We start from the raw sequence: 72,089 nt of genomic DNA, 5'->3' as shown, positions 1-72,089 counted from the left end.
AAAAATCTTGACTTAATTCTGAAAATCAAAAAGCATGTTATAATAAAACCGGACTCGGATACAAGTCAAACTCAAATAAAACTTTTAAGTCATTAATAACTCAATACAAATCAACTAATCAAGCTTGGGTTCCAAAAGCGTGTCTGACCACGCAAGTAGGACTTAATCAATATTATATACCTAAAGAAAAAATACATTATATAAAATCGAATAAATCAAACCAAAATTCAAAATACAAACCTAAATCAAATTCAAATTCTAAACACTTTAAAACTCAACAAAACTATCACCAAGTTGATTATAACTATAAAAGAAACAGACACAAACCTAAAAAGAAAATTTAAATTAAAAGGTCAATAATTCAGGGGGAGGCTCCAGAATAGCTGGCACCTCCAAAACTAACTTACCCGACAGGGTAATCTAAAACAAACTAACCCGGCAGGGTAATTAGGATTAGAGACCAAGTTTAACTTGAATCATGATACTGGTGAGGTTTTTGGATGATAGTATGTTAGGAAAACTTGGGCATCGCATGTCTAGAAAGATATGGTTTCGATCTGGTGCATTTGGCCAAGTGGAATTGACCGAAGCTACCCTTAAATGGATCCTAATCAGTTAGACTAAGGTTGAGTACTAAGCTCCGTGGATAGGACTATTCGGAAAACCTCGAAAGGTTGGTTACTTCTAATGACGTCTATGTGACTCACCAAGCTTAGAAGTTTATCCGAAGAATGCCTGTTTGTAGAGACCAAAACTAAACCTGAATCTAATGCTAGTTAAACCAAACTCTGTAACCAAACCAATTTCATCTCACAAAATCATAGGATTCCCTGATTGACAATATAGATCGGGTGAAATGAATAAGGCTTAAAATTTTTAATTTTAAACTTAAAAAATTAATTTCAAAATTTTAATTTTAAACTTAAAAATTAATTTCAAAATTTTTAATTTTAAACTTAAAAAATTAATTTCAAAATTTTAATTTTAAACTTAAAAATTAATTTCAAAATTTTTAATTTTAAACTTAAAAAATTAATTTCAAAATTTTAATTTTAAACTTAAAAATTAATTTCAAAAATTTAATTTTAAACTTAAAAATTAATTTCAAAATTTTTAATTTTAAACTTAAAAAATTAATTTCAAAATTTTAATTTTAAACTTAAAAATTAATTTCAAAATTTTAATTTTAAACTTAAAAATTAACTTAAAAATTTTAATTTTAAACTTAAAAATTAATTTCAAAATTTTAATTTTAAACTTAAAAATTAATTTCAAAATTTTAATTTTAAACTTAAAAATTAATTTCAAAATTTTAATTTTAAACTTAAAAATTAATTTCAAAATTTTAATTTTAAACTTAAAAATTAATTTCAAAATTTTAATTTTAAACTTAAAAAATTAATTTCAAAATTTTAATTTTAAACTTAAAAATTAATTTCAAAACCTTAATTTTAAACTTAAAAATTAATTTCAAAAGTTTAATTTTAAACTTAAAAATTAATTTCAAAATTTTAATTTTAAACTTAAAAATTAATTTCAAAATTTTAATTTTAAACTTAAAAATTAACTTCAAAATTTTAATTTTAAACTTAAAAATTAACTTCAAAATTTTAATTTTAAACTTAAAAATTAACTTCAAAATTTTAATTTTAAACTTAAAAATTAATTTCAAAATTTTAATTTTAAACTTAAAAATTAATTTCAAAACCTTAATTTTAAACTTAAAAATTAATTTCAAAAGTTTTATTTTAAACTTAAAAATTAATTTCAAAATTTTAATTTTAAACTTAAAAATTAATTTCAAAACCTTAATTTTAAACTTAAAAATTAATTTCAAAATTTTAATATTTTGAACTTAAAAAATTAATTTCAAAACTTTAATTTTAAACTTAAAAATTAATGTCAAAACTCCAATTTTAAACTTAAAATTTTGTCTGGTCATAAATAAAAAGACTAACGTTAAATCCTACTTACTGTAGGAAACCAAGTGGATTTTGGACAGTGGTTGCTCCAAACATATGACTGGAGATCACACCAAGTTCACTCAACTCACTTACAAAAGCTTAGGAACAGTTGCCTTTGGAAACAACGACAAACTCAAGGTAATTGTTATAGGTAATATTGAATTAAAAATAGACTTTATAATTACAAATGTTTTACTTGTTGAAAATTTTAAATACAATCTTCTGAGTATAAGTCAATTATGTGATACTAGGTATAAGGTTAAATTTCTATCCACCGAGTGTTTAATCAAACATCTAGATACTCCCACCATAAGCCTAAAAGGTTTTAGAAAAGACAACATCTATGCCATCAACTTAACCACCTCTTCCATTAAGTGTTACTTAACACAAAAAGAAGAAACATGGTTATGACATAGAAGAATGTCTCACACCAACTTTCGAAATATAAGTAAACTAAATGGACTTGTGAGAGACTTACCAAAATTACCTAACTTAGATTCAACCATATGTAATGCTTGTCAACAAGGTAAACAAACTAAATCCACTCACAAACAAACAAATCAAACACAAACTAACTCAATATTAGAACTTCTACATTTAGAGCTTTTTGACTCCCATGGAGTCAAATCTATAAATGGAAACTTATATTGTTTAGTAATTATAGATGATTATTCTAGGTTTACTTGGGTAAAATTCTTAAAACATAAAGATGAAACTTTTGAAATTTTTATAAAGTTCTGCAAACAAATTGAAAATGAAAAAGATATTAAAATCAAAAGAATCAGGAGTGACAACGGGGGAGAATTTAAAAATCACAACTTTAACAGTTTTTGTCTTGAAAATGGTTACCATCATGAATTTTCATGCCCTAAAACCCCCCAACAGAATGGGATTGTAGAAAGAAAAAATAGAACCTTACTTGAAGCCTCTAGAACAATGTTAAATAAGTATAACCTACCTAAATACTTTTGGGCAGAAGCTGTTAGTACAGCCTGCTATGTACAGAACAGAACAACAACCTTCTTCGAAATATTTTATAATAAACAACCCAATATAAAATATTTTAAAGTGTTTGGGTGCTCAGTTTTCATCTTAAATATAAGAGAACACTTAGGAAAATTCTCCTCTAAAATTGAAAATGGAATCTTTGTAGGATATTCCCTAAATAGTAGAGGCTATAGAATTACAATAAGGTTACCTTAAAAATTGAAGAAACTACTAATGTAAAATTTGAAGAAACTAAACAAAACTTAGAACCTACACAACCACCTGAATTTGTTCCAGAAACCAACCAAACTCTAAGTCATGAAGAAGAGGAACAACATCAAGAAAATGAACCCCCTAGAACTATAAGAGTGAATCCCAACCATCCAACTGATCAAATAATTGGTGACCCAGACCTAAGGGTTCAAACCAGATCATCTTTTAGGAACTTGAGTCAAATCTCCCTGATTTCAAAAATAGAACCCAAAACTGTGGATGAATCCCTACTAGACCCAGACTGGATTATAGCCATGCAAGAAGAACTAGCCCAATTTGAGCGTAATGAAGTTTGAGACCTAGTACCACCACCTAAGAATAAGAAAATAATAGAAACAAAATGGGTATTTAGAAACAAATTAAGTGAAACTGGAGAAATTACTAGAAATAAGGCTAGGCTAGTTGCCAAAGGCTTCAGTCAGGTTGAAGGACTTGACTATGATGTGACCTATGCCCCAGTAGCCAGATTAGAATCCATTAGAATGTTACTAAGTTATGCAACCCATAAGAGATTCAAACTATACCAAATGGATGTTAAGTCTGCCTTTCTTAATGGACTAATTAAAGAAGAAGTTTATGTAGGTCAACCTCCTGGGTTTGAAAGTCTAGAACACCCTGATTATGTATTTAAGTTAAAGAAAGCGTTATATGGACTTAAACAAGCACCCAGGGCATGGTATGAAAGGCTAACATCCTACTTAACATCTAAAGGATTCAACCAAGGTCAAATTGACCAACCTTGTTTGTTAAATCATTAAAACAGACATATTTATTGCACAAATATATGTAGATGATATAATATTTGGTTCAACAAATTCAGATTTTTTAGAGGAATTTATTAATCTAATGGAAAAAGAATTTGAAATGAGCCTAGTAGGAAAATTAACTTATTTCTTAGGATTACAAATCAAACAAACAAATGAAGGAAATTATATTTATCAACACAAATACACTAAAGAATTACTTAAAAAATTCGGAATGGAAAATACAAAAGAAATAAAAACACCTATGGCAGTAAATACAATCTTAGATAATGACCCAAATGAAAAATCAGTTGACTTAAAATATTATAGGAGTGCAATAGGTAGCCTGCAAGCCGACCTGATATTTTATTTGCAGTTAGTATGTGTGCTAGATACCAAACTTGTGCTAAGGAATCCCATTTGACACAAGTTAAAAGAATTTTTAGATATCTTAAAGGAACAACAAATGTAGGAATTTGGTATCCTAGGACCAATAATTTTGAACTAATAGGGTATTCTGACTCAGATTATGCTGGATGTAAATTAGACCGCAAAAGCACAAGTGGTGGATGCCAATTATTAGGCTCATCACTTGTTAGCTGGTTTAGTAGAAAGTAACATTGTGTTGCTCTATTTACAACTGAGTCAGAATACATAGCTATAGGTGAATGTGTTGCACAATTATTATGGATGATGCATACTCTAAAAGATTTCAACTTAAACATCACAAATGTAAAAGTATTAATTGACAATATAAGTTCAATTAACTTAACCAAGAACCCTGTGCATCATTCAAGAACCAAACATATTGAAATTAGGCACCACTTTATCAGGGATCATGTTACTAAAGGTGATATTAAACTCAAATACATTGAGTCTAAATCAAATTTAGCTGACATTTTCACAAAACCACTCCCTGAAAGTGAGTTTAGCAACTTACGTCGAAAATTAGGGATGTGCTCAATAGACTAGGAATTTTAAATTTCAAAATTGTTTTCAAAAATAATTCTTTCAAATTATAAGTTAAAATTGTGTGTTTTCAAAACTTTCCATTTTTAGATTTTCAAAAACAGTTTTGGCCTTAGACTAGTTTTGAATCCTTAGAAAGCATGTACCCATAGGACTAGTTTTTGAGCATCTCACCAACACCTTAGGTTTACCTTGCTTGTGTTTAACAAACATAGAAAGGGGTGAGATGCATAGGCCAACTGTCTGGACTTAAGATGCTTATTTCAGTGCATCAGCATAAGTCTGGACATTAAATACAAATAAAACAATAATCAGATTAAGATCATCAGTCAAGTCAAACACTGACTGTTTATAATCACCTTAATCTGACTAACCAAGTGAAAGCTACTATCTTCTGATAGTTAGTTAGTACCTAATTGGTTAGACAGCTGTTTAATTTTAAGTGTCAAGTTCAGGGGGAGAAATTAATTAAAATTTTGTGTGTTTGAAAAATACTTTTTAAAACTAACTTATGTTTGAACATTAGTTTACAAAAAGTTAAATTTAACTAAGTGTTTAAAAAACTTGGAAGTTTAATCCCACCTAATTTTCAAACCTGATTTAAAAAGTTGACTATTGAAAATTAAACTTTCCAAATTTAGCTTTTATCAAATTAGCCTTAAAAATTTATTTTGACAAATTTAATCTTACTTGTTTAATTTTTGCTTTGTTTTGAAAAATTGAAGTTGAAAATTTACCTTTTGAAAAGTAAATGTTACTTATACCTGAAAAGAAAATTTACCTTTTGAAATGTTGAAAAACCTGATTTAAAAATTTTACACGCTTGAAAAGTTAAAACTTGATTAACTTTAAATTTATACTTTTCAAAATTCAATTTGTCTCCCCCAAGTCAACTTGATTTTTTTTACGTGGATTTAAAAATTGTACTTTTATCTTTGAATTTTGAACCAAACTCAGATATTTTTCAAGATTAGCTATGATTATTTTTTTACAGTAACTCTACATTATGATTGTTTACCCTTTTTTTTTTTTATGAATGCCAAAGGGGGAGGGTTAGGTGGTTAAGTTAGATAAACCAAATTGAAAACACTAAAACTAACTTTAAAACCGATGTACCTGTTTTTTGCGTTCTTTCACTAACTTAACCAGGTTGTCATTCCATCAAAAAGGGGGAGATTGTTGGTGCGGGTAGCACTAACGGTCTAACCTAGGTTTTGATGAATGACAAATAGGTTAAGTTAGTTTTGTTGTTGTCTGATACTTTGATCGAGTGTGCAGGAGAAGTCCAGACAGGTCGACGGGCTGACCGGATGTCTGGTATGAAGTCCAGCTAGGTCGACGGGCTGACCAGATAGCTGGCGAGAAGTCCAAGCGGGTCGACGGGCTGACCGGACGCTTGGCGAGAAGTCCAAGCGGGTCGACGGGCTGACCGGACGCTTGGCGAGAAGTCCAGACGGGTCGACGGGCTGACCGGACGTCTGGCAGGTAAGTGAGGTAAGTCACTGGAGGGGAGTGACTGCGAGGACGCGTTCCCGGGAAGGGAACATTAGGCGTCGATCCGGCTTAGATCCATTTCGGATATCTAAGTCGAGATCGTGACTAGATTCCGGTCTCGGAAAGACGGAATCTAAGTCATACTATTTGTGCTAATTCATACTATTATAAAATGTGCTAATAATCTATCTTGCAGGATATATATTGCTTCGGACTAACTTTGTTTTGCAGAAAAAGGGAGTTTTCTGGAACAAGGTGGTCCGGGCGCCCGGAGGGGATCCGGGCGCCCGGATAGCAAATTATATCCAGCCAAGTCGTCGCCACGTGGAGCATCTCGGTTTGAGCAGCTACGTCACATTCCAGGCGACCGGAAGGAATCCAGGCGCCCGGAGCAACATATAAAAGAAGCCCCAGGCAGGAGCTTCAGACAATCAATCATCAATCTGAGAACTCTTCTACTGCTGGTCCTGCTGCTCTACGTTCCTGCGACGCCGACAAAGCTCCGACGAAGTGCTCCTTCGGCTTTTAGTTAATTTCTTTGTCGTTATTACTTTGCTTCATTAGCATTTCCTGTATTCATTTTGTAATTATATTCGAATTGCTAGTGATTATCCAAATAAAGTGGTCAAGGACCACGGGCCTTCGAGTAGGAGTCGTCACAGGCTCCGAACGAAGTAAAAATAACTGTGTTCATTTACTTTTCCGCTACATATTTTTACTCGACTTTTCGAATCGATATTCACCCCCCCCTCTATCGAACGATCACAGTCCTACAGCTATCTCTTCGGTCGGTCAGCAGCCTACATCAGAGGACGCGGAGCGCTCGGCAGGTGATTCCCCATTGATAATACGCAAGCGGCGCCGGACGGCCATTGCGCAGGAGGAGCCGGTGGTTGGGCCAGTCGACGCCCCCTTAGAGGCAATCAACTAGCCACCCACCGCACATGAGGCCATCTCGTCTGATCGGACTCCCTCCCAGCTCGACCAGCCAGCAGCTTCAATCGGGGCGCAACCCGTTAGTTCTTTGCCCCGGGTTCGCCTTCGGCTCAAGCGCTTGGACATTGTGTTTGCGCCGCTCGACGAGTCGTCCAGCCGAGCCGTTTCTTCCCAATCGGATCCGAGCAGTCGTCGAGTGATCAAATTCGTCCTCCGTCTTCCCACCGAGGAGTTCCTTTTGGCAACAGATCAACCCACTGCTCCCGAGCATCAAGTTACTATTCGAGGGCCGCTTGCCAAGACGTGGGAAGATGCGAGGGCTCGGGTTGCCCTGATGACTCCCGGTTAGCTAGCGGACAGCCATATGCAGCAAGCCACCGGGGTGTGTTTCTTAACACGCTATTACGACGACTTCACCAGGTTCCTGACATTATCCCATCCGAACGCAGCAATGGGTGGAGAACATTGCGGTCAGCAATCGTCTAGCCGAACTGGGGGAGGAGTTGAAGAAACTCCAAATTTCTGGAGGGGCGCCGGCTGAAGGGCCCTCGTATGCTACGCTTAGGTCTGAGCTGACCCAGATAGAAAAACTGCTAGTGGCCGAGCGACACAAGTCTTCCGGCCTGGAAACCAGGGTAGCTGGACTCGAAGTCCAAGTTAAGTCCCATGACCACCAGATCATTGTGGCCACCAACAGAAAGAATAGGGCCGTTGCTGATCTGGACGCGATGAAGGTGTAGGTCCCTTTGGAGGCCGGCAAGAGGGGAGGGGTGAATTGCCCTACAAAATAAAACCAAAAACCTTTCTCGGCTTTCAACTAATTAACAGATACTTGTAATTTAAAAGAAACAGAGACTGAATAAAAGCAATTAAACTGAACACAAAGGATTTACTTGGTTTGCAATCAGGAGATTGCTAATCCAAGGAATGTAAGCGCACTATGATGATCTCCTCTGGGCGGAGTAGCCTCTTTACAACGTTGACAGCACAAATTAAAATCAGAGCACAGAGAAAGTGAATTACAAGATTGATGAAAAACTCTGTGATAACCAGTGCTATATTTATAGCACTGGTCGGGGCGCTTGGAAGGGTTCCGGGCGCCCTGGGGGGGATAAATTTATCCCCCAACGGTCAGATCGCGATAACCTGCGATCGGGTCAAATATGAACCTCCGGGCGCCCGGAATGGTTCCGGGCGCCCGGAGGTCCGGGCGCTTGGAATAGATCCGGGCGCCCGGACCAAGCAAGTCAACACAGGTTGACTTTGGTCCAGGCTCTTCGCTCCGGTTCAGCTCGTCTCAGTTCGGCTCGACTCGGTCCGGGTCTGTTCGCTCTGGCTCCGCTAGCTTGGGTGATCTCGGCCTTCCGGAATAGGGCTCACCCGAACCCATGTTCCGGCCTTCTCCTCGAGCAGCCTTCCTTCCCGGTTTCTCGTCCCTCGAGCACCGCGCACGCTCTTCTCGTCCACCGGTGTACTCTTCCGCGGACACCTCGTCCCTCGGACGCACCGAGCCCGTCGGCTCTCTCCCGTGCCGTCCTTCTCGCTAGTCGCGTCTTCCGCTCGACTTCCTGTGTTCCTAAGCTCCAGCACACTTAGACACAGGGTTAAACAAACAGGACCTAGCTTAACTTGTTTGATCACATCAAAATACCTCGGGGTTCCAACAATCTCCCCCTTTTTGATGTGAGCAACCCAAGTTAAGCTAGGGTAACATATATGCAATAAGAATAAAATTAATTGCAATTTAGTCCAAAAGATTTGCAAATTTAAACTATGTACCTCCCCCTAGACTTAACATACACTTCTCCCCCTTTGTTCACATACAAAAATGGGGTTCTTTCTAACAAGACTAAGGAAAAAAAATTCAAATAAAATTCTAAGTACAACATTTTTCAGAATTTAAGAAAAAAGAATTTAAGTTTAGCAGAAAAAAATATTCAAGGAAAATTGCATTAGTTAAATATTTTCCAGAAAAAAAATTCTAAGAAAAACATTTTTTTTTTAAAATCTGAGTTGAACAATTTTCAGAATTTTTCCATAAGTGAAAAAAATTTTTTAAGTTCAACATTTTCCAGAAAAAAAATTCTAAGTAAAACATTTTTTTTTATTAAAAAAAAATATTTTCCAAACCAAATTGAATAACTCTTTTTAAAGCATTAAATAATTTAAGTTAATGCTTTTTCAGTTAGTCAATTAAACCTCTCATTTCGATACTTGGCTTCCAGGTCGTGGCGAGGCACTAGGCCTTCTTGGTTATTGGAGCAACAACCACTTCCTTAGACAAAGCCTCATAAAGAAATTAGTTGTTTAATTTTCTTGCTGAAAAAAAATACTAAGTCTACTTATTAATTTTCTAAATTAAACAAGTTTTCGGAACCCAATAAAGGTTCCTACCTACAGGGTTAATCAAATATTTCTTTGATATATAGGCCTTTGATATATTTCTAATTTGACTTGAATGAAATCTATAATACCAATTTAAACCTCTATAATTTCTAAAAGTAGAAATATTTGAACTATTTGATTTTTTCAATCTTTCTATTTCTTCTTTTAGTTTTTCATTTTCAATTTTCAATTTATCACAATCCTCTAATAAGACATGATTTTGCTAAAATTCCTTTTGATTCCAAAATTTCATTTTTTAATTTGGCATTTTCTTTTTCTAATTTATACATGGATTTAGTCATTGCTTTAATGCCAGAGTAAAGTTGATCAGGGGGTAAGAGGCATACCTCACTTACCATGTCAGACTTAAAGCCTGAATCTCCCCCTGCTTCACTGCCTTCATCCGAGGTCGCTCCCTCTTCATCGTTGCTCGATTCTGATATACTTTGACCATCGTAGCTTGCCATCAGTGCTATCCCGGCGTATTCTTGAGCTTCTGATTCAGATGAAGAAGTGTCATCCCAAGTTGCTTTTAGGTTGTGTTTCTTGGGAGACTTCCTTTTGTCCTTTTTGAGTTCTGGGCAGTCTTCTCTTATGTGTCCCTCCTTCTGACACTGGTAGCATCGCACCTTTCTTCCACCTTTTTGATTCTTTTTATTCTGCATTTTAAATTTATTAGATCTAAAAAACTTTTTAAAATTTCTTACCATGTGCGCTTCTTGATCGTCTTCGGAGTCTGACTCGAGTTCATCCTTCTGAGTTGCGTTTAGCGCCATAGTCTGGGTTGTATCCTTTGTCGTTCCTGCACATCTAGTTTCGTGTAATTCAAGAGTAGAAAAACATTCCTCTAATGTACTTACCTTTAGGTCCTTTGAGATGTAGTAGGCGTCGATGATTGACGTCCACTCTGGAGTTCTGGGAAAGGCGTTGAGTGCGTAGCGTAAGACGTCCCGATTTGTTACCGTTTCACCGAGGTTCTCGAGACCAGTAACTAGTTCTTTTACCTTTGCATGTAGACCGGCTACTTTCTCACCTTTCTCCAAGCGGATGTTCATCAGTTTGTTTCGGAGGATGTCCCTTCTAGCGAGCTTCGCTTCGGACGTGCCTTCGTGGAGTTCTAAGAACTTCTCCCAAAGTTCTTTGGCTGACGAGTAGCTTCCGATGCGGTTGACTTCCTGAGGTGGTAACACGCTTAGCAGATGATGTTCCGCACGGCTGTTTGCTACCGACTCATTCTGCTCCTTCTTCGTTCAGTCACTCTCTTCTTTTTCTTTTCCATCTTTATCCATTGGAGCTAAAAAACCATATTTCATAATAAAACGAATTTCAAAATCGGTTTTTAGGAATACCTCCATTCGGCGCTTCCAGTCTGCGAAGTTCCCCTCGAATTTTGGTGGAACGATGCTTGATCCGGCCATCTTGTTGCTTCGATCGGCGGTTAGTCCTCCTGAAGCGTCCTTGCTCTGATACCACTTGTAGGTCCCTTTGGAGGCCGGCAAGAGGGGAGGGGTGAATTGCCCTACAAAATAAAACCAAAAACCTTTCTCGGCTTTCAACTAATTAACAGATACTTGTAATTTAAAAGAAACAGAGACTGAATAAAAGCAATTAAACTGAACACAAAGGATTTACTTGGTTTGCAATCAGGAGATTGCTAATCCAAGGAATGTAAGCGCACTATGATGATCTCCTCTGGGCGGAGTAGCCTCTTTACAACGTTGACAGCACAAATTAAAATCAGAGCACAGAGAAAGTGAATTACAAGATTGATGAAAAACTCTGTGCTAACCAGTGCTATATTTATAGCACTGGTCGGGGCGCCTGGAAGGGTTCCGGGCGCCCTGGGGGGGATAAATTTTATCCCCCAACGGTCAGATCGCGATAACCTGCGATCGGGTCAAATATGAACCTCCGGGCGCCCGGAGGTCCGGGCGCCCGGAATGGTTCCGGGCGCCCGGAGGTCCGGGCGCCTGGAATAGATCCGGGCGCCCGGACCAAGCAAGTCAACACAGGTTGACTTTGGTCCAGGCTCTTCGCTCCGGTTCAGCTCGTCTCAGTTCGGCTCGACTCGGTCCGGGTCTGTTCGCTCCGGCTCCGCTAGCTTGGGTGATCTCGGCCTTCCGGAATAGGGCTCACCCGAACCCATGTTCCGGCCTTCTCCTCGAGCAGCCTTCCTTCCCGATTTCTCGTCCCTCGAGCGCCGCGCACGCTCTTCTCGTCCACCGGTGTACTCTTCCGCGGACACCTCGTCCCTCGGACGCACCGAGCCCGTCGACTCTCTCCCGTGCCGTCCTTCTCGCTAGCCGCGTCTTCCGCTCGACTTCCTGTGTTCCTAAGCTCCTGCACACTTAGACACAGGGTTAAACACAACAGGACCTAGCTTAACTTGTTTGATCACATCAAAATACCTCGGGGTTCCAACAGAAGGTGCAGGTCCGAGCGCTGGATCAACGCGTTACAGAATTGACCGACCTGCTATCAGCTGAGAAAGAGAGCCGATCTGCCACTGAAGTTAAACTGCAGGCCGATAAGGAAGATCTCCAAGGAGCTCTCGACGCCTCCCGAGCGGCGCTAAAGGAATACCAGGATGGAGAAGCTGACCACTTCCAGGTGATGAAACAGAACTACCTTAGATCGGACGCATTTGGTGACAAGTTTAGCGATCGGCTAGTTCTGTCCTTCGAAGAGGCCATCCGGACGACAACTGTTTACCTGAAGGCCAAGGGCCATCTCCCTGAGGATACCTCTATTCCTCCTCGAGACATGGCCGACCTGCTGGAAGCTGATCCGGAGTCCATCTTCGAGCCCATAGAGTGAGGAGCGTTTATGATTTCCTTCAAGTGTTTTTTTGTAACCCTTCCGATCAGCTCTAAAGGCCTGAAATTTAATGAAGATATGCCGTCTTTTTGTTAGCTTACTCCTGTCAATGCTTGTGTCCTCCGATCGGAGCGCGAACTACTGTCGTTCGCGTCTCCCCCTTTTTCTTCTCGTTAATCGTTTCTCATCTTGCCTTGCTTTCCAAAAGAATTTTTCACCAAGTATTCTCTATAACTAGGCCGCTCGCCTGAACACCCCCACTTCTTTAAATTGAATCCCCACTAGATGTTCACGAAGTACCTATGGTAACTTGGCCGATCGACCTCTCGACTCACGGGTCACCCCTTTTTATTATCTTTTTCTGGCCGGAGGGTTTATAGTCGCCGGTTCGACTCTAGGGTTTAACGTCGGAGCTCGACGGTCTTCAAGCCGGGTGATTTATAGTCGCCGGTCCGACTCTAAGATTTAACGTCGCTGCTCGACGGTCTTCAAGCCGGGGGGTTTATAGTCGCCGGTCCGACTCTAAGATTTAACGTCGCTGCTCGACGGTCTTCAAGCTGGGTGATTTATAGTTGCCGGTCCGACTCTAAGATTTAACGTCGTTGTTCGACGGTTTTCAAGCCGGGAGGTTTATAGTCGCCGGTCCGACTCTAAGATTTAACGTCGCTGCTCGACGGTTTTCAAGCCGGAGGGTTTATAGTCGCCGGTCCGACTCTAAGATTTAACGTCGCTGCTCGACGGTCTTCCGGCCAGAGGTTTTATAGTCGCCGGTCCGACTCTAGGGTTTAACGTCGGAGCTCGACGGTCTTCAAGCCGGGGGGTTTATAGTCGCCGGTCTGACTCTAAGATTTAACGTCGCTGCTCGACGGTCTTCCGGCCGGAGGGTTTATAGTCGCCGGTCCGACTCTAAGATTTAACGTCGCTGCTCGACTATCTTCCCGCCGGAGGGTTTATAGTTGCCGGTCCGACTCTAAGATTTAACGTCGCTGCTCGACAGTCTTCCGGCCGGAGGGTTTATAGTCGCCGGTCCGACTCTAGGGTTTAACGTCGGAGCTCGACGGTCTTCAAGCCGGGGGGTTTATAGTCGCCGGTCCGACTCTAAGATTTAACGTCGCTGCTCGACGGTCTTCCGGCCGGAGGGTTTATAGTCGCCGATCCGACTCTAAGATTTAACGTCGCTGCTCGACGGTCTTCCGGCCGGAGGGTTTATATTCGCCGGTCCGACTCTAGGGTTTAACGTCGGAGCTCGACGGTCTTCAAGCCGGGGGGTTTATAGTCGCCGGTCCGACTCTAAGATTTAACGTCGCTGCTCGACGGTCTTCCGGCCGGAGGGTTTATAGTTGCCGATCCGACTCTAAGATTTAACGTCGCTGCTCGACGGTCTTCAATAATGAGCTTATAGCTCGGCTAATATATGCCCGACCGAACGGTACGGGGTCTTCACTATCGAGCACTTGGATCGGATAATATACGCCCGTCCGAACGACACGGGGTCTTCGCCATCGAGCATTTGGCTCGGATAAATACACTCGGCCGAACGGCACGGGGCCTTCACCATCGAGCATTTGGCTCGGATAATATACGCCCGCCCGAACGGCACGGGGTCTTTGCCGTGTCTTTCATACAGACAACTGCTGGTCGTACAATACTCGCTCCTTTGTTTTGTTCTTATAACTTTCATTCCTGCAGCCAAAAGATACATCCGAACATAATATTCATCAAAATATGTTACATCGGCGCACCTTTCATCCGACCCGATAGGGCTGGAGGTGGTTTGCGCTCCATGGCCTATCCAGCCGCCGTCCATCTTCATCCTCCAAGTAATAGGCTCCAGATCGAAGCTTCTCGACAACCTTGAAGGGTCCTACCCAGGGAGCCTCCAGCTTGCCTACGTCCCCGACCGGCTTCACTTTCTTCCAGACCAAGTCGCCCACCTGGAATGCTCGAGGAATCACGCGGCGGTTGTAGCTCTGCTTCATTCTCTGCCTGTAGGCCATCAGCCGGACGGACACTTTGGCTCGCTCTTCGTCGATCAAGTCCAATTCTAGTTGCCTCCGCTCGGAATTATCTTTGTCGTAGTTCTGGATCCGGACGGACTCTAGGCCGACCTCGACTAGGACGATCGCCTCGCCTCCATACACTAGGTGGAACGGTGTTACTCCCGTTCCCTCCTTAGGGGTCGTGCGGATTGCCCATAGGACCCCCGGCAGCTCATCCACCCAGCTTCCTCCCATGTGGTCGAGCCGAGCCCGAAGAATTCAGAGTATCTCCCGGTTGGCTACTTTGGCTTGACCATTGCTTTGGGGATACGCCACAGACGTGAAGTGCTGCTCAATGCCATATCCATTGCACCATTCCTCGAGCTGCTTTCCGACGAACTGCCGCCCGTTGTCCGACACGAGCCTACGCGGGATGCTGAACCGACAGATGATGTGCTGCCAGATGAATTTCTTGACCATCTGCTCGGTTATCTTGGCCAATGGCTCGGCCTCCACCCACTTGGAGAAGTAATCTACTGCCACCAATAGAAACTTCCGTTGTCCGGTCGCCATAGGGAAGGGTCCTACGATGTCCATGCCCCACTGGTCGAATGGGCAAGACACTGTGGACGCTTTCATTTCTTCCGTCGGCTTATGCGAGAAACTGTGGTACTTCTGACAGGAAAGACACGTTGCGACGGTCCGAGCGGCGTCCTCGTGTAACGTTGGCCAGAAGTATCCGGCCAGCAGGATCTTCCTAGCCAAAGACCGGCCGCCCGGGTGGCCTCCGCAAGATCCTTGGTGCACTTCCTGGAGAATGTACTCGGCGTCTTCCGAACTGACACACTTCAGCAGAGGTCGGGAGAACGCCTTTTTGTAAAGTTGATCTCCGATGAGTGTGAACCGGCCGGCTCTCCTCCTCAGTAGCTGGGCTTCCTCCCGATCGGACGGTGTGGCACCCGATCGCAGAAACTCCGTGATGGTTGTTCTCCAATCGCTCGGGAAGGTGAGGCCATCCATCCGGTCCACATGCGCTACCAGAGATACTTGCTCGATTGGTTGCTGGATGACGACCGGGGATATTGAGCTAGCGAGTTTGGCTAACTCATCTGCCGCCTGGTTCTCTGCTCGGGGTATCTTCAGGACCACTACCTCGGTGAAGCCGGTCTTGAGTCTTTCAAAGGCCTCCGCGTACAATCTGAGCCTTGCATTGTTTATCTCAAAAGCGCCCATGAGTTGCTGAGCGGCAAGCTGGGAATCCGAGTGGATCAACACCCGACTGGCTCCAACATGCCGTGCGGCCTGCAATCCGGCTATGAGGGCCTCGTACTCTGCCTTATTATTTGTTGCCCGATAGTCCAGCTGGACGGATAAATACATCCGCTCTCCCTGAGGCGAGAGTAGCATGATCCCAATCCCGCTTCCGAGCCGAGTGGACGATCCGTCCACATATATCTTCCATGTAGCTTCGGGCTCAAGCTTTTGTATGTCGGTCACGAAATCTGCCAAGGACTATGCTTTGATTGCCGAGCGGGGTTGATATTGGATGTCGAATTCGCTAAGTTCCGTTGTCCATTTGATGAGCCGTCCGGATGCTTCATGGTTCAGAAGTACCCTTGCTAGCGGGCCATTCGCCATCACAATAATGGTGTGCGCCAAAAAGTAAGGGCGCAACCTCCGAGCGGCAAGGACCAAGGCGAAAGCCAACTTCTCGAGACCAGTGTAGCGAGACTCAGCATCCTTTAAGATATGGCTTAAAAAGTACACTGGCTATTCCTCGCCGCTCGGCCTTACTAATGCTGAACCCACAGCATGCTCAGTTGAAGATAAATAAATGCGGAGTGGCTCACCTACGACTGGTTTCGCCAACACTGGCAAGGAATTCAAGTAAGTCTTCAATTCCTCGAAGGTCCAATCGCACTCCTCGTCCCATTGAAACTTGGTGGCTTTACGGAGAATCTTGAAAAATGGCAAGCTCCGATCGGCGGTCTTAGAGATAAACCTTGACAGCGCCGTTATCCGACCGGTGAGACGTTGTACCTCTCAGAGATTTCTGGGAGGCGGCATGTCTTGCAATGCCTTTATCTTGCTGGGGTTCGCCTCTATGCCCCGCTCTGTCACAATGTAACCCGGGAAGCACCCGCCTTTCGCTCCGAACAGTCACTTCTGAGGGTTAAGTTTGACGCCATATCTTCTCAACGTTTGGAAGGTCTCCTCCATGTCCGCGTAGAGATTAGCCGCCCGGAAGGACTTGATAAGTATGTCGTCCACGTACACTTCCAGGTTGCATCCGATCTGCTCCCTGAAGACCTTGTTCATCAGACGCTGGTAGGTGACTCCTGTGTTCTTCAGCCCGAACGGCATTACATTGTAGCAGTAGGTGTCGTCCGCCGTGATGAAGTTAACCTTCTCTTGGTCTTCTCGGGCGAGCGGCACTTGATGGTAGCCTTGGTATGCATCCAACATGCATATCAGCTCGCACCCGGCTGTGGAATCCACTAGTTGATCGATCCGGGGCAGAGGATAGAAGTCCTTTGGGCATGCCTTGTTCAAGTCCCGGAAGTCGATGTAGACTCTCCACTTATTGCCCGGCTTGGAGACCAGAACCACATTTACGAGCCAACTTGGGAATTGCACTTCCCTTATGTGGTCGGCCTCCTGAAGCTTCTCTACCTCCGCCCGGATGATTACATTTTGCTCCGCGCTGAAGTCCCTCTTCCTTTGCTTCACCGGTCGATCGTCCGGCCGAACGTGAAGTTCATGCTGCGCTACACTAGGCGAGACTCTTGGCAGCTCGTGGGTCGACCAAGCGAAGACGTCGCAGTTTCACTGTATGCATTTGATCAACTTCTCCTTTTATTTCTCCTCCAGATCGGATGCTATGAAGGTGGTGGCCTCCGGTCGGGAGGAATCAATCTGCACCTCCTCCTTTTCTTCATAAACCAAAGAAGGTGGTTTCTCGGTTATAGTATTTATCTCGACCCGTGGTATTTTCCGAGCGGACTTGGCCTCGACTCGGACCATCTCCACATAACATCTTCGAGCGGCCAATTGATCTCCCCGCACCTCCCCTACTTGATCTTCCACCGGGAACTTGATCTTCTGGCAGAAGGTAGAGACGACCGCCCAGAATTCGTTGAGAGCCGGTCGTCCCAAAATCACGTTGTACGCCGAAGGAGCATCGACCACGATGAAGGTGGTGGTCCTTGTCCTTCTGAGCGGCTCCTCGCCCAACGAGATAGCTAGCTGGACCTGACCGACCGGCAAGACTTCGTTCCCCGTGAACCCGTAGAGGGGGGTCGTCATTGGCAAGAGTTCAGCTCGGTCTATTTGTAGTTAGTCGAAGGCCTTTTTAAATATTATGTTGACCGAGCTGCCTGTGTCAATGAAAATGCGGTGAATAGTATAGTTAGCTATTACAGCTCGGACGATCAAGGCATCATCGTGTGGGACTTCGACTCCTTCGAGGTCCTTGAGCCCGAAGCTTATCTCGGGTCCGCTCGCCCTTTCCTGGCTGCAGCCGACCGCGTGGATCCTCAGTTGCCTTGCGTGTGCCTTTCTGGCTCTGTTGGAATCTCCACAGGTCGGGCCTCCGGCGATGATGTTGATCTCTCCCCGAGATGTGTTGCCCCTATTTTCCTCCTCCCGAGCGGAAGATCGAGGTCATTCGTGTGATGCCCGATGGTGAGTTCCAGGCTGATGACGATGCTGTCGCTCGGGGGATCTCCTTTCCATCCTTTGAACGGGGCTCCGTTGTCGATGTTGCCGGTCTGGTGAAGGCGATTGGCGGCGGTAACTCCTCGGCGCGGGGTGAGCGATGGGAGGGAGGCTTCGACAGTCGTGGGTGTTGTGAGTAGCCGACTGATGGAGTGAACAAAACATCGGGGTCCATACCTTCCCCCTGGGCTTGGGCTGATCAGCCACGACTTGCTGGACGGCGTGCGGTCGAGCGTGCTGATGAGGACGGGCGGCTTCGGCTCGCGGTCCTCTGGGTGGCTGGTGACTGACGGGCTGCTTCCGCTCGGCGGAAACTGGTTGGTCACTCAGGGCTTCTTTTCTTCTCGCCACCTGGGCTTCCTCCACATTGATGTATTCGTTGGCCTTGTGCAGCATGTGGTCGTAGTCCCTGGGCGACTTCCGGATGAGCGAGCGAAAGAAGTCACCGTCCACGAGCCCTTGCGTGAACGCGTTCATCATTGTTTCCGAGGTGACCGTTGGGATGTCCATGGCCACCTGGTTGAAACGTTGAATGTATGCTCGGAGCGGCTCCCTCGCGCCCTGCTTGATGGTGAACAGGTTGACGCTTGTCTTCTGGTGGCGCCTCGCAAAATGATGAAGGAACGCCGTTCGAAATTCCTTGAAACTCGTGATGGATCCGTCCGGCAGTCTCCGAAACCACCGATGTGCCGATCTCGAAAGCGTGGTGAGGAACACTCGGCACTTCACGCCATCTATGTATTAATGCAGAGTGGCGGTGCTGTCAAACTTACCCAGGTGGTCGTCTGGGTCGGTTGTCCCGTTGTATTCTCCGATCGCGGGGGGCGCATAATGCTTCGGCAACGGATCGCGAAGAATGGCGTCTGAAAACTACCAGTTGATCCGCTCGGGTGACGATTCTGTTCGGGGCATCTTTCATTTTCTGACGTCCCGGACGGGTGCTTCGTCCGATGAAGATCCCTTGTCTTGATTGGCTTGTGCTACCTCCGAGGGCGTCTGGAACAGAGCCCGATGAAAGGGTATAGGGGCGGGCGGCGCCCCCACCTGAGTGCCGGCCGACCCCTTATTTTGTCCCCATATTGAGAGCTGCTCCTGTCTGTCTTCGGGTGGGGCTCGGCCCCCCGAGGCTGATGTCGCCTGCTGCGCTGCTCGCTCGGCCTGAGCTTTCTGCTGCTGCTCCACGATTTTTGCTGCTCGTGCTTGGACGAGTGCTTCGAGCTCTTCGGGAGAGAGCGTTACCAAAAGTTGACGTCCAGCTTCTTCCATCTTCCTGGCTCGGATTCAGGTGCGTTCCCACAGACGGCGCCAATTTGATCCTGTCCGAGCGCTGAGTCGACAGACTCTGGGGACGTGGCACGCTCCGCTGTCTCCGACTGGTGGTGTAGCTCTCCGGCGAACCTGCAAAGAAGCCGAGCCGGGAGGGGTTTCCCGGCGACGACCCTCCGACGCTCAAGTCAGGCAACTAGAGAGGCAGCGTAATGTGACTACAGTAAAGAGTTGCGCATACCTTCGTCGACGTCTGGGGTCCTTATATAGGACCCCGGGGAAGCGCGAGCACGCTTCCCGATGCGTGCACGCTTCCCCAAACATATCTTAATGAGCATGTGTCAGAAAAATACCTCTGGCGCCATTCCGCAATCGTCCGAGCATATCCTGGATGTGACGGCGGAAGCTTCCACCGTATGATCCTGAGTACGGCTCGGCCGCCAACTCTGCTGCATGTCGACGGTAGACGTCTCGAGGATGATGTTATCCCCTGTCTCCTTTGTTCTCTTGCGATTCCTGTCTGTTCCAGGGCCAAGCGGTTAAGCCGCTCGGCGAGCATGTCACTTCTACCCCGGTCGTGTGCTTGGATGAGATTGCTCCTGCCTATGTTTCCGGGTGCCTCGACCGAGCGGACATCCTGCTCGGCCTTAAAACCTTTTTACCTTTGAGCAATTGAAACCCGACCCCCAGTCGGGTTGTCTTCCTTCGGTTCAGGGGATTCACGGCCGGTTGGCTAGATTTCTCCCGGTCCGTCAGCCAGAAATGTCCGGTCGGTCGACCTACTTCGTCCGCTCGGTTATGTCTCAGGGTTGAATCTCCTGACCTTTGACCTCCACGTGTCGTCGACCTTCCGCCCACGAGGGTCCCCCGTCCTTATCACCGGATCAGTTTATTTTAAGCTCGGCTCGGCTTGGCTCAATTATCTTATCAAACAAGTTTGAACACACCAAAGCTCGACTCGGTTAGGCTTGTTTACAACCCTAGGTCTAGGCGCTCAAATTGTTCTGCCACGTCAGCGAGCCATTTCTATGAAGTCGATCAACACAGAGTCCACGTCACCCAACTCCATGTGCCGGATTGGGTCCAGGCGCCTGGGAAATGAAGATTCGTTGGAAAGAAGTAGTTACAAAGTGGATCAAGTCGACCAAGTCCATACACCCGGACTGGATCTAGGAGCCTAGGAGGTGCCATGTCAACTAATAGCTAGCTTCAACCAATGAGTTATAAATAGAGCTTTGGCGCTCAAAGTTAATTACAACACACTTGTACTTTCATTTACAAACTTTGTTTTATTGTTCTTGTTCTTAATCACTGTAAGCAAGGGTGAAGTCACCCTTGTGTTAGGGTGGACTCGAGCCCCACCTAACTTTTGCTTTTATTAAAAGTTAAGAAGGAGAGGGGATGATGAAAGAGGCTATAGCTTACTGCAAGTGGAAAAAGAGAAGGAGAAGAATATAAGAAAGAGAAAAAAAAGTAGAGAGGCATGTCGAGTGAAGTTGTTGGCGTGTGGAAGAGGGTCGATGCGAGGCAATGGACTGTTGCGCGTACACAGTAGAGAGGAAGAGAAAAATGAAGGTTTTTCAAAAATATCCTAATTTGTTTTAAATCGGTCGAACTGATTTAATCTATCACTTGTTTAGCTATAACTTAACCAAATTTAATCCAAATCAATCCTAATTTGAACCAAAGTAATATTTATCTCCATGCCTACCTATTGGATTAAGTTTGAATCCAATCTGATATTAATTCAATACTCTCACTTCTTGTTCTATGAGTTGGTTTATTTGTTTTGTTTTTTTAATTAGTACATGCTCCTTAGTAGTTATGGCTTGTAAATTTATAATATACGAGGACAAAAATATGATGATGCTAGCAATATACGTGACTCTTGTAATGAATTACAAGCTCTTTTCTTGAAAGATTATCATGTGCATTTATGTACATTGTTTCACTTATCAATTTCAACTAGTATTAACTACAACTTGAAAAAAAATATAGTTATTCTTTTCAAAATTTAATTTCATTAACGCATATGATATCTTAAACTTCATGCTAAGTTACATTCTGCTTAAAGAATTGAAGTTGCGCGTATGGTAGCTACTGGTGAATGCGATATCGGTAGAGGATGTAATCAAATTGAAAATTTACTACGACTTGGAAAGATTTGTTGTTGTTCTAATTTCGACTTAATTTGTAGCATGATTGATATGTATAATTATGCGATTACTATATTAGAAAATATGATGGATGATGAGTCTTCTAACTCAATCTGTGGTGAAGCTAGTAGTTCATTGATTGCGATAAAGCCTTTTGATTTAATATTCATATTACATTTGATGCAAATGAGAATGGGGAAAACAAATCTGCTTTGTCAAACATTACATAAGAAATCTTTAGATATTTTTAATGTAATGGACTATTTTTCAACTACTAAAACTTTATTTCATACTTTGAGAAAATAAAGATTTGTTATTCCACTTAGGTGAAAGAAGTTTGCGCCAACAGAATAAGCATTTTCAACTATGAAATTTATAAAAATAATTCTTCGTAACAAGATGAAAGAAGAGTTTTTTTTTGCAAATTTTATAGTCATCTATATTGATCGGGAGTTGGTTGAAAAAAATTAATAATGATATAATAATTAATGAGTTTGATTTTAAGAAAAATCTTAAATTACAACTTCAATAATATTTTTACTCCTGCTTTTCAATGTATTGAATATTAAATATTTTCATTTCATATTTTCATAAAATTAATATACACATACTTTTTATTTTATCTATATTTTTAAGTTAATTAATTTTTGTATTTATTATAGTCGACGGTTAGCCCCAGGTAATTTTGAATCCTGGCTATGCCCTTGGCTATAAAGGACTACTCTGCCTTCGATCGTTATCGAAGAAGGAGCTACTTAGTGTGCATTTCAACATCTTGGATTAACAACTATCCATGTTATAACTAAGTAAATATTTGTGTCCCCTATTTTCTGTTTGTCTTTTATTTACTTTAACTAAAGTGTGTTTGCCTTGCTAAGTTGAGAAACAAGAGAAGTGTTAAATTTTAATTGTAGATCTATTCACCTTTTCTAGTCGGCCTACTCGGATTATAGTCAGTACACATGATGATTGCTTTCCATGTTGTGAAATGGTTGAAATTAAATTATCAAACCCTGCTACACTAGTATAACATAAAGACATGGCTCGGATTATCTTTCGACGAACACAATGGTGAATATTAATTTCTAGACAAAGTTTCCGTGGGATTTTGGGGGTTCAATTAAATCCTAAGATCAATTCCAGTGCAATTGCAATTAATGAGAACCTAAGCACCTAACCAAGGTCTTGACAAGGGAAATGAAACTAATCCATGACCATGAAATCAATAGAGAAATGATCCACAACCAACTAACAAGCTTAACCAACTTGAAACACATAAAGAAAATATTGAAGGAATTTAAACAAAAGAAAATTGCATGACTAAAGAAACTCTATTGTAAGAGGCATTTTACCAAACACATTGTAAGCAGGAATTAATTAAATAAAGCTAAATTACCAAACTCAAATGTAGCAACTAACTGCAGGGAAAATGAATAACTTTAATTAAATAAAGCTAAATTACAAAAGAACCTCTCGGGGTGAGCTGGAAGAGATCGTAACTCTGAATCTCACATTCGATTTATTTAAATAATTACTTGTAAAAATACTATATAATTAAACAAATAACACTACCTTTGCTATGATTAGGTCTAAGTATTCTGGTTTGCCACGATACAGAGAAACTTTGGGGAAGGCATATCCAGGTGCATAGTTTGCTGAAACTTGCGCGAACCCTTTGCAATTTAAGTTCATGCAGCCCGTCCGGTAATTGTTTGTCTGAATATAGACATTATCATATGTAAGGTAATTAGTCAAGCACTTAAAATGTAGTTTAATTGTTTTAATTTAGAGTATACTTAATTACTGTCCAATAAATGAAAAAACGAGTGAACCTATCGTTATATATTTGGGGATGAACCTGAAATAATTAATAAGAAAGAAATTACACGTCATCAACAAATTGATTTTACGATCAGAAATATGCATGCATATGAATGCATCAAGGTAACTTACGTGCCATCCTGATTGAATAACATTCAGGCTTCCATCGGGACCATCGATGTCTCCCATAATCCATACTTGACTGGCAGAGACTTGATCTGGCCCCACATTTGGGAGTGCCCACGTAGTGATCTTTGATCGAAAGCCATAGGAACTACTTTTCTTGCTCTGAACTATTGCATACTTCACCCACAAATACAACAGGATGATCATTCGATTTAATTATAAGGAACGGCTGAAACTCTACCTTTGTAATGATATTTGTGAGTTTTTGGAACTTACATAATTCTGGCCTAAAGAATCATCACGAACACGATATCCGGAGCCATAGTTTCTAAAGTATTTGGTTAGTTCTTTCGATATGATTAGATCTTCTTTTCGAGTTCGCCTAATGAGAACAGTTCCCGGAGGACAAGTATCGTTGAAGCCTGGATCTAGAAGTGATTTAAAATTTTCATCCATAGTTACATTATTCTTCGTTTGAAAACTTGGTCGCATCTGTAAACATAATAAAATAAATCTATTTGTTGGATAGTTTAAAAAATCTATTTGTTAAATATACCTGTAGCTTATGGTTTTTCAACGCAGGATGATCGAATGCAGGTTGTTTGTACTTTTCGATACAGTCAAAAAGATCTCCACTGAAGGACTGCAGCGAAGTAAACATATATATAGAGAGAAAAAATTATCATGAATTTGACAAATAATACTATCAAAATGAATAAGACTGACACCTGCTTGATGATTTTGACAGGGGGTTTGTTGAGACTTTGGAGTTCTTTGTCTAACTCCAGGTCTTCTTCCTCGGTTAATGGAATGTTTCTTCCTTCAATTGAACAAAGCAAAAGAGAGAAGAGCAATGACAAGTAAATTAGGCACATTGATGCCATAATGACAAACTATTTTGCTCTTCTTCTCATGTACATATATCTATTTATATTATAAGGATTCTAAAGCCAAAATAAATGACAGGTTAATATCTACTAAATATAATATTTGTATATTATTATTATTAAATATAAAAAATATATTTTTATAAATACAGCTGTATATCAAAATTCTGTGTACTGTATATATACACATTATCACATTAAATGATTGATTGCTTATATTATACATACATATGTAATGTCAGAATTGATGCCGTATATATATAGTTGCCATGGTAAAATTATAAATAATATTATTTATTATTTATTAATAGTTTTCTATTCTATTATATATTAATAGATTGATTTCTCACTCATATTATTCATACAATATCTAAATATTAACTAATTATATTTAGTCTTACATTAATGAGGCAGCTCGTGTATAATACTAATGATTTGTCCATGTATTATTTATTAATTTCAGAGACTGAGCTGCAAATTCACGTCAACAGGGCTATGAACTCGTGGACTTGTCGTTAAGGAAGTGAAAGCATTAAAAATATATATCATATATCTAAACAAAACTATATGATGCATCTACATGATCTAATTACCTTTAATCTTTATAGCTGAAGTTCATATGGAAACAATAACGCAATCAAATATTTGACATGAGTACAGAGCTAGCTAGCTAGTGTCATTGTCTCTACTGTTGTCGTTGAATGTCTCTACTGTTGTCGTTAAATGTATGTAGCGGAGAATCTTCTACAAGAATTGAGTGACAATCAGAGTCTACGTCTCGATAGGTGAGTCAAGGAAGAAGAAGTTGGAAGTCAACAATTTAATCTCATGCCCAATTGGATGTTGACTTCAATTCGATCTTCTTAGGCAAGCTTATCCTATAGGGACCATTCAACATGAAGTCCATAATCCTTGAGATATTTTATAAATGTTAACAAACATTAGATTATTTAATTAAGGTTAAATCTTATGCCATTTGTGTTTGGTGCTAATTCACACATTAGCAGCCACCGGGATTATGATGCAGCGACAGGGCATTCAGGTTATCACTCATACATCCGCGGTTCGAGCTCTAGTTATGACGAATTTGTAGAAATTTTTTCTCCAAATGAGACACGCAACTAAAGGATGCTGGACTCCTAGGCTGCCCGCTGCGAGCGCTTCCCGATTTATCCTGATGACCGATGAGAAATTTTCGTGAGACCGAACCGATCGATCGCTCCAAACTTGACGTTACCCATTAATTCACACATTAGCCAACCAACCAAATAAGGACTTAATAATTCCGGAACTAGCAGCTGCGCCCGCCGTGAACTAAGGCTGCTGTGAACTGCAGCCTCTACACCACGCGCGGCCGTGAACTGCAGCCTCTCCATTGTGTTCGGCTGCAACGTAACTAACGAATTAATTTTTATCGTTATAATAGTGATTGATTAAATCTACAATCATAAATTAAAAATGAATTTTAGAATGAATTGCTAAAATAGTCATCTGTCAATAATAATAATAATAATAATAATAATATTATTATTATTATTATTATTATTATTATTATTATTATATAAATAAAATTCATTATAAGAAAATTAATTGCTAATATAACACTGGACTATTGATCATAAATTAATGACAGAATTGATTTGTTCATTAATGAATGTAAAATAACGACCGTTTATGTTGATTAAATTAGTAACTGATTATAACTTTTGGTTGTAACTTAATAATGAAATTAATTTTGATCGTTATATTAGCAATCAATTAAATTTAAAATAATAAATTAACGATGAATTTTAGAATTGATGGTTAAAATAGTCATCTGTCAATTTGTTATTATTATTTTTTAATAGGTAAACATTAGCTCTTATTTGTAGTCTTCAATTCTTAATATTTTTTAATTAAATTGATATTATTTTTATACAAGAACGACAGTGATATCCGTTGCTACTAAGGCCAGAGAAAATACCAAAAAATTTTATATATACATATCATATCGATATATAACATGTATATCAAAAGTTTTAATATACCAAAATTTAAATCAAAATCGATATGAATATGATAGGTATGACTTGTAGTTATTGATTTGATAGTTCAAGTTAAACTTCATTTTGGATGACTTCTTGGAATGTTAACGGTAGGATGTATTGGATGTTAATTGTAGGATATGCTGGATATATATAATTGTATAAGATATGTTGAATGTTAATTGTAGTATGTGTTGGATGTTAATTGAATAGGATATGTTGAAGGTTAATTGTAGGATGTGTTGTATGTTAATTGTATAGGATGTATTGAATGTTAATTGTATGATGTGTTGGATGGGTTTTATACGATACGTATAGACGATAATTGCACAAATAGAGAGCTTTTATAAAAAAGTTTTGAATTTTTTTATGATGAATTTTGTGAAGAAAATATTTTTGTTGCAACTTTATCGATTTATCGCAAATTTGCTATGCTTTTTACCATTAAAAATAATTCATCGCTAATTTGGGATGAGAATATGTTTTCGTTACATACTTAGAGATCATAATGAATTAGGTTTCACCATAAATTTGCAACGAATTCATAGATGAAAAAAAATTTGTCATAGAATTTATGACGAATTTTCATATTTTCGTTGCAAAATTTGGAGATGAAAATATTTTCGTCGCAAATTTTCATTGCAAAATTATTTTGTAACAATTATTTTAAAAAAAGTCATCATAAAATTCGTCACAATTTTACTATTTTTTAGTGAATATTTAAATATTATTTAATTATATTTATTCGGGGCAGCGTGTGTATAATAAACTATTGCTTATAATTAAGATTTTTGCCAAAAAAAAAAAAGGATCAATTAAAATAAGATGATTTTAAATATAACGAGCAAATGGAAATGAAATCTAATAGAAAAGTCAGACCCGAATTGTAGGATTTAATTAGTTATTCTCCTATTATATTTTCTTACCATGCACACAAATATCATTTTAGTTTTATTATATCAACTATGTATATAACTGTTATAATATATTAACATAGATTAATTTAATATTTTTATTTAATATTATTATATCAAAATATTTATTATTAGTTTAATTTTGATCAAATTCATTTAAATATTGTTATACCATTTATGATAATAACTGCTGGACCTTATTTATGAATTATGATCCATTGCGTTAAATTCTGCAAATTAATTTAATGAAGAGTGATTTTGATTAAGTTTGAATAATTTAGATTAAATTCATAACAATTATTTTAATATAAGTGTATTTTACGTGGTAATTTAAATAAAATTAAAGTACTTTTATATAGCTACTCTAAAATAATTATATTTTTGATTGTATTTTTGGTATTTTTTTAATACGATGCCTTTGGCTAAAATAAAAATAAGTGGATTACAATTATAGTATAAATGATAGATCAAGTCATCACAACACCTTTCCTTTCTTATTCGATGATAGGCACAATCAGCCACTAGTATTAAACAACCCACCCGGTCCACCATAAGCAACATTCCAAGGACCACTGGTTGGATTAGGTCCAATAATTTGATAATATTCGTCGTCTGCATTCTGTTTCGAACGCGCCCAGTTCGTGCCCGGAATGAAAGCACGCTGGTCATCCCCTCTGAACATCACTGACATAAAATAGCTGGATTTACCAATCCCTTCTTCGGCTAAATAACCGCTCCCCATGGGAGGAGACCCCTCATTGTTGGGCGAATACACTACACCTCCAAAGTCTATCGCTTTTGCTACATCTAAACTAGGTAAAATCTCCTTTGGCCAATATCCAAGATTCTCATCTGCCGTTGACAACCACCAGTGACCAAGTTCAGGATCCTGTATCCATTATATATTAATTCAACATATATATATACGTTTAAAAAATATATACAATCATTCAGTGATTCAGTATATAAATACCTTATATATGTAATTAAGCAAATAACACTACCTTTCGTATTTCAAAGCTGAAGTATGCTTGTTTGCCTCCGTACGTAGAAAGGTCGCTACCGATGAAGGCATGTCCAGGTCCAAAGATTGCTGAAACTTGTATGAATCCTTTGCAAAGTAAGTTCATGCAGCCCGTCTTGTGATTGTCGATCTAAATATATACATTATCAAGTGTGAGGTATATACTTAAACACTTAAAAACAGACGTAGTTTAGTTGTTTTTAGAGTATATTACTTACTGTATAATAAGTGAAAAAACGAGTAAACTTATCGTCATATAGCTTAGGATTAACCTGAAACAATAAAAAAAGAGAAATTAATTACATGAAAAATATATATACATGCATGCATATGAATGTATATCAAGGTAACTTACGTGCCATCCGGTTTCAATAATATTCAGGTTTTCTTGAGGACCATCGAGGTCTCCCACCATCCATACTTGATTTGCAGTGGATTGATCTGGCCCCACATTTGGGAGTGCCCACGTAGAGATACTAGATTCAAAGCCATGGAATTTAGCTTTCCGGCTCTGCATTACCGCAAACTGCACTCACAAATTCAACAGGATTATCATTCAATTAATTTAATTAAGGAATTAACTGCTGGAACTCTACTTTTGTGATGATATTTGTGAGTTTTTTCTACTTACATAACTCCTGTCTGAAGAATCAAGAACACCATAGCTAGAGCCATAGTTCCTGAAGTATTTGGGTAGTTCTTTAGCCATGATTAGTTCTTCTTTTCGAGTTCGTCGAATGATAACAGTTCCTGGAGGGCAAGTATCGTTGAAGCCTGGATCTATAGGTGGTTTAAATTTTTCATCCATAGTCACATTGCTCTTCGTTAGAAAACTTGGTCGTATCTGCAAACACATATATATAAATTAATTAAGTAAATCTATTTTGTTGGCTAGTGTAAAAAATCATGTGTATAATTAAATACCTGTAGCTTATGATTTTTCAGAACAGGATTATCGAATGCAGGTTGTTTGTACATTTCGATGCAGTCAAAAAGATCCCCAGTGAAGGACTGCAGCAGCGAAGTAAACATAAAAAAAAAAACAACAACAAAATTATATATCATCAATATGGCAAATAATATTATCAAAATGAATTGAACTGATATACCTTTAGGGTTTTGACCGGGGGTTTATTGAGGCTTTGGAGTTCTTTCTCTATCTCCAGGTCTTCTTCCTCAGTCAAGGGGATGTTTCTTCCTTCAATTGAACAAAGCAAAAGAGAGAAGAGCAACATCAAGTAAATCAGGCACATTAATGACGCCATGATGAAATGATTTTGCTGCATTCTTCTCGTGTGCGTGGATATCTATTTATATTAAAAAATTTAAACCAAAATAAATTACAAGTTAATATGTACTAAATATCAGCTCAGATCCTTTGTCCGTAAAATACAGACTAGAGGATGGATCATTCTCCATGATTGGTGGAGAGTGATGGTCCTCACTTATCTTACACTGGGCCATCACTCTCCATCACATATTTTTGTAAATACAACTGTAACACAAAATTATATATGTGTATCATCAAATTAATTGATTACTTATAATTACACAAATATAACAAGCAATAAATATATTTATAAATAATGGATGCTAAAAATATAGTTGTAAGGTTAAAATTATCTAATTATTAATACAATATTTAGATATTATTTAATTATATTTATTCGGGGCAGCTGGTGTATAATAAACTATTGCTTAAAATTAAGATTATGGCAAACAATAGGATCAATTAAAATAAGATATTTTTATATACAATGAGCAAATGTAAAATCATTAATTGAAGGATTTAATTAGTTATTGCCCTATTATATATATTTTTTAACTCACAAATATCATTTTAGTTTTATTATATCAACTATGTATACAACTGCTATAATGTATTAAAATATAATATTTGTTATTTAAAATTATTATATATGAAATATTATTATATCAATATACTTATTATTAATTTAGTTTAAAATATTTAAATTTGATCAATATAATTTCAATATTGTTATAGCATTTATGATAATAAATGCTAGAACTTAGGACATTGTGTTAGAGCAATTTAATGTAGACGAGATTTTGATTAAGTTTGAATAATTTAGATTAAATTAAAAAAAATTCAATATAAGTGCATTTTACGTGGTAATTAAAATAGAATTAAAGTCTTGTTTTTAGAGTCATTGTTAAAGGTATCCAATTAATATCATATTTTATTAGTCAACTCACTACACAAAAAAAATAGTCTGTTAGGACGAATGTTTGCAAAGAATTTAAATTTTGTTCCAAACTTTCCAACAAAATAATAAATTATTACAAATTAGCAACAAATTTAGCAACAAAATAAATTCATTTCAAATTAGCAACAAAAGATATTTTGTCGCTAATATTGTTGCAAATTAGCGACAAAAAAAAAATTGTTGCAAATTTTGCAACGAATAATATTTTCATTGCAAATTTTGCAACGAATAATTTGTTCGTTGCAAATTTTGCAACAAATAGTATTTTCGTCGCAAAAATTGCAACGAAAATATTATTTGTTAGAATTTCCCAACGAATACATAATTTGTCGCAATTTTACAGCAAATAATTTGCGGGCAAAAATTTACAACGAATCCATGAATTTATTGGAAATTTCCAACGAAATTCAGACTCGTTGCAAAGTATGCAATGTCTTAAAAAAATCGTTTGACCGATCTAGAGACCTCGGAATCGGATGAAACAAGTTCCTATATGCTCCTCTTGGACTCCTAATTCAATAGATGAGCTCAAATATTTTTTTGACATAAGATGAATTTTTAACATCTAGGTCAATTGGATGAATTTGAATTTGAGCATGAAAGTGTTAAAGTTTTAAATCAAATTGAAGTATAGTTGAACTTGTTAGATTTACAAAATAATGTTCGAGTGCTTAGAATGAGGCAAGATCAGTTTGTTTGTGTTCGTAAGGTTCTCGTGATTATATCCATGAATTAAAAATAATTTTGGAGCTAATTTATTTTGATCTGTGAATTTTTAAACCTAAATTTAATTTTCCTAGCACAACGAGGATTGAAAAAATAAAGAAAAAATATATGAGGTAAAAAAAATATTTGAGAACATATATAAAATCAGGATAAATAGAGGAGCATATAGGAACTGGTTTATCCAATTCCGAGGTCTCTAGGTCTGTCAACCGTGATTTAAGGAAAATGTAGAGTTTCCAACGAATCTGAAATTCGTTGGAAATTTCCAACAAATTGGCAGATTCGTTGGAAACATTTCCAACGAACCTGCCAATTCGTTGGAAATTTCCAACGAATTCCAGATTCGTTGCAAAGTATGCAATGTCTTAAAAACTCGTTTGACCTACCTAGAGACCTCGGAATCGGATGAAACAAGTTCCTATGTGCTCCTCTTGGTCTCCTGATTCTATAGATGAGCTCAAATATTGTTTTTGACATAAGATGAATTTTTATCATCAAGGTTAATTGGATGAATTTGAATTTGAGCATGAAAGTGTTAGAGTTTTAAATCAAATTGAAGTATAGTTGAACTTGTTAGATTTACAAAATAATGTTCAAGTGCTTAAAATGAGGCAAAATTAGTTTGTTTGCGTTCATAAGGTTCTCGTGATTATATCCATGAATTAAAAATAATTTAGGAGCTAATTTATTTTGATCTGTGAATTTTTAAACCTGAATTTAATTTTTCTAACACAATGGGGATTAAAAAAATAAAGAAAAAATATATGAGGAAATAAAAATATTTGAGAACATATATAAAATCAGGATAAATAGAGGCGCACATAGGAACTGATTTCATCCAATTCCTAGGTCTCTAGGTCGGTTAACCGTAATTTGAGGAAAATGTAGAGTTTCCAACAAATCTGAAATTCATTGGAAATTTCCAACGAATTCCAGATTCGTTGCAAAGTATGCAATGTCTTAAAAACCCGTTTGACCGACCTAGAGACCTCGGAATCGGATGAAACAAATTCCTATGTGCTCCTCTTGGTCTCCTGATTCTATAGATGAGCTCAAATATTGTTTTTGACATAAGATGAATTTTTATCATCCAGGTCAATTAGATGAATTTGAATTTGAGCATGAAAGTGTTAGAGTTTTAAATCAAATTGAAGTATAGTTGAACTTGTTAGATTTACAAAATAATGTTCAAGTGCTTAAAATGAGGCAAAATTAGTTTGTTTGCGTTCATAAGGTTCTCGTGATTATATCCATGAATTAAAAATAATTTAGGAGCTAATTTATTTTGATTTGTGAATTTTTAAACCTGAATTTAATTTTCCTAACAGGGGATTGAAAAAATAAAGAAAAAAATATATGAGGTAAAAAAAATATTTGAGAACATATATAAAATCAGGATAAATAGAGGAGCACATAGGAACTGGTTTCATTGAATTCCGAGGTCTCTAGGTCGGTCAACCGTGATTTGAGGAAAATGTAGAGTTTCCAACGAATTTGAAATTCGTTAGAAATTTCCAACGAATCTGCCAATTCGTTGGAAATTTCCAATGAATTCCATATTCGTTGCAAAGTTTGCAATGTCTTAAAAACCCGTTTGACCGACCTAGAGACCTCAGAATCGGATGAAACAAGTTCTATGTGCTTCTCTTGGTCTCCTGATTCTATAGATGAGCTCAACTATTTTTTTTGACATTAAATGAATTTTTAACATCTAGGTCAATTGGATGAATTTCAATTTGAGCATGAAAGTGTTAGCGTTTTAAATCAAATTAAAGTATAGTTGAATTTGTTAGATTTACAAAATAATGTTCGAGTGTTTGAACGAGGGGAAATCAGTTTGTTTGCGTTCGTAAGGTTCTCGTGATTATATCCATGAATTAAAAATAATTTTGGAGCAAATTTATTTTGATCTGTGAATTTTTAAACTTGAATTTAATTTTCCTAACGCAATGGGGATTGAAAAAATAAAGAAAAAAAAATATATGAGTTAATAAAAATATTTGAGAACATATATAAAATCAGGATAAATAGAGGAGCACATAGGAACTGGTTTCATCCAATTCCAAGGTCTCTAGGACGGTCTATCATGATTTTAGGAAAATGTAGAGTTTCAAACGAATCTGAACTTCGTTGGAAATTTCCAACGAATTCCAGATTCGTTGCAAAGTATGCAATGTCTTAAAAACTCGTTTGACCGACCTAGAGACCTCGGAATCAGATGAAACAAGTTTCTATGTGCTCCTCTTGGTCTCCTGATTCTATAGATAAGCTCAAATATTTTTTTTTGACATAAGATGAATTTTTAACATCTAGGTCAATTGGATGAATTTGAATTTGAGCATGAAAGTGTTAGAGTTTTAAATCAAATTGAAGTATAGTTGAACTTGTTAGATTTACAAAATAATGTTCGAGTGCTTAGAACGAGGTGAAATCAGTTTGTTTGCATTCGCAAGGTTCTTGTGATTATATACATGAATTAAAAATAATTTTGAAGCTAATTTATTTTGATCTGTGAATTTTTAAACCTGAATTTAATTTTCCTTAACATAATGGGGATTGAAAAATAAATAAAAAGATATATGAGGTCAAAAAAATATTTGAGAATATATATAAAATTAGGATAAATAGAGGAGCACATAGGAACTGATTTCATCTAATTCCGAGGTCTCTAAGTTGGTCAACCGTGATTTTAGGTAAATATAAAGTTTCCAACGAATCTAAAATTCGTTGGAAAGTTCCAATGAATCTAAAATTCGTTGGAAAGTTCCAACGAATTGTCAGATTCGTTGGAAATGTTTTCAACGAATCAGCCGATTCGTTGGAAATTTCTAACGAATTCCAGATTCGTTGCAAAGTATGCAATATCTTAAACACTCATTTGTCCGACCTAGAGATCTCGGAATTGGATGAAACAAATTCCTATGTGCTCCTCTTGGTCTCCTGATTCTATAGATGAGCTCAAATATTTTTTTTGACATAAGATGAATTTTTAACATCTAGGTCAATTGGATGAATTTCAATTTGAGCATGAAAGTGTAAGAGTTTTAAATCAAATTGAAGTATAGTTGAACTTGTTAGATTTACAAAATAATGTTCGAGTGCTTAGAACGAGGCAAAATCAGTTTGTTTACGTTCGTAAGGTTCTCGTGATTATATCCAAGAATTAAAAATAATTTTGGAGCTAATTAATTTTGATCTATGAATTTTTAAACCTGTATTTAATTTTCCTAACACAATGGGGATTAAAAAATTAAAGAAAACAATATATGAGGTAATAAAAATATTTGAGAACATATATAAAATCAGGATAAATAGAGGAGCACATAGGAACTGGTTTCATCCAATTCCGAGGTCTCTAGATCGGTCAACCATGATTTTAGGAAAATGTAAAGTTTCCAACGAATTTAAAATTCGTTAGAAATTTCTAACGAATTCTAGATTCATTGCAAAGTATGCAATGTCTTAAAAACCCGTTTGACCGACCTAGAGACCTCAGAATCGGATGAACCAAGTTCCTATGTGCTCCTCTTGGTCTCCTGATTCTATAGATAATCCCAAATATTTTTTTTGACATAAGATGAATTTTTAACATCTAGGTCAATTGGATGAATTTCAATTTGAGCATGAAAGTGTTAGCGTTTTAAATCAAATTAAAGTATAGTTGAACTTGTTAGATTTACAAAATAATATTCGAGTGTTTGAACGAGGGGAAATTAGTTTGTTTGTGTTCGTAAGGTTCTCGTGATTATATCCATGAATTAAAAATAATTTTGGAGCAAATTTATTTTGTTCTGTGAATTTTTAAACCTGAATTTAATTTTCCTAATACAATGGGGATTGAAAAAATAAAGAAAAAAAATGAGTTAATAAAAATATTTGAGAACATATATAAAATTAGGATAAATAGAGGAGCACATAGGAACTGGTTTAATCCAATTCCGAGGTCTCTAGGACGGTCTATCGTGATTTTAGGAAAATGTAGAGTTTCCAACGAATTTGAAATTCGTTGGAAAATTTCAACGAATTCCAGATTCGTTGCAAAGTATACAATGTCTTAAAAACCCGTTTGACCGACCTAGAGACCTTGGAATCAGATGAAACAAGTTATTTAAGGAAAGGCTTTGCCTAGGCGGTGGCGGTTGTTCCCATATCCAAGAAGGCCATGTGTCTCGCCATGCAGTCCTGGAAGCCAATTCTGGAAATTAATATTTAATGAAATTAATAACCTAGGTGATTTGGATCGAACGTGTTAAGTTTCGCAGGAGATCCAAGTCTAAACTTAAAAGAACAAGTAAATTAAACTTTGGATCAAACGTGTTAAGTTCCGCAGGCGATCCAAATTTAATTTAAAAGAACACATGGTAACTAGGAAAGGTTCAGACCTTTGTACAAAAATTTTTGTACAGTGGAACCATTAGGTTTTCCGAGTAGCAACCAACAATTGGTAGAGTGTATACTAAAAGCCTAGCTTTTGTATAAACATTTATAAGAATCACATTGGTCAAGTGTCTACATTTATATATACCAAATGTAGATGTTCAATTAATTTATATTGTAGATAACATAGTGTGTGGTGTCACACACAGAAGATCGTGTTATCGGTTCTTTATAAATTTAAAATAGTAGCTCACGACCAAGATGGAAAGGAACAAACCATTGGAAGGTCGTAGTGTAATTAGGTATTAGTTTATCTTAACTATATAATTACACTAGTACACTTAGAGTGTATTGAGCAGGGCCATTTAGAGGTCGTTTCTTTTATACTGACTTTATAAAGGAACAAAGACCTCAATTATTATGGAAGTGTGTGCTCTTAATCCTAATATAATAACAAGCACATATATTTGATATTTATTTCTTTAATTTATCAATGAGTGAGATTTAGTTCGATAAATCAATAAGCCCGATAAGTTGGAAAATGATATCACTTATAGTGTGTATTGTTGATTATAGAAGGAAACTGTGTCCTAGTGATCTAGGTTGAGAATGTCCCTAGGAGGAGCTTATAAGGATTGTCATGTTAAACCTTGCAGGTGGACCTAGTCCGACATGACAATAAAGTTGAGTGGTACTACTCTTGGAGGTAGATATTAATTAAGTGAGTTGCCAGTAACTTACTTAATTAGTGGACATTCGTAATCTTAAACACAGGGAGACTAACACACTCATGATAAGATGGAGCCCATAATGTAATTTGGGATTGGTGCGGTAGTGCGGTAATAACTCTCTAGTGGAATTAGTTATTATCGATGAACTTGAGTTGTGTGTTCGGGGCGAGCACGGGATACTCAAGCTCATCGGAAGGACAAAACCAATTTCTCCTCTAGGTCCCTGTCGCAGCCTCATTATAGCCTTAAGTCCATCCAAATGTAAGGCTCTTCTTGGTGTCCAAGAAGTGGGCCGGTCCAATGCTTGGTGACCAAGCAAGGGTCAGTCGCATCCTCTTCTATAGGGGCCGACCCTTTGCTTGGTGACCAAGCATGAAGGGGCCGACCACAATATTCAAACAAGGAGGGTTGTTTTTGAATTTTTAAAATTTTCTCTTTGTAGAAAACTATAAGTTTTAAAAGAGAGATTTTAATTTTAAAAACTTTCCTTATTTGAATTTGGCCACATGTTTTAATAGAGAGTTTTAAAAGTTTTAAAACTTTCCTTTTTTAAACATCCTTATGGTTTCAGGAAAAAAGGGATATAAGTTTTAAAATTAAAATTTTCTATCATCATGTTAAAAAAGGAAATTTTATAAGAGAAGTTTTAAATTTTAAAACATGATTTTAATTTTTTAAAACTTTCCTTTTTTAACTCTAGGAAAGAGAGCTTGTAATATTTTATAAGAGTTTTTTCTCTTGTAAAATTTTATAAAAAAATTATTATTCCTTTCCTAAATATGGTGGCCGACCACCTTGCTTGGTGCCCAAGCAAGGGGCCGGCCAAGCTTAATCCTAAACCAAATAGGATTGATCACAACCATTGATTGGTGATTGATTCAATCAAGAGGAAAGAAAAGGAAAAATAAAAAGGAAAAAGGAAAAACTCTTGGATGATTTTATTTTTGTAAAAAGTTTTTCCTTATTTACCTTGGGCAAGTAATATAAAAGAAGGGGCGAGGGGGCTTCATGAGATACAATTCTTATTCTCTTGCTCGGAGATCATCAAGTGGTCGACCCTCCCTCTCTTCTCTCTTTTCCCTTTTGCTCTCTTCTCCTTGGTGGTGTTGGTGGCCGGATTTTAGAAGAAGAGGAGAAGCTCTTTTGGGTGGTGTTCATCTTGGAGGATCGTCACCCACACGACGTCCAAGGCGAGGCGAGGAATACGGCAGAAGATCTCGAGGTTATTAGCTTACAAAGAGAAGGTATAACTAGTAGTTTTCTTCCGCATCATACTAGTTATTTTCTTTGTAAGAATTCTAAATACAAGAGACAATTAGATCTAGTTTTTTGAATTTATTTTTCGAGTTTGTGTTTTCTTCTTTTTCGAACTTGTGATTCGATTGTTCCTTTGGTTAACCTAGAGTTATTTAAGGAAATAAATATTAGCTTTCCTTAAAAGGCTTTGCCTAGGCGGTGGTGGTTGCTCCCATATCCAAGAAGGTCATGTGCCTCGCCATGCAGTCCTGGAAGCCAATTTTGAAAATTAATATTTATGGAATTAATAACCTAGGTAGATTTGAATCAATAGTGTTAAGTTCCGCTTGCGATTCAAATCTAAACCATTAAGAACAGATAAGTTAAATTTGGAATCAATGATGTTAAGTTCCATCTGCGATTTCTAATTTAACTTCTAAAGAACACAATAGGTTATTTAAGGAAAGGTTCAACACTTGTACAAAAATTTTTGTACAGTGGAACTGGTACGTTTTCCTAGGAATAACCAATAATTTGTATCAGAGCTAGGGTTTGCCTCTGTGTGTTTAGAATTCAAATAGGTTATGCACATGTCATACATAATTTAGGCAGGAAAATAGTAGGATGTGCTAACTCTTTGGTTGCAGGCTCCAACTATTATGGCTTATTGATATTGTGTGTGATTGGACCTTGGACATGTCAAGGGCATTATTTGTGTGCATGATTGTATGTATAAAATACAGCAGGAGCTGTATTATTTTTTAGAATTTTATTTTTGTTCGATCTAGAATACATGTATATTACCTTGTGGAATATAGGATCGATATATGTAAAATTCTATTTTTGTTGCGGATCGGATTCTTGCGAGGCGTGGTACTTTTGGAGCACCAGAGGCGCAGCGGAATAAGAAGCAAGATGGATGCGACAACTCGACCCGATGGTGGTGGCTAAAGATGGCAGCAGCTAGGGTTGGAGCATACTAAAGACAGTGATGGAAAATGCCATAATAGTTGGAAAATTAATTTTCAAATTTATTGCTTTTATTTACTGTGATGTTTATATGCATGTGATGTATGCTAGGATAGGTTAAAAATCCTCATTTTTAAATAACTAAGTGGGAGAGGGATTTTAATAAATCCCATAGTCTCCATTACTGGTTTGTAAGTGATGCAACAAGCCGGCGTGTTGGCTCTGAGTGCCTCCCTCCACAACGGATGAGTTTGTTGCGGATCACTAGATCAAACTTCCTTTTATGGATGATTATAGGAAATTATTTAGGAGAGTGTGATCTTCTCTAACTGAAGGGGCACAATCCTATTTAATGGACTTAGTATCAAGTAATGGTATACACTTAGACGCATTCAATAGTATCCTCCCCAACGGAGTCACTGCTATTATTTTGTGTGACCATAGTGAAACCAACTATTAATTTTATTTGTCATAAAGTTAGGATGACAAGATAATAAAATTAATGGGTCACACCCTCCTCTTACAAATGATGAATTTGTATACGTCCACACTAACGTGGCATGCAATATTCACGGTAATTTGAGGTGTTGGTTAATTTAAAATAGTATTGTTTGAGGAATCAATATTATTCTAAATTTAGAGTCTTGACCAAAGTTTATTTTTGTGATTCTTAGGATGACTTTCAACCCACTAGCCATTATACTGAAAGAGAACAAACTTACTGGTCCTAACTATATTGATTGGAAAAGAAACCTGGACATTGTTCTTACTGCTGAAAGCTATAAGTTTGTACTGACTGAGGCTTGCCCTGATGAACCTGACGGTGACTCTACCCCAAAGGAGATTGAGTATCATAAGAAATGGGTAAAAGCTGATGAGATGACGCGGTGTTACATTTTGGCATCAATGTCAAATGTATTGCAACATCAGCATCAAGATTTACCAACAGCTTATGATATAATGAACAATCTCAAAGAACTCTTTGGGCACCAGAGTCGGACTACTAGGCAAGAGGCAATGAGAAAGTTAATGACAGCCACCATGTCTGAGGGGACACCCGTAAGGGATCATATCCTCAAAATGATGGCTTATCTGAATGAAATACAAGTCCTTGGAGGAGAAATTGATGGGGAAACCCAGGTCGATATAATTCTCCAAACGCTACCCAGAAGTTTTGAGCAGTTCCGCGTGAACTATAACATGAACAAAAGAGAGTATACGTTGGCGGAACTTCTGACAGAACTACAGGCAGCAGAAGAAATATTTCGTCACAGTTCTCAGATTCACTATGTTGAAAATGGTTCTACTTCTAAGTCGAAAGGCAAGAAGAAGAAGAAACAGGTCTTTTCAGCAAAGAAGGTGAATAAACCTCAGAGTATAGGACAGAAAGCTGGAATGAAGAAATCGAAGGGCAAGTGCTTCATCTGCAAGCAGTCTGGACATTGGAAAGTGGACTGTCCTCGTAGGAACCAGAACAATAAAGGGGTTCCAGCAAACCCGACGACTATTTGATGGAGAGATAACTGTCTACATGGGCAATGCTACTAAGGTGGCGATTGTTGCAGTGAGAGACGTCTACTTATCTTTTGATAGGAATAGAAATTTGATTTTAAGAAATTATATTTATGTACCCAGTTTTAGAAAGAATTTAATTTTAGTTTCTAAACTGTATTTGGATGGATATTCAGTTTCCTTTAGTAACAATGTCGTTATAAAGAGAAATAAGGTGATTATCTGTTCTGGTGCATTGGTTGGCAATTTATACACTTTAAATCCAATTTCTCCCACAAAGCAAAATATGGAAATTAATAACACATTTTCTAACTCTAATAAGAGAAAAGAACCTTCAGAGATGAACTAAATGTATCTTTAGCATCTAAGGCTTGGACATATTAACTTAAGTAGGATTCAAAGGCTTGTAGACGATGGACTCTTGGGTTCATTAGAGTTGGAAAACTTTCCAACATGTGAATTTTGCTTGGAAGGAAAAATGACCAAGAGACCTTTTAAGGCCAAGGGGTATAGAGCCAAAGATGCGTTAGAACTGGTTCATTCTGATTTGTGTGGTCGTATGTCTATCCAGGCAAGAGATGGTTATGAATACTTCGTCTCCTTTATAGATGATTATTCAAGATACGGATACATTTACCTGATGCGCCGCAAGTCTGAATGCTTTAACAAGTTCAAAGAATATAGGGTTGATGTGGAGAAACGTCTTGGTAAAAGTATCAAGACACTACGGTCTGACCGTGGTGGCGAATACCTCTTTGGAGAGTTTAGGAATTACTTATCAGAAGTCGGGATTCAATCCCAATTGACTGCACCTGGTAAAACCCAGCAGAATTATGTGGCAGAACGAAGGAATAGGACTCTTATAGAAATGGTTAGATCGATGATGAGTTATTCAGAATTACCAAATTCATTTTGGGGATATGCTTTAGAAACAGTAGTGTACATTCTGAATATGGTACCTTCTAAAATAGTTCCTTCTACTCCCATGGAATTATGGAATGGGCGTAAGCCTAGTCTAAATCATATCCGGATATGAGGTAGTCCAGCACATATGCTGAAGGGAGATACTGACAAGTTGGAATCATGTACAGAAGTTTGTCTGTTTGTGGGATATCCTCAGGGAACGAAAGGTGGTTTGTTTTATAATCCTAAAAATCAGAAGATCATTGTTAGCACCAATGCTCGATTTTTAGAAGAAGATTATGTAATGAACCATAAGCCCATGAGTGAAATAGTTCTAGAAGAAATTAGAGAGGACACGTCTACTTCAGTACCAACAGTACAAGATGAAGTACCACAAGAGACTGCAACACGTGTCACACATGATACACAACTACAGACGGTGCCTCGTCGTAGTGGGAGGGTTGTAAGGCAACTTGAGAGATTCATGTTTTTGGGAGAGTCTTCGGACTTGATCCCGGGTAAACATGAACCCGATCCCCAGACATATGATGAAGCACTCCAAGATATAGATGCAGTATCTTGGCAAAAGGCAATTAATTCTGAAATAGAGTCTATGTACTCTAATAAGGTCTGGGAGCTTGTAGAACCACCTGATGGTGTAAAAGCCATTGGATGCAAGTGGATCTACAAAAGGAAAAGAGGGACAGATGGGAAGGTAGAAACCTTCAAAGCAAGGCTTGTTGCGAAAGAGTATACTCAGAAAGAGGGAATCGACTATGAGGAGACTTTTTCGTCGGTAGCCATGCTTAAGTCTATCTGGATACTCTTGTCCATTGCCACTCATATGGATTATGAGATTTGGCAAATGGATGTCAAGACTGCTTTCCTTAACGGAAGTCTTGAAGAAAACATCCATATGAAGCAACCAGAAGGGTTCATTGAAAAAGGCAAAGAGCATCTAGTGTACAAGCTTAATCGGTCCATTTACGGATTGAAGCAAGCTTCAAGATCTTGGAACATCCGGTTTAACGAAGTAATCCAGTCATATAGATTTATTCAGTGTCCGGATGAGTCTTGTGTATACAAGAAGTGTAACGGAAATGTGATGGTATTTCTTGTACTATACTTAGATGATATTTTGTTAATTGACAACAATGTCAAGGTATTATCGGACGTAAGCGTATGGTTGTCCAAACAATTTGATATGAAGGATTTAGGAGAATGTGCACACATTCTTGGGATCAAAGTTATAAGGGATCGCAAGAAAAGAATGTTGTGCATATCCCAAGCTTCATATATAGATACGGTCCTTGCTCGTTTTAGCATGTAGAACTCCAAGAAAGGTTTCTTACCTTTTAGGCATGGAGTAGCCTTATCTAAAGAGATGTCTCCGAAGACATCAAAGGAGATGGAGGAAATGAAGGCAGTCCCTTATGCTTCGGCTGTAGGAAGCCTTATATATGCAATGCTGTGTATGAGACCTGATATCTGTTTTATCGTGGGCATGGTCAGCAGATATCAGAGTAACCCTGGACAAGGACATTGGACTGCGGTAAAGCATATATTGAATTACCTGAGAAGGACTAGAGATTATATGCTAGTTTACCAAGTAGACGAGTTGCTCCCTGTGGGTTACACGGATTCGGACTTCCAATCAGATAGGGACAATAGTAAGTCAACATCAGGCTATGTGTTTACTCTAGGAGGTGGAGCCATTGCATGGAGGAGTGTTAAGCAGAAATGCGTCTCGGACTCAACCATGGAACCTGAGTATGTGGCAGCCTCTGAGGCAGCCAAAGAAGCTGTATGACTCAGGAACTTTCTAATGGACTTATATGTGATTCCTGGTTTGCCCAAGATCATCACAATTAATTGTGATAATAGCGGTGCAGTTGCAAACTCGAAGGAACCATGAGCGCATAAGGCAAGTAAACATATAGAGCGCAAGTACCGCCTGATACGGGACATTGTCAAGCGAGGAGAAGTTGTCATCGCCAACATTGCATCAGAAGATAACCTAACAGATCCTTTCACAAAGGCCCTTCCGGTGAAAGCTTTTGATCGGCATGTGGAGGGGATGAGAATCAGATGTAAGGCAACAGATATGGCAGCTTAGTCTTTTAGTATAAGTGGGAGATTGTTGGAGTGTATACTAAAAGCCTAGCTTTTGTAAACATTTATTTGTTAAAATAAAAGAATCACATTGATCAATATCTGTATTTATTTATTAAATGTAATTGTTCAATTAATTTATATAGTAGACAACATGGAGTGTGGTGTCACACTCAGAAGATCATGTTGTCGGTTCTCTATAAATTATAAACAGTTGCTCGCGACTAAGATAGAAATGAACAAACTATCAGAATAGTCGTAGTGTAATTAAGTATTAGTTTATCTTGACTAATAAATTACACTGATATACTTTAAGTGTATTGAGTAGGACCATTTAGGTATGTTCTTTTTGTACTGACTTAGTAAAAGAACTAGACCTTAGTTATTATGGAAGTGTGTGCTCTTAATCCTAATATAATAACAAGCACATATATTTAATATTTATTTCTTTGACTTATCAAAGGGTGAGGTTTAGCTCGATAAATCAATATGCCCGATAAGTTGGGAAATGATATTACTTATAGTGTGTATTGTTGATTATAGAAGGAAATTATGTCTTAGTTATCTAGGTTGAGAATGTCCCCAGGAGGAGCTCATAAGGATTGTCATGTTAAACCCTACAGGTGGACCTAGTCTGACATAACAATAAAGTTAAGTGGTACTACTCTTGGAGGTAGATATTAATTAAGTGAGTTGTCAGTAACTTACTTAATTAGTGAACATTCGTAATCTTAAACACAGGGAGACTAACACACTCATGATAAGATGGAGCCCATAATGTAATTTGGGATTGGTGCGGTAGTGCGGTAATAACTCTCTAGTGGAATTAGTTATTATCGATGAACTTGAGTTGTGTGTTCGGAGCGAGCACGGGATACTCAAGCTCATTGGAAGGCCAAAATCAATTTCTCCTCTAGGTCCCTGTCGTAGCCTCATTATAGCCTTAAGTCCATCCAAATGTAAGGCTCTTCTTGGTGTCCAAGAAGTGGGCTGGTCCAATGCTTGGTGACCAAGCAAGGGCCGGCCGCATCCTCTTCTATAGGGGCCGGCCCTTTGCTTGGTGACCAAGCATGAAGGGGTCGGCCACAATATTCAAACAAGGAGGGTTGTTTTTGAATTTTTAAAATCTTCTCTTTGTAGAAAACTATAAGTTTTAAAAGAGAGATTTTAATTTTAAAAACTTTCCTTATTTGAATTTGGCCACATGTTTAATAGAGAGTTTTAAAAGTTTTAAAACTTTCCTTTTTTAACCATCCTCATGGTTTAAGGGAAAAAAGGGAGATAAGTTTTAAAATTAAAATTTTCTATCATCATGTTAAAAAAGGAAATTTTATAGGAAAAGTTTTAAATTTTAAAACATGGTTTTAATTTTTTAAAACTTTCCTCTTTTAACTCTAGGAAAGAGAGCTTGTAAAATTTTATAAGAGTTTTTTCTCTTGTAAAATTTTATAAAAAAATTATTATTCCTTTCCTAAATATGGTGGCCGGCCACCTTGCTTGGTGCCCAAGCAAGGGGCCGGCCAAGCTTAATCCTAAACCAAATAGGATTGATCACAACCATTGATTGGTGATTGATTCAATCAAGAGAAAAGAAAAGGAAAAATAAAAAGGGAAAAGGAAAAACTCTTGGATGATTTTATTTTTCTAAAAAGTTTTTCCTTATTTACCTTGGGCAAGTAATATAAAAGAAGGGGTGAGGGGGCTTCATGAGATACAATTCTTATTCTCTTGCTTGGAGATCAAGTGGCCGGCCCTCCCTCTCTTCTCTCTTTTCCCTTTTGCTCTCTTCTCTTTGGTGGTGTTGGTGGCCGGATTTTAGAAGAAGAGGAGAAGCTCTTTTGGGTGGTGTTCATCGTGGAGGATCGTCGCCCACATGACGTCCAAGGCGAGGCGAGGAATACGGCAGAAGATCTCGAGGTTATTAGCTTACAAAGAGAAGGTATAACTAGTAGTTTTCTTCCACATCATACTAGTTATTTTCTTTATAAGAATTCTAAATACAAGAGACAATTAGATCTAGTTTTTCGAATTTATTTTTCGAGTTTGTGTTTTCTTCTTTTTCGAACTTGTGATTCGATTGTTCCTTTGGTTAACCAAGAGTTATTTAAGGAAATAAATATTAGCTTTCCTTAAAAGGCTTTGCCTAGGCGGTGGTGGTTGCTCCCATATCCAAGAAGGCCATGTGCCTCGCCATACAGTCCTAGAAGCCAATTTTGGAAATTAATATTTATGGAATTAATAACCTAGGTAGATTTGAATCAATAGTGTTAAGTTCCGCTTGCGATTCAAATCTAAACCATTAAGAACAGATAAGTTAAATTTGGAATCAATGATGTTAAGTTCCATCTGCGATTCCTAATTTAACTTCTAAAGAACTCAATAGGTTATTTAAGGAAAAGTTCGACATTTGTACAAAAATTTTTGTACAGTGGAACCGGTACGTTTTCCTAGGATTAACCAACACAACTACAGTGGCGGTAAGGGTTCATGGGACACGTGTCACTTCTCTAGGAAAGACATTAAAAAGATATTAATGATGGATGTGACAAGGAAATCATGAAGGGGGATTTTTGTACGACATAATTCCGGCGCGGGAAGACTATACGTCAGAAGGAAAGGCAGCTATGCGGTTACCTCGGGAAAGGCAAGGCCATGCGTCATGATTATTAAGCCACCTCGGGAAAGAGGAGGGGAAATGAAGAGACACCGGAATTTGAATTTGACGCTCCTTAAGATTGAAAATAAACAAATAGCTGATCTAATTAAAATTTGTCTGAGATATTTGCAGGAAATATCACAAGTAGCGTGCAGCTGGCTAGACATCTACAGTATAACACCACGGCGGGAATTTCAGGAACAATCTCCAGGCCAGCTTGCAACTATTAATCTGATTCCTGGACCATCCCATAAGAGTTTCTTAATGGTTGCCAGGTCGATGTCCCAGAGTCTCAACCCAGTGCGAGTTATAAGTGAGCATGCTCTCACGCCCAACGACCTTTCCAGGTCAGTGTCCCAGACTCTTGTCCCAGTGCGAGTTATAAGTGAGCATGCTCTCACGCCCAACGATCGTCCAGATCGGTGTCCCAAACTCTCGCCTCAGTGCGAGTTATAAGTGAACATGCTTTCACACCCAACGACCTTTCCAGGTCGGTGTCCCAGACTCTCACCTCAGTGTGAGTTATAAGTGAGCATGCTCTCACGTCCAACGACCTTTCCAGGTCAGTGTCCCAGACTTTTGCCCCAGTGTGAGTTATAAGTGAGCATGCTCTCACGCCCAACGACCGTCCAGGTCGGTGTCCCAGACTCTCGTCCCAGTGCGAGTTATAGTGAGCATGCTCTCACGCCCAACTATCTTTCCAGGTCGGTGTCCCAGACTCTCGCCCCAGTGAGAGTTATAAGTGAGCATGCTCTCAAGCCCAACGACCTTTCCAGGTCGGTGTCCCAGACTCTCGTCCCAATGCGAGTTATAATTGAGCATGCTCTCATGCCCAACGACCGTCCAGGTCGGTGTCCCATACTCTCACCCCAGTATGAGTTATAAGTGAGCATGCTCTCACGCCCAACGATCGTCCAGGTCGGTGTCCCAGACTCTCGCCCCAGTGCGAGTTATAAGTGAGCATGCTCTCACGCCCAACGACCGTCCAGGTCGGTGTCCCAAACTCTCGCCCCAGTGCGAGTTATAAGTGAGCATGCTCTCACGCCCAACGACCGTCCAGGTCGGTGTCCCAGACTCTCGCCCCAGTGCGAGTTATAAGTGAGCATGCTCTCACGCCCAACGATCGTCCAGGTCGGCGTCCCAGACTCTCGCCCTAGTGCGAGTTATAAGTGAGCATGCTCTCACGGGCAATGATCGTCCAGGTCGGTGTCCCAGACTCTCGCCCTAGTGCGAGTTATAAGTGAGCATGCTCTCACGCTCAACGACCGTCCAGGTCGGTGTCCCAGACTCTCGCCCTAGTGCGAGTTATAAGCGAGCATGCTCTCATGCCCAACGACCTTTCCAGGTCGGTGTCCTAGACTCTCGCCCCAGTGCGAGTTATAAGTGAGTATGCTCTCACGCCCAACGACCTTTCCAGGTTGGTGTCCTAGACTCTCGCCCCAGTGTGAGTTATAAGTGAGCATGCTCTCATGCCCAACGACCGTCCAGGTCGGTGTCCCAGACTCTCGCCTTTGTGTGAGTTATAAGTGAGCATGCTCTTATGCCCAACGACCTTTTCAGGTCGGTGTCCCAGACTCTCGCCTCAGTGCGAGTTATAAGTGAGCATGCTCTCACGCCCAACGACCGTCCAGGTCGGTGTCCTAGACTCTCACCCTAGTGCGAGTTATAAGTGAGTCTGCCCTCACGACTAACGACTTTCTTGGTTAGTATCTCTTACTCTCGCCTCAATGTGGATCCACAAGGTACATTTTCGTGCTTAACAAATCTGCAACCGTACTTCTATTGCCAATACGAGAGGCAAACCGGCGGGTCTGTACAAACTACAACTTTCCAACCCCTTTTGGTAAGAAAAAGGTGGGGTAAGCAAATCACCCTTTCTAAGTTATCTTTGCAAATTTTCTTGGAAACATGCGTCTATGGAACACGATACTATGAGAGGCAAGGAAATATATACCCACAACCTTGGAAGCAGATTATGGCAAAAATATTATTTAATAAAAGTTGAAGTACAGACCCACAACCTTGGAGGCAAATGATGCAAGGAATATTATGTAATAAAAGTTGAAGAACATTTTTCAATTCACATTATCATTACAAGATCCAGATCCAGAGGCCTGATCCCTTCTTACCAGATGAGTCTGAGCTTGAGCTAGTTCTTCTTTGATAAGTTTGATGGTGCTCTGCAGTTGGCCAATGGTTTCATCCTTTATCCAGCCTTCCTCTTTCAGGAGGGCCACAGTGTCCTCGTGTTTCATCTTCAGGTAAATTATATAATGGACCCGACTCTGGAAGTCCGCATGAGCCTTATGTTTGAGAGCTATCTCAGCCCAAGTTTTGGATTTGGCTGCTAGCCAGAGCTCCTCCATTTCCCTACGGAGAGAGGTTTGAAGGTCCCTGCTTATCGTCATTTCAAGCAAGGCTTCTTCTTTAAGAGCGAGCTGGTGACGTAGAGAAGATAGCTCGTCGGGGTCCATGAGTGAGAGGGGGGTCGCTTGAAGAAAGGAAGGTGGAAGTATATGCGACCCTTTTATAAGGAAGGAGAAGGTGAAGGGATTATCTTGGAACCTGAAACGATGTTTGGGGAACAGTGTGACATTTATAGGAAAGAGGCATGATTAGAAATCGAAGAATCAACACGCATGTAATAAAATCCCGCTTATCTTTTATGGATGGTGATAAATTCTAAGTGGGATATATGGAAAAGGGGTCAGGAAATAATGAGACATAGGCCAGGACAGGTAAGAACGAGGCTGGGGTCTAGTCAGTCGGACTAGAGCCTCCTTCGACTAGACTTGAGGGGGAGGCTTGTGATATGGTGCATGATAGTGGGGTCGGACAGCGGACGTGGTCGGAAGTTAGAACCTTGGGGCAGTTCGGAAGTCAAGCCCACGAGGCAGTCAAAAGTCAAGCTCACGTGGCGGTCAGAAGTCAAGCCTACGTGGTGGTCAGGAGTCCGTCCTACGTGGAGGTCAAAAGTCTAGCCTACGTGGCGTTCAAAGGGCCAGGTTTCAGGATGGTCTTGGTCGGGCCCAAGTGTTATTCCGGAGTTAGGCCTACGGGTCAAGTAGGAACTCGGAAGTCAAGGATTACAGGACAGGATTTATAGACTGGCGGAGCAGGATAATTGGACAAAAGCGTACAGGTCGAGATATACAAACCAAGGATTACAGGCCAGAATTACAGGACAAGATTTATAAACTGGCAGAGCAGGATAATTGGACCAAAGCGTACAGGTCGGAATATGCAAACCAAGGATTACATGACATGATTTATAGACTGGCGGAGCAGGATAATTGGACTAAAGCGTACATGTCGGGATATGCAGACCAATGAATATAGGTCAGGATCACAGGTCAGGATTTATAGCCTTGCGGCACAGAACACAGGGACCAAAGCGTGCAGGTCGGGATATGTAAACCAAGGATTACAGGTTAGGAATCACAGGTCGGGATATACGAATTGGAATGTACAGATAAAGGATATACGAATCAGGACCTATAGGTCGGGAAACACAGACTAAGGTGTACAGGTCGGGATAAGCGGAATCAGACTAAGGCATACAGGTCAAGATAAGTGGAACCAGACTAAGATGTACAGGTCGGGATAAGCGGAATCAGACTAAGGCGTACAGGTTGGGACAAATGGAATCCGACTGAGGCGTACAGGTCGGGACAGACGGAATCGGACTGAGGCGTACAGGTCAGGATTCAAGATAAGCGGAATCAGACTAATGCCCCGTGTCAATCACCGTCAGATAAAGCCTGACATCCGACATTCCCTGACACTCGTCAGACTCCAGAAACGCCCACAGCAGTATAAAAAGGGAGGCTTCATCCTTACGCGGGTACGCTCACTCGTCTTTTTTCACTCATCTCTTACTTTTCGTCCTTTCTCTGTGCTTCTGGAGGAAAAGTATCTGACTTGAACGTCGGAGGGCCTGACCCGGGGACTTTTCCCCTGGTTCTTGGTCTCTAACACAGAGGCGACTTGTCCGAGTGTGCGCAGGGTCCTTACTTCATCATCTCCGTCAACACCCCCCGTTATCCGCTCATGTAAGTCCTTCCGGCGGGTGTTAGATCGACCAAGCTTCGCAACGACTTTCCGTCAACCTCGAGGATAGTGCGACCCGTCTTCATCCTACTCAATTTTCGGACGGGATCATATACCTTTAGGATTTAAATGTTGAATTATAATATTAAGTAAAAAAAAATAATTTCAAATCATAAAATCTTTTTAGATGTGTACTTAATTTCCGTGGGCGCGTAAGGTCCTTAGCATAGTATTCCTCTGTATATTTATTTCATACTCGTTATTCATACAATATTTAAATATTATTTAATTATATTTATTCGTGGCAGCTTGTGTATAATAAACTATTGCTTATAAATAAGATTTTGCAAAAAGAAAAAAAAAACAGGATCAATTAAAATAAGATGATTTCAAATACAATGAGCAAATGGAAATGGAATGAGTTAAATGAAATCTAATAGAAAAGTCAGACCCCAATTGTAGGATTTAATTAGTTATTGTCCTATTATATTTTTTACCATGTTCACAAATATCATTTTAGTTTTATTATATCAACTATGATTATAACTGTTATAATATGTTAAAATAGCTTAATTTAATGTTTTTATTTAATATTATTATATCAAAATATTTATTATTAATTTAATTAAAAATATTTAATTTTGATCGAATTAATTTAAATATTGTTATACCATTTATGATAATAACTGCTATACCTTAATTCTGACATTGGGTTTTGATTAAGTTTGAAAATTTTAGATTAAATTGATAAAAAGTATTTTAATATAAGTGTATTTTAGGTGGAAATTTAAAGAAAATTAAAGTACTTTTATATAGCTACTCTAAAATAATTGTAATTTTGAGTGTCTTTTTGATATTTTTTTTAATACGATGCCTTTGGCTAAAATAAAAATAAGTGGATTACAATTATAGTATAAATGATAGATCAAGTCATCACAAAGCCTTTCCTTTCTTATTCGATGATAGGCACAATCAGTTCACCAGTACGTATTATACTATTGAAGAATTAAACAACCCACCCGGTCCACCATAAGCAACATTCCAAGCACCACTGTCTGGATTAGGTCCAATAATTTGATAATATTTGTCGGGTACATTCTGTAACCCACGCGCCCAGCCAATGCCCGGAGTGAAAGCATGCTGGTCATCCGCTATGTACGACACTGACATAAAATAACTGGATTTACCAATCCCTTCTTCGGCTAAATAACCACTCCCCATGGGAGGGGACCCCTCATTGTTGGGCGAATACACTACACCTCCAAAGTCTATCGCTTTTGCTACATCTAAACTAGGTAAAACCTCCTTTGGCCAATATCCAAGATTCTCATCTGCCGTTGACAACCACCAGTGACCAAGTTCAGGATCCTGTATCCATTATATATTAATTCAACATATATATATACGTTTAAAAAATATATACAATCATTCAGTGATTCAGTATATATAATTAAACAAATAACACTACCTTTCGTATTTCAAAGCTGAAGTATGCTTGTTTGCCTCCGTACGTAGAAAGGTCGCTACCGGTGAAGGCATGTCCAGGTCCAAAGATTGCTGAAACTTGTATGAATCCTTTGCAAAGTAAGTTCATGCAGCCCGTCTTGTGATTGTCGATCTAAATATATACATTATCAAGTGTGAGGTATATATTTAAACACTTAAAAAAAGAGGTAGTTTAGTTGTTTTTAGAGTATATACTTACTGTAAAATAAGTGAAAAAACGAGTAAACTTATCGTCATATAGCTTAGGAATAACCTGAAACGATAAAAAAAAGAGAAATTAGATGAGAAATATATATGCATGCGTGCATATGAATGTATATCAAGGTAACTTACGTGCCATCCGGTTTGAATAACATTCAGGTCTTCTTTAGGACCATCGAGGTCTCCCAACATCCATACTTGATTTGTAGTGGATTGATCTGGCCCCACATTTGGGAGTGCCCACGTAGTGATACCACATTGAAAGCCATGGAAACGAGCTCTAACGCTCTGCATTATCGCAAACTGCACTCACAAATGCAACTGGATTATCATCAATTAATTTAATTAAGGAATTAACTGCTGGAACTCTACTTTTGTGATGGTATTTGTGAGTTTTTTCTACTTACATAACTCTTGTCAGAAGAATCAAGAACACCATAACTAGAGCCATAGTTCCTGAAGTATTTGGGTAGTTCTTTAGCCATGATTAGTTCTTCTTTTCGAGTTCGTCGAATGATAACAGTTCCTGGAGGGCAAGTATCGTTGAAGCCTGGATCTATAGGTGGTTTAAATTTTTCATCCATAGTCACATTTCTCTTCGTTAGAAAACTTGGTCGTATCTGCAAACACATATATATAAATTAATTAAGTAAATCTATTTTGTTGGCTAGTGTAAAAAATCATGTGTATAATTAAATACCTGTAGCTTATGATTTTTCAGAACAGGATTATCGAATGCAGGTTGTTTGTACATTTCGATGCAGTCAAAAAGATCCCCAGTGAAGGACTGCAGCAGCGAAGTAAACATAAAAAAAAACACACAATTATATATCGTGAATATGGCAAATAATATTATCAAAATGAAGAGAACTGATATACCTTTAGGGTTTTGACCGGGGGTTTGTTGAGGCTTTGGAGTTCTTTCTCTATCTCCAGCTCTTCTTCCTCAGTCAAGGGGATGTTTCTTCCTTCAATTGAACAAAGCAAAAGAGAGAAGAGCAATATCAAGTAAATCAGGCACATTAATGACGCCATGATGAAATGATTTTGCTCCTTTCTTCTCGTGTGTTTGCATATCTATTTATATTAAAAATTTAAAACCGCAATAAATTACAAGTTAATATGTACTAAATATCAACTTAGATCCTCTGGTCCACAAAATGTGGACTAGAGGATGAGCCACTCTCCGGTGGAGGATGATGACCCCTACTTATTTTACACGTGGGGGCATCACTCTCTTTGGTCCACGTTTTGTGGACCAAAGGATCCGTGCTCATTAAATATAGACTATATATATATGACATATTTTGTGTAAATACAAGACAAAATTCTATGTGTATCATTAAATTAATTGATTGATTACTTATAATTAAATAACTATAACAAGCAATAAATTTATTTATAAATAATGGATGCTAAAAATATAGTTGTAAGGATAAAATTATCTAATTATTCATACAATATTTAGATATTATTTAATTATATTTATTCGGGGCAGCTGGTGTATAATAAACTATTGCTTAAAATTAATATTATGCCAAAAAATAGGATCAATTAAAATAAGAGGATTTTATATACAATGAGCAAATGTGAAGCCATTAATTGAAGGATTTAATTAGTTATTGCCCTATTATATATATTTTTTAACTCACAAATATATATATGAAATATTATTATATCAATATATTTATTATTAATTTAGTTTAAAATATTTAAATTTGATCAATATAATTTCAATATTGTTATAGCATTTATGATAATAAATGCTAGAACTTAAGACATTGTGTTAGAGCAATTTAATGTAGACGTGATTTTGATTAAGTTTGAATAATTTAGATTAAATTAAAAAAAATCAATATAAGTGTATTTTACGTGGTAATTTAAATAAAATTAAAGTCTTTTATATAGCTACTCTAAAATAATTATATTTTTGAGTGTCTTTTTGATATATTAATGTTAAATGGCTAGAATATGGTTAGCTATAATAGGTTTTTTTTTATAATTTTTAGGATCATTGTTAAGGGTATCTAATTAATATCATATTTTATGAGTCAACTATATTCTTTCTTAACATATTTTCATATTTAGTTTTTAAAAATAATACCTAATTAATTTTTATTAATAATAATTAATTAATTTTTTTAATTAAATAAATTTATTTTCTAGTTGACCAGTTGGCTAGTAAGATGTATTATCCTACTTTTTAATATAATGCTTTTGGGAAAAATAAAAAGAAGTGCACTGTTTTCAAATTGAGTGGCATGCACCATTATCCATAACACCAAACATAAAAAAGTTCATTATAATTAGTATCCGATGTCAGGTTTTAATAGGTTTGTGAGAGTTTGTAAAATCAAAATAGTTGAATAAAAAGGTTTAATCATGGTAGAGGTAAAATTTGATATTTGTAATTTAAAAATAGTAGTGAAAATGTAAATATGTTTTTTTAACTTAAATATGTAGCATTATCTTGTAATTTATGTAACATGTATGAATTCACGCAACATGTTATAAATTGGATAAAAAAAAAATTCACTTAGAACTCTAACCATTAACCATTAGAGATCTTTCAATAAAATTTTATAATATTATGTGACATATTGGAAGTATAAAAAAAAAAAAATCATTTAGAACTCTAACTATTGAAGATGCCTTAGAGATGGAGCTCCCAAGGCATAGAGTAAACGCGCGGTAGGTATATGACATTTCTGACATAATGGTCAGGGGTCGATTTTCAGGAACTGATGACTTAGAGTTTACCTCACTATGTGCCTGACGTCTGTGTACCTACATGTATCTCCATATCCATAGGACAGACACTAAGAATCCGTTAATATAACGGATCTATATTTTTTTTTAGATGGAGCCAATGATTAATAACAAAATATTATTGCATATTTGACATTTTAAAATGAATTATTTTACCTGTGAATGATTTTAGCAATAAAGTTAATTTTATAAAGTATTTAATTATAATATTTTATTTATAGTGAGTAATAATTCCTTTCTTTTATATAAAATTGTTAACAAATTATTATTTTAAAAATAAATATAAAAAATATAAATAATTATACTTAAATTAAATTCATAAGTTAATTAAATTTATAAATTAAATTAAATTAAAAATCATAAATTAATTAATATATTAATTAAAAATTATAAATAAATTAAATCAAGATCATAAGTAATTAAAATATTAAATGAATATTATATATAGATATTAAATAAAAATATATAAATAAAAATATATGATTTGTAATGAGGACCATATAAAAGTTGTATAGAGATTTTTTAATTGCGGAGAGAATAATATATTTTTATATTGTTGATGTAATATTGATAAAATATATTGGGAATTACAAAAAAACCTTATTTAGGAATTTAACCCTTGGAGATGTCCTAAGAGCATCCATGAGAACTCTCTCGTTATCACATCCATATCAAAAATAAAAACCTCCATACATTTTTCATTATCAAAGAAATCTTTCAACAATTCTTTTATTGATCCTAACGTTTTTTTATTATATTTTATCTTATATATAATTAAAAATTCCTACACCATACATCTTTCCCTTAATTTAAAAACCTCTCCACTAATAAATTTAAATTAAAAATTCATTATATATATATAGCCAACGTTTGTAATTATATCAATAATAGGTAAAAACATGTCTCCATGGATAACTAGTTAAAAAAATCTTTCTCACCTCTTAGCTAATTTAGCAATTTAGCAGTATGTTATAAGCTAATCCTCTGAGTTATCTCCCTTTGAATAACTTAAGATGGGACTATGAAAAATACCTAAATAAATATAATAATCTTTTTACTATAATTATAGATACAAATAGTATAATTAACTAACTAGCCAGCAACCAACGCACCTGGTCCACCATCGATGTCTCCCATCTTCCATAGTTGATTTGCAGAAGCTTGATCTGGCCCCAAAATTGGGAGTGACCACGTAGTGATCTTTGATTGAAAGCCATGGAAACGACCGTTTTGACTGTGCGCTATCGCATACTGCACAAACAAATTCAACAGGATTATGATTCAATTAAATTAAGAAATTTTGACTATTGGAACTCTACCTTTGTGATGATATCTGAGGAGTTTTTGCTACTTACATGCTGGCCCGAAGAATCAAGAACACGATATCTAGAACCTAGTTTCTCAAGTATTTGGGTAGTTCTTTCACCATGATTAGATCTTTTTTTTCAAGTTCGACGAATGATAACAGTGACTGGAGGACAAGTAGTTCTTTCTATAACTTTAGGTCTTCTTCCTCAATTAAGGAACGCTTCTTCCTTCAATTGAACAAAGCAAAAGAGAGAAGAGCAATGACAAGTAAATTAGGCACATTGATGCCATGATTATAAACTATTTTGCTCCTTCTCATGTGCATATATCTATTTATATTATAAGAATTCTAAAACCAAAATAAATGTCAGGTTAATATTATATATATATATAAAAGAATTTGATGTCTGTGCGCCCGTACAGTGCACGACTGTGCGCGTGCAAGATATCACTGGTTTTAATTTATTTTTTATTTTTGAATTAAAAAAATAATTAAAATATTTTTTTAAAATTTTATTTCTAGGGTTCAGACTTTGACTTATAGTATCAAAGCTATTTTTTTTTTTTTAGATTTTACCTCTAGGGTTCATACTTTGGGTTATAGTATTAAAACTATTTTTTTTTTAGATTTTACCTTTAGGGTTCAGACTTTGGGTTATAGTATCAAAGCTATTTAGGGTTCAGACTTTGGGTTATAGTATCTAAGCTATTTTTTTTAGATTTTACCTCTAGGGTTCAGACTTCCCAATTAGATTATAGTGTTTGGTTTTAAAAAAAAATTAAAATAAAATTAATTTAAGTATTTATTGAGTATTGTAATATGTTGAGGGGATATATTAATGTATTAGAAATTTATATAAGAAAATGTTAATTTTTTTAATTTAAAATATTAAAAAAAATAAAAAAATTAAAATAAACAAAGGTATTAATTCATCTCCTGCGCGACGCGCACAGTCATGCACTATGCGCATCGCGCAGGAGATCAATACTATATATATATATATATATATATATATATATATATATATATATATACGGAAATATTACCCTGTGGCATACATCCATGCGGATCGGTGCGGTGGATCGATCCACTGATCGATTCAGCCCCGCTGGACCGATCCACTGATCGATTCAGCCCCGCTGGACCGATCCACTGATCGATTCAGCCCCGCTGGATCGATCAGTAGATCGATCCAGCAGGCGCGAGAAGACGAAGCGGGCCAGAATCGGCCGCAACGCTAGCAGACGCAGCGCCGCTGATTCTGGCTGCGATCTGGCCGGATTCCGGCCGGATCGTGACTGGATTCCAGCCAGATGGCGGTCGGAATTCGGCCGTTTCGTGGCCAAAATCGGCCGCGACGCTAGCAGACGTAGCGCTGCCGATTCTGGCCGTGATTCGGCCAGAATCCGGTCGCGATCCGGATGCCGACGACGGTGGAATGGCGCAACTCGCACGACAAGCGCGAGAAGGGTTGAATCGATCAGTGGATCGATTCAGCACTAATTTTGATGCACGCCGCACCAAACCGCACGGAGCGTGTTGCAAGAGATCTTCTCTCTCTCTCTCTCTCTCTCTCTCTCTCTCTATATATATATATATATATATATGATTCTGCCCGAGAATCGAGTCGACGGACGTTGGGGAGAGGGTGCTCACGTTGACTGGATGTAGACTGAATATGACGTGGGTCTCCGATGAGCTAAGCCTGCAACCACAAGTCGTTAGTGCCGAGTCAGGGAGGGGTTCTCCAGCGATGGCCCTTCGACGCTCAAGTCAATCACCAGCGGCAAGCGAATGAAGAGAAAAGAGCAGCAGCGTAACTGTAGGAGTGAACATACCTCCGTCGAAGCCTGTGTGTCCTTATATAGGGCTCTCGAGAGGCACGTGTATGCTTCCCAAGACATGCACGTTTCTCAAAACATACCTGGAAAGGACGTGCCAGAAAAGCGTGTCTGACGTTATACCTTAACAACCCGAGCATATTCCTGATGTGACAGTGGAAGCTTCCACCGGATGATTCTCCGTCTGACCATGCCGCCAATCATGCCGCCCGTCAGTGACACCGGTCCCTAGGAAGATATCGCCAATTGCTCCTTTTGTCCGTTATTGGGCCGAGCGGGAGAGCCACTGTTGACCTCCGCAAGTGTATGGAAATGTCGCAAGTAATAATAAAAGATATTGAATCCACAGGGACTGGAATAAGCACTAAAGATGGCTCAAAGTGAGTTAGCTAAACAACCAATCAATTGATTTACAAAGTCTAAGTGTAACTATGAAATGTAAACAAAGAAATGAAAGAATAAGAAACAAGAATAAGGGCAATGATAAATGTATGTTCTAGGAGTTTTGGTTTCTTTGTAATGTTATTCAATGTAATGATCTACCAAATCTTATTTCTCAATTGTCCATCATTTGAATAAGGTTGTTGGTTCCCTCTTGCAATAGACAATCAGCTTAGGACTGAAATATATCTAAATTCGATCAATTAGGAATGAACCCTATGTTGTCCTTACACGGGCTTGTCTATCACGTGCGTCCCTCGGAAAATCAACATAGAAATCCACTACTTCTCAACTTCATAAAGATATAAAGATTAATACATCCAATCTATCCTACCCTCTTGAAATATCTAATTTCTCTCTCAAGATTACCTCTCAAACGTCCTTACACGGGCATGTTCTTGTCACGAACGTCCCTCGAAAAATCGAAAGAGAAGCAATTCATACAAGATCCATAAGATATTCAAACATTTAATCAAGTATGGTAATTAAGCCCTAATCACAACAATTCACACAAGAAAGAATAGATACAAAACAGGGCAAAATCATAGAAATAGGAATCTTGGCAAATCCACAAGAGTTTACATCAAATATTCATTACAAATACTCCCTCCATCCTAGAACAAGAGATCTAATCCATGGAACAAGGAAAGAATCCAAAAGAAGAAGAAAAGATAAACATATTTATCCCCAAATCCAAGAAAGAAAGGGAAGAAAAGTTTATCTACGATGAAGAACCGTCTTCGGATCCAATCCTCGCTCTCCGGAGTCGAAACGTTGAAGATCCACCCTTAGAATCGTCGGAATCCCTCCAAGAAGGTGGAGGAATGCCCAAATCTTGAATTCCCCCCAAAAGGGAGAAGATCCCCCTTCAAATCTTGAAGAAACCTTTATATATAGGTGAGGTTCGGGCGCCACACGGCCACAAGGCATGGCCGTGTGAGGTTCACACGACCAGAGCCATTTCCTTCTCTGCCAACCTTACACGGCCGTGTGTGGTACACGACCTTGACTTGCTTCTGCCAACGCTCCCCTTGCACGATCGTGTAGATCTACACGGCCTGCACTAGCTCCACCTCTGGAAACCTGGCACGGTCGTGTGGTGTACATGGCCAGGACCCTCTTGCTCACTGGAAATCCTGCACGGCCGTGTGAGGTACACGGCCAGGGCCTTCCTTGTTAGAGTGTATACTAAAAGCCTAGCTTTTGGTATAAACATTTATCTAGAAATAAGAATCACATTGGTCAAATGTTTACATTTATGATAAATGTAGTTGTTCAATTAATTTATATTGTAGATAACATGGTGTGTGGTGTCACACACAGAGGATCATGTTATCAGTACCTTATAAATTATAAACAGTAGCTCACGACCATAATGGAAAGGAACAAACCATTGGAAGGTCGTAGTGTAATTAGGTATTAGTTTATCTTAACTATATAATTACACTAGTACACTTAGAGTGTATTGAGTAGGACCATTAGAGGTCGTTTCTTTTATACTGACTTTATAAAGAAACAAAGACCTCAGTTATTATGGAAGTGTGTGCTCTTAATCCTGATATAATAACAAGCACATATATTTGATATTTATTTCTTTAATTTATCAATGGGTGAGATTTAGTTAGATGAATCAATAAGCCCGATAAGTTGGAAAATGATATCACTTATAGTGTGTGTTGTTGATTTTAGAAGGAAACTGTGTCCTAGTGATCTAGGTTGAGAATGTCCCCAAGAGGAGCTCATAAGGATTGTCATGTTAAACCCTGCAGGTGGACTTAGTCCGACATGACGATGAAGTTGAGTGGTACTACTCTTGGAGCTAGATATTAATTAAGTGAGTTGTCAGTAACTTACTTAATTAGTGGACATTTGTTATCTTAAACACAGGGAGACTAACACACTCATGATAAGAAGGAGCCCAAAATGTAATTTGGGATTGGTGCGGTAGTTCAATAATAGTTCTCTAGTGGAATTAATTATTATTGATAAAATTAAGTTGTGTGTTCGGGGCGAGCACGGGATGCTTAATTTTATCGGGAGACCAAAACCAATTCCTCCTCTCGGTCCCTATCGTAGCCTCTTAATTATAGAGTACTATACCCACCTTCTTACCCATCCTATAGGGGTCGGCCGAGCTAGCTTGGAGACCAAGCTAGGGTCGGCCATGGGTATGTTCATGGGTGAATTCATGTGGTCGTCCCTATTAAAATAAAAAGGAATTTTAATTTTAAAATTTTTCTTATGTGGATAATATAATTTAAAAGAGAGTTTATTAATTTAAATCCTTCCTTTTATAAGATTCTACAAAAGATTAAGAGAAGAGTTAAAATCTCTTTCCTTATTTGTAGATTAAAAGGTTGATTTTAATTTTGGTAAAAACTTTCCTTTTAATTATATTCATGATTTAAAAGAAAGTTTAAAAATTAAAAATTCTTTTTTATTAGTTTCTACAAAAGATTAAGAAAAGATTTAATATCTTTCCTTATTTGTAGATTGAAAGGAGATTTTAATTTTTAGAGATAACTTTCCTTTTTGGAAATTATCCACATGTTTAAAAGAAATATTTTAATTTATAAAATTTCTTTTTATTAACCAATCATGAAGGGATTAAAATTATTGGAGAAATTTTTATAAATTTCTAGAAACAAATTAGGAAGTTTTAATTTTTGTTTTAATTAAAACTTTCCTTGTTTTGGGGAGAAGAGTGGCCGGCCATTCTAATTTGAAAAGAGAAAATTATTTTAATTAAATAAATTTTCCTTTTCAATGGCAAAAGAATTAAGGAAGTTTTTATTAAATTTTCCTTATTTGCCAAGACCAAGGATTATAAAAGAGGGGGTAGAGGAGACTTCAAGGCTAACGACTCTATTCTATTTTTCCTCTCTTTTCTCCTTGGGTGTGGCCGGCCCTTTCTTTCCTCTCCTCTCCTTTGTGTGGCCGAAACCTTCTCATGGTGGAGATAGCTTTGGTGGCCGGATCTAAGAAGGAGAAGAAGGAGAGAAAAGAAGCCTCTTTTCTAGCATCCCTTGGAGCATGGTGGTGGTGGCCGAACCTCTTCATCCTAGGAGAAGTTTTGATGGCTGAAACTTGTAAGGAAGAAGAAGGTGCTTGGTGGTTCTCATCTCGGAAGATCGTTGCCCACACAACGTCCGAGGTTAGAAGAGGAATACGGTAGAAGATCAAGAGGTTTTTCTAAAAGGTATAACTAGTAATTTTTGTTTCCGCATCATACTAGTTATTTTTGGAAATAATACTAAATACAAGAGGCATACGATTCTAGAGTTTTGAATTTGTTTTCGATATAGTGTTCTTTTGTTTTTCTTTTCCTTGTGATTTGATTGTTCTTTTCGGTTAACCTAAAGTTATTTTAGGAAATTAAATATTAGCTTTCCATAAAAGGTTTTGTCTAGTCGGTGGTGGTTGCTCCCATATCCAAGAAGGCCATGTGCCTCGCCACGTCAGTACTGGGAACCAATTATGGAAATTAATATTTAATGGAATTAATAACTTAAGGTGATTTGGGTCGAACGTGTTAAGTTCCGCAAGAGACCCAAGTCAAAACCTAAAAGAACGAATAGATTAAGTTTTGGATCAAACGTGTTAAGTTCCGCAGGCGATCCAAAATTTAATTTAAAAGAACACATGGTAGCTAGGAAAAGGTTCAGACCTTTGTACAAAATTTTTGTACAGTGGAACCTCTAGGTTTTCCGAGTAGCAACCAACAATTGGTATCAGAGCTAGGGTTTTGCCTCTGTGTATTTGGTATTAGTTTAATTATGCACATGTCATACATAATTTAGGCAGGTTAATAGTAGGATGTGCTAACTTTGTGGATGCAGGATCCAACTATTATGGCTTATAGTTATTATGTGTGTGATTGGACCCTTGGACATGTCAAGGGCATTTTATTGTGTGTGCATGATTGTATTATAAAATACAGCAGGAGTTGTACTTAGTTTTATTAGGATTTTATTTTTGATCTAGTTACATGTACATTCCTTTTATGGAATATAGGATCGATGGATGTAAATTTTATTTTATGTTCGATCTAGTTTACATGTACATTCCTTCGAGGAATATAGGATCAAAATGTAAAATTCTATTTATGTCACGGATCGAATCTTGCAAAGCGTGGAACCTTCTAAGGACCAGAGGCGCAACGGAACTAGGAGCAAGATGGATGCGACAGCTAGACCCGGTGGCAGTGGCCAAATATGGCAGCAGCTTGAGATGACGACACACGGAGGACAGCAATAGATAAAAGCCATAATAGTTGAAAATTAGATTTTCTATTTATTGCTTTTTATGCTGTGTTGTGTGTGCTTGTTAGTATGCATGTTAGGTAGACTAGCATAGTTAAAATTCCTCATTTATAAAGGGATTTTTAAGTAAATCCCATGGTCTCCATTACTGGTTTGTAAGTGATGCAAACAAGCTTGCGCGTTGGCTCTGAGTGCCTTCCTCCATAACGGATGAGCTTGTTTGTGGATCACTAGAACAGACTTCCATTTTTGGATGACTATAGGAAATTAATTAAGAGCGTGTGATCTTCCCCAACGGAAGGGGCATAATCTTATTAATGGACTTAGTGTCAAGTAATGGTATACACTTAGACACATCTAACAGTATCCTCCCCATCGGAGTCACTGCTATTATTTGTGTGACCAAATGATACCAACTATTAATTTTATTTGTCAAAAAGTTAGGTTGACAAGATAATAAAATTAATGGGTTAAACCTCCTTTACAAATGTTGAATTTGTATACGTCCACACTAACGTGGCATGCAAAATTCACGGTGTTTGAGGTGTTGGTGAATTTAAATAATATTGTTTGAGGAATCAATGTTATTTTAAATTCAAAAAGTTTTGACCAAATATTTGATCAAAGACAGATCAGCTATTAATTTTATTCGTCATAAATTAAAGTTGACGAGATAATAAAATTAATGGATAAAATCTCCTCTTTGATTTTGTATACGTCCACACTATCGTGGCATACAAAATTCATGGGGATTTTAAAGAATTGATCTTGACCAAATATTTTTGTGATTCTTAGGATTTAAAATGTTTGTCAATCCCCTAGTTGTTATACTATAGAAAAGACTTAGTAGTCCCAATTGTAATGACTGGAAATAGGACTTGGACATTAAGGTAGACTGTCTTCTTAGAACTAAGAACAATATAGGTGTATTTAATTCATTAGTTGAAACATGTTTAGTGGTGTTATCTACCAGAACCTGGAGTGTATATACAGATGCCATCAATCATGTCCGTAATTCATTGCAGGGTTCCAGGAAACCCGACAACTAAATGAAAATTAAAACACCGTCCACATGGGCACTACTGTAAAAATGGTAGCTGTTGCAGTGGGAGATGTTTATCTTTTGATAAGAATAAAACATGGATTTTTGAGTAATTGTCTTTACGCACCAAGTTTAGAAAGAACTAGTTTTCAGTTTCTAAACTATTCAAAGAACTAGATATTCTGCCTCTTTTAATAACAAAGTTGTTATTAAGAAAAAGAGGGAAGTTATCTGTTCTGGTACGTTGGTTGGCAATTTATAAATCCAATAACTCCCACGATGCAACAAATGGAAATTAGTAACACATCTTCTAATTTTAAGAGAAAGCAACCTTCGGAAATGAACCATTAATATCTTTTGCATCTAAAGCTAGGTTATATTAACTTGAGTAGGATTCATTGGTAGCTGATGAACTTTTGGGTTCATTAGTAGTGGAAATCTTTCCAACCTACGAGTCTTACTTGGAAGGAAAAATAACCAAGAAGCTTTTAAGTCTAAGGGGTATGGAGTCAAAGATATATTGGAATTGGTTCATTTTGATTTGTGTGATCCTATGAGCATCCAGGCAAGAGATTGTTTCAAATATTTCATCTATTTTATAGACAACTATTTGAGATACGGATATATTTACTTGATGTGCCGCAAGTCTAAGTGCTTTGATTAGTTCAAAGAGTACGAGGCTGATGTGGAGAAACGACAAAGTAAAAGTATCAAGACACTACGGTAAGATCGTAGTGGCAAGTACCTCTTGGGAGAATTTAGGAGTCATTTATCAGAAGTAGGGATTCAATCCCAACTAACTGCACCTGGTACACCCCAACAGAATGGTGTAAGAAAAGGAAGGTATAGGACTCTTATGGAAATAAGTAGATTGATGAGTTATTAAGAATATTATCAAAATCATTTTAAGGATATACTCTGGAAACGGGAGTGAATATAGTACCTTCTAAAAGTCAGAACTCTCTACTCATATAGAATTGCTGAATAGGCGTAAGCCTATTTCGAAGCATATTCGGATTCGGGTAATCCAGCACATATGCTGAAGAGAGACAATGATAAGTTGGACAGGAATTCACTTGTTTGTGGGTTATCCTAGAGAAATGAAAGTAGGTTTATAGTCTTAAAAATTAGAAGATCATTGTTAGCATCAATGACCGATTTTTAGAAAAGGACTATGTAATAAACCACGTGCCCATAAGAAAATTTATTCTTAAGGAAATATTAAAAGGCATGTCTAATCTAGTACCAACTGTATAAGATGAGATATCACAAGGAAACTGCAACACGTATCACAAATGATACACAATTGCAGAAAGTGGCTTGTCGTAGTGGGAGGGTTAAGCAACCTAAAAAGATTCATGTTTTGGGAGAGTTTTTTGGACTCGATCCCTGGAGGACATGAACCTGATCTCCGGACATATGACAAAACACTCCAAGATAAAGATGCAATATCTTGGCAAAGAGTAATGAATAACAGAATTAGAATATATGTATTCTAATAAAATCTGGAAGCTTGTAGAACCACCAAATAGTGTAAAAGCCTTTGGGTATAAAAAGGTCTATAATAGGAAAAGAGGGATAGACAGGAAGGTAGAAACTTTCAAAGCAAGGCTAGATGAAAAAGAAAACTTTTTCACTGGTAGCCATGCTTAAGTCTATCCGGATTCTTTTATCTATTTAGTAAGTGGATGTCAAGACAGCATTCCTTAATGGAAGTCTTGAAGAAAGCATCCATATAAAGCAACCAGAAGGGTTCATTGCAAAGGGCTAAGAGCATCTTGTGTGCAAGCTCAATCAGTCTATGGACTGATACAAAGCTTCAAGGTCTTGGAACATCCAGTTTATCAAAGTAATCCAGACCTTTGGATTCATTTAGTAACTGGATAAGTCTTGTGTATACAAAAGGTGTGATGGAAGCGTGGTGGTATTTCTTGTACTATAAGTAGATAACATTTTTGGTAGTTGAAAACAATATCAAAATGTTATCAGAAGTAAGGGTATGGTTGTCCAAACAATTCGATATAAAGGACTTGGAAGAATGTATATATTCTTGAGATCAAAGTAATAAGGGATCGCAAGAAAAGAATATTTTACTTATCCCAAGCTTGATACATCGGAAAATCCTTGCTCGTTTTAAGCATGCAAAACTCCTCGAAAGGTTTCTTACCTTTTAAGCATGGAGTGTCTTTATCTAAAGAGATGTCTCCGATGACATCAAAGTAGATTGAGGACATGTAGGCAGTTCTTTATACTTCGACAGTTAGACAACCTAATGTATGCTATGCACGAGATCAGAAATATGTTTTGCCAAGGGCATAGTTAGCAGATATCAAAGTAACCCTAGACAAGGACATTGGACTGCAGTAAAGTATATATTAAAGTACCTTAGAGGAACTAGAGATTATATGCTAGCTTACAAGGTAGTTAATTTAGTCCCTGTGGGTTGCATGGATTTTGACTTCCAATCGGATAGGGGCAATAATAAGTCAACCTCGGGGTTTTGTGTTTACTTTAGGAGGTAAAGTCATAACTATGGAAGAGTGATAAGCATAGGTGTTTTTCTGGACTCCACCATAGAAGCTGAGTATATGGCAAGCCTCTGAGGTAGCCATAAAAGCTGAATGGCTCAATAACCTCAAGATAGACTTAGATATGATTTCTGGTTTGTCCAAAGATTATTACAATTTATTGTAATAACATTGGTGCAGTAGCAAACTTGAAGAAACCATAAGTCTATAAGGCAAGAAAACACAATAGAGCGCAAGTACCACCCAATACGAGAAATCGTATAAACGAGGAGAAGTTGTTGCCGCCTAGATTACATCAGATGATAACCTGAGGTCCTTAAGGCAAGAGCTTTTTGAAAGGCATGGGAATCAGATGTATGGCAGCAGATATGGCAGCTTAGTCTTTTAGTATAAGTGGGAGATTGTTAGAGTGTATACTAAAAGCCTAGCTTTTGGTATAAACATTTATCTAGAAATAAGAATCACATTGGTCAAATGTTTACATTTATGATAAATGTAGTTGTTCAATTAATTTATATTGTAGATAACATGGTGTGTGGTGTCACACACAGAGGATCATGTTATCAGTACCTTATAAATTATAAACAGTAGCTCACGACCATAATGGAAAGGAACAAACCATTGGAAGGTCGTAGTGTAATTAGGTATTAGTTTATCTTAACTATATAATTACACTAGTACACTTAGAGTGTATTGAGTAGGACCATTAGAGGTCGTTTCTTTTATACTGACTTTATAAAGAAACAAAGACCTCAGTTATTATGGAAGTGTGTGCTCTTAATCCTGATATAATAACAAGCACATATATTTGATATTTATTTCTTTAATTTATCAATGGGTGAGATTTAGTTAGATGAATCAATAAGCCCGATAAGTTGGAAAATGATATCACTTATAGTGTGTGTTGTTGATTTTAGAAGGAAACTGTGTCCTAGTGATCTAGGTTGAGAATGTCCCCAAGAGGAGCTCATAAGGATTGTCATGTTAAACCCTGCAGGTGGACTTAGTCCGACATGACGATGAAGTTGAGTGGTACTACTCTTGGAGCTAGATATTAATTAAGTGAGTTGTCAGTAACTTACTTAATTAGTGGACATTTGTTATCTTAAACACAGGGAGACTAACACACTCATGATAAGAAGGAGCCCAAAATGTAATTTGGGATTGGTGCGGTAGTTCAATAATAGTTCTCTAGTGGAATTAATTATTATTGATAAAATTAAGTTGTGTGTTCGGGGCGAGCACGGGATGCTTAATTTTATCGGGAGACCAAAACCAATTCCTCCTCTCGGTCCCTATCGTAGCCTCTTAATTATAGAGTACTATACCCACCTTCTTACCCATCCTATAGGGGTCGGCCGAGCTAGCTTGGAGACCAAGCTAGGGTCGGCCATGGGTATGTTCATGGGTGAATTCATGTGGTCGTCCCTATTAAAATAAAAAGGAATTTTAATTTTAAAATTTTTCTTATGTGGATAATATAATTTAAAAGAGAGTTTATTAATTTAAATCCTTCCTTTTATAAGATTCTACAAAAGATTAAGAGAAGAGTTAAAATCTCTTTCCTTATTTGTAGATTAAAAGGTTGATTTTAATTTTGGTAAAAACTTTCCTTTTAATTATATTCATGATTTAAAAGAAAGTTTAAAAATTAAAAATTCTTTTTTATTAGTTTCTACAAAAGATTAAGAAAAGATTTAATATCTTTCCTTATTTGTAGATTGAAAGGAGATTTTAATTTTTAGAGATAACTTTCCTTTTTGGAAATTATTCACATGTTTAAAAGAAAGATTTTAATTTATAAAATTTCTTTTTATTAACCAATCATGAAGGGATTAAAATTATTGGAGAAATTTTTATAAATTTCTAGAAACAAATTAGGAAGTTTTAATTTTTGTTTTAATTAAAACTCTCCTTGTTTTGGGGAGAAGAGTGGCCGGCCATTATAATTTGAAAAGAGAAAATTATTTTAATTAAATAAATTTTCCTTTTCAATGGCAAAAGAATTAAGGAAGTTTTTATTAAATTTTCCTTATTTGCCAAGACCAAGGATTATAAAAGAGGGGGTAGAGGAGACTTCAAGGCTAACGACTCTATTCTATTTTTCCTCTCTTTTCTCCTTGGGTGTGGCCGGCCCTTTCTTTCCTCTCCTCTCCTTTGTGTGGCCGAAACCTTCTCATGGTGGAGATAACTTTGGTGGCCGGATCTAAGAAGGAGAAGAAGGAGAAAAGAAGCCTCTTTTCTAGCATCCCTTGGAGCATGGTGGTGGTGGCCGAACCTCTTCATCCTAGGAGAAGTTTTGATGGCTGAAACTTGTAAGGAAGAAGAAGGTGCTTGGTGGTTCTCATCTCGGAAGATCGTTGCCCACACAACGTCCGAGGTTAGAAGAGGAATACGGTAGAAGATCAAGAGGTTTTTCTAAAAGGTATAACTAGTAATTTTTGTTTCCGCATCATACTAGTTATTTTTGGAAATAATACTAAATACAAGAGGAATACGATTCTAGAGTTTTGAATTTGTTTTCGATATAGTGTTCTTTTGTTTTTCTTTCCCTTGTGATTTGATTGTTCTTTTCGGTTAACCTAAAGTTATTTTAGGAAATTAAATATTAGCTTTCCATAAAAGGTTTTGTCTAGTCGGTGGTGGTTGCTCCCATATCCAAGAAGGCCATGTGCCTCGCCACGTCAGTACTGGGAACCAATTATGGAAATTAATATTTAATGAAATTAATAACTTAAGGTGATTTGGGTCGAACGTGTAAAGTTCCGCAGGAGACCCAAGTCAAAACCTAAAAGAACGAATAGATTAAGTTTTGGATCAAACGTGTTAAGTTCCGCAGGCGATCCAAAATTTAATTTAAAAGAACACATGGTAGCTAGGAAAAGGTTCAGACCTTTGTACAAAATTTTTGTACAGTGGAACCTCTAGGTTTTCCGAGTAGCAACCAACATTCCTGGTCTATGAAAATCTCATATGGTCGTGTGGTGTACACGCCAGGGCTCCATCTAGCTTCAAATCTTTACACGGCCGTGTGAGGTTCACACGGCCTGGGCAACACCCCATGGCAGGGTCGTGTGAGGTACAAGAATGGTGCCTTCCTCCTTTGATTCGCTTGCGGATTTGGCTTTAAACACGAAACCTTCACCAATTTCGACTCCTGTGTACAGAAAATGCACAAAAGCGGATCTCCGATCCAAAATAGTAAATATGCTAAAAGGAAACCTGGAAGTATAGAAATACGTAGACAAAGCATGTGCAAAATATGTGAATGTGCGTCAAAACATGCTAAACAAGTGTATACAATGTACGTACATCACACCCCCAGACTTAAACCTTTGCTTGTCCTCAAGCAAAATGCTACAATCTAAATTCATATGTTCTACAATGCTCTTATTGTTGGAGTGTATACTGAGAGCCTAAGCTTTGTAAACATTCATTGTGAATAAAGAATCACATTTGGTCTAATTATATACATTTGTTTGTAGTTGTTCATTTAATTTATATTGTAGATAACATAGTATGTGGTGTCACATACAGAAGATGATGTTATCGGTACCTTATAAATTATAAACAGTAGCTCACGACCAGAATGGAAAGGAACAAACCATTAGAAAGTCGTAGTGTAATTAGGTATTAGTTTATCTTGACTATATAATTACACTAGTACACTCAGAGTGTATTGAGTAGGACCATTTGAGGTCGTTCCTTTTATACTGACTTTATAAAGGAACAAAGACCTTAGTTATTATGGAAGTGTGTGCTCTTAATCCTAATATAATAACAAGCACATATGTTTGATATTTATTTCTTTAATTTATCAATGGGTGAGATTTAGTTCGATGAATCAATAAACCCGATAAATTGGGAAATGGTATCACCCATAGTGTGTGTTGTTGATTATAGAAGGAAACCGTGTCCTAGTGATACTAGGTTGATAATGTCCTCAAGAGGAGCTCATAAAGATTGTCATGTTAAACCCTGCAGTGGACTTAGTCCGACATGATAATAAGGTTGAGTGGTACTACTCTTGGACTTAGATATTAATTAAATGAGTTGTCAATAACTCACTTAATTAGTGGACATTCGATATCTTAAACACAGGAGACTAACACACTCATAATAAGAAGGAGCCCAAAATGTAATTTGGGATTGGTGCGGTAGTTCAATGATAGTTCTCTAGTGGAATGAATTATCATTGATAAAATTAAGTTGTGTGTTCCGGCGAACACGGATTTAATTTTATCGGAGACCAAAACCAATTCCTCCTCTCGGTCCCTATCGTAGCCTCTTATTTATAGAGTACTATACCCACCTATACCCACCTTCTACACCCACTAAAGGGCCGGCCAAGCTAGCTGGGAATCAAGCTAGGGCCGCCTAGGTATAGTTGGTGGCCGCCCTAGCTTGAACCCAAGCTAGTAGGGTCGCCAAATAAAATTAAAAAGAAATTTAATTTTAATTTTATTATTATGTGGAAGATATATTTTAAAGAGAATTAAAATTAAAATATCTCTTATAAAAATCTAAAGATTAAAGAAAGAGATTAGATCTCTTTCCTTATTTGTAGATTGGAGAGATGTTTTATTTTCTCTTTAAAATTATTCACATGTTAATAAAATTAAAATTATAGATATTTCCTTTTATTAACCATGAAGATATTTTAAAGAGAAATTTTATTTTTTTAAAATTTCCGGAAACAAATTAGGAAGTTTTAATTGTTGATTGAAACTTGTCCTATTTGCCTTCCAATGATGTGGCCGGCCATTACAAATTAATTGGGGAAATTTTATTTTATTTCTCTCAATTAAATCATGTCAAGGAAATTAAGGAAAATTTATTTCCTAATTTGCCTAGGCCAAGGAATATAAAAGAAGGGGTGAGGGTGCCTTCACAAGACACAACCTCTATTGTTTTCTCTCCTCTTTCCTTGGTGTTGTGGCGGCCATTACCCTCTTCCTCTCTTCCTCTTGTGGTGGCCGAACCTCTCCCTCTCCCTTGGAGTTCTTGTGGTGGACGGATACTACTCGGAGAAGAAGAAGAAGAAGGAGAGAAAGCTAGCATCTCTTGGAGCTTGGTTAGTATTTTGTTTTTCCTCCTTGTGAAGTTTCCTTTGTGGTCGAACCTTGCTTGGAGGAGAAGAAGGTGGTTGGTGGTTTCATCTTGGAAGATCGCTGCCCACACAACGTCCGAGGTTAGAAGAGGAATACGTAGAAGATCAAGAGGTTTTCTACAAGGTATAACTAGTAATTTCTATTTCCGCATCATGCTAGTTATTTATGGAAATAATACCAAATACAAGAGGCTTACGCTCTAGTATTTCGAATATGGTTTTTCAAGTTGTGTTCTTTTGTTTCTTTCTTTTCCTTGTGATTTGATTGTTCTCTTTGGTTAACCTAAAGTTATTTTAGGAAATTAAATATTAGCTTTCTATTAAAGGTTTTGTCTAGTCGGTGGTGGTTGCTCCCATATCCAAGAAGGCCATGTGCCTCGCCACGCCAGGACTCGGGAACCTTTTATGGAAATTGATATTTAATGGAATTAATAACTTAAGGAGACTTGGGTCGAACGTGTTAAGTTCCGCAGAGATCCAAGTCAAAACCTAAAAGAACAAATAGATTAAGTTTTGGATCAAACGTGTTAAGTTCCACAAGAGATCCAAAATTTAATTTAAAAGAACACATGGTAGCTAGGAAAAGGTTCAGACCTTTGTACAAAATTTTGTACAGTGGAACCTATAGGCTTTCCGAGTAGCAACCAACAATTGGTATCGAGCTAGGGTTTTCTCTGCGTATTTGGTATTTAGTTTAATTATGCACATGTCATACATAATTTAGGCTGATAATAGTAGGATGTGCTAACTTTGTGGACGCAGGATCCAACTATTATGGCTTTTAGTTAATTATGTGTGTGATTGGACCCTGGACATGTCAAGGGCAATTTATATGTGTGCATGATTGTATTAAAATACAACAGAGTGATTTAGTTTTATTAGGATTTTATTTTGATCTAGATACATGTACATTCCTTTTATGGAATATAGGATCAAAATGTAAAATTCTATTTATGTCGCGGATCGAATCTTGCAAAGCGTGGAACCTTCTAAGGACCAGAGGCGCGGCGAGCAAGATGGATGCGACAGATAGACCCGGTGACGGTGGCCAAATATGGCAGCAGCTTCGGATGACAACACACGGAGGATAATTAAAGA

The 72,089-nt window shown here is 37.8% G+C and overlaps 2 protein-coding genes across 2 annotated transcripts; both read right to left on the bottom strand.

Moving 5' to 3' along the window:
- Positions 1-23,059: 23,059 nt before the first annotated feature.
- LOC121991544 lies at positions 23,060-48,406 on the bottom strand. Its single transcript, XM_042545536.1, has 14 exons — positions 48,062-48,406; positions 29,407-29,493; positions 29,114-29,326; positions 28,838-29,008; positions 28,701-28,754; positions 28,463-28,612; positions 27,999-28,347; positions 24,362-24,453; positions 24,190-24,276; positions 23,910-24,125; positions 23,640-23,810; positions 23,491-23,544; positions 23,259-23,402; positions 23,060-23,104 (listed from the first exon to the last, which is right to left on the bottom strand). The coding sequence occupies exons 1-14, from the start codon at positions 48,404-48,406 to the stop codon at positions 23,060-23,062; spliced, it is 2,178 nt and encodes a 725-aa protein (XP_042401470.1).
- Positions 48,407-50,972: 2,566 nt separating this feature from the next.
- Positions 50,973-57,800, bottom strand: LOC121991543. Its single transcript, XM_042545535.1, has 9 exons — positions 57,732-57,800; positions 55,571-55,709; positions 52,569-52,657; positions 52,390-52,476; positions 52,097-52,309; positions 51,822-51,977; positions 51,688-51,741; positions 51,451-51,600; positions 50,973-51,350 (listed from the first exon to the last, which is right to left on the bottom strand). The coding sequence occupies exons 1-9, from the start codon at positions 57,798-57,800 to the stop codon at positions 50,973-50,975; spliced, it is 1,335 nt and encodes a 444-aa protein (XP_042401469.1).
- Between the last annotated feature and the right edge of the window lie 14,289 nt (positions 57,801-72,089).

The sequence above is a fragment of the Zingiber officinale genome, chromosome 6B (genome assembly GCF_018446385.1).
Source record: "Zingiber officinale cultivar Zhangliang chromosome 6B, Zo_v1.1, whole genome shotgun sequence".
In the NCBI taxonomy this organism is placed as follows: Eukaryota; Viridiplantae; Streptophyta; class Magnoliopsida; order Zingiberales; family Zingiberaceae; genus Zingiber; species Zingiber officinale.
Note: the sequence above shows the minus strand (reverse complement) of the source record. Positions and strands in the feature narration are given on the sequence as shown.

What these genes read in the sequence shown, in the direction of transcription:
- LOC121991544 (XM_042545536.1), bottom strand. Translation starts at nt 48,406, where the DNA reads ATGGACCCCGACGAGCTATCTTCTCTACGTCACCAGCTCGCTCTTAAA. An exon ending in TGAAAAACCATAAGCTACAG is followed by an intron (nt 24,126 to 24,189) that starts GTATATTTAACA and finishes TTATGTTTACAG; the next exon opens with ATGCGACCAAGTTTTCAAAC. An exon ending in GTTTTTTCATTTATTGGACA is followed by an intron (nt 23,403 to 23,490) that starts GTAATTAAGTAT and finishes GTCTATATTCAG; the next exon opens with ACAAACAATTACCGGACGGG.
- LOC121991543 (XM_042545535.1), bottom strand. Translation starts at nt 57,800, where the DNA reads ATGGTCAGACGGAGAATCATCCGGTGGAAGCTTCCACTGTCACATCAG. An exon ending in AGACATCGATGGTGGACCAG is followed by an intron (nt 52,658 to 55,570) that starts GTGCGTTGGTTG and finishes GTTCAATTGAAG; the next exon opens with GAAGAAACATCCCCTTGACT. An exon ending in TTATTCAAACCGGATGGCAC is followed by an intron (nt 51,742 to 51,821) that starts GTAAGTTACCTT and finishes TTATCGTTTCAG; the next exon opens with GTTATTCCTAAGCTATATGA.